Here is a 72,089-nt window from a genome sequence, read left to right as displayed (position 1 = left end):
TCAACTCCTCATGCTACAAGTGCCAAGGCCGACGCATCCTCTACACCATACAAGAAGCCGACTATCCAAAGTCGAATGAAGCAAACGGTCTCCTCCACCGTCTCCTCTAAGGCATCCACGGGACCCTATAGTGTCACTTGCTTCAAGTGTGGCACCCAAGGTCACAAATCGTTTGAGTGCAAGAACACCAAGGTCATGATCACTATGGAGAATGGTGACATCGAGACTCTTGATGAAGATGAATATGAAGCCCTTGTGCAAGCCGCCGTGGAAAGTGAAGAAGCTTATGAGCAAGAAAGTGGAGAAGATCCTCTCTTATGTGAGCATGACCCAAGTCCCTCACTTGTGGTCACAAGGGTACTAACCACACAACCTCATGCTATGGAAGACCAACGGTGCAACATCTTCCAAACCCGTGCCGGAATTGGTGGCAAGTCTATCAAGGTCATCATCGATGGCGGAAGTTGCCATAACCTTGCGAGCACCGAGTTGTGTGACAAGCTCCACCTTACTCTCCGCAAGCATCCTCACCCCTACCATATCCAATGGTTGAGTGACAAGGGCAACGTCAAAATACAACATACCGTCACCGTCAACTTCAAGATCGGCCCTTATGAGGACACCATCGAGTGTGACGTGGTACCCATGACGGTGTGCCACATGTTGCTTGGCCGCCCTTGGCAATATGACAAGAAGGCTATACATGATGGACTCTCCAACACATACACCTTCAAGGTCAACGACAAGAAGTTCGAGTTGCGCCCGATGACTCCTAGCCAAATCATCGCGGACAATGCGAAGGCTTTAGCGAGGGCACAACTCCACACCCACCATAGTGAGATGAGAGGAGAGGGAGCGACCCACCACAAAGAGAGTGAGCGCCACAAGCCATATATGAGTGAGTCCAAGAGTGTCCTTCTAGCCACCAAGAGTGAGTGGAGAGAGCTCCAAGAGAACCCATCCACCATATTGCACTATGTGCTCATATGCAAGGGACCCGTCGGAGACTAACGACTTAACCAACACTCCTCCGTCTTTGTTGTCTCTTTTGCAGGAATTTCAAGACGTCTTCCCCGACGAGCTCCCTCATGGACTACCACCACTCCGCGGCATAGAACACCGCATCGACCTCATACCCGGCGCTCCGCTCCCAAACCGTGCCGCCTACCGCACCAACCCCGAAGAGACCAAGGAGATCAACCGTCAAATTCAAGATCTCCACGCCAAAGGGTATGTCCGTGAAAGCCTGAGCCCTTGTGCGGTTCCCGTGATCCTTGTGCCTAAACCGGATGAGACGCAACGGATGTGTATGGATTGTCGCCCCATCAATGCCATTACCGTCCGTTACCGCCATCCCATTCCGCGTTTAGATGACATGCTTGATGAACTTAGTGGTGCCACGATTTTCTCTAAAGTCGATTTGCGTAGTGGTTACCATCAAATCCGCATGGCTATTGGTGACGAATGGAAAACGGCATTCAAGACCAAACTCGGTCTCTATGAATGGCTCGTTATGCCTTTCGGTCTTTCCAATGCACCATCTACTTTCATGCGCCTCATGAATCACATCTTGCGTCCTCTCATTGGCAAGAGCGTGGTTGTCTACTTCGATGATATTCTTATTTATAGCAAAAACCTCGAGGACCATGTGCAACATGTGAGAGAAGTCTTGTGCATCTTGCGCCATGAAAAGCTATATGCTAACCTCCCCAAATGCACATTTGCTCAAAACAAATTGGTGTTTCTTGGTTTTGTGGTTTCCGCTAATGGGATTGAAGTTGATTCTTCCAAGGTGGAGGCCATCCATAATTGGCCTACCCCTAAAAATGTTGGCCAAGTCCGAAGCTTCCATGGACTTGCCGGGTTTTACCGCCGCTTTGTGAAAGATTTTAGCACCATTGCTTGCCCTTTGAATGAGCTTACCAAGAAGAATGTTCCGTTTGTTTGGGGCAAGGCCCAACAAAATGCTTTTGATGAGTTGAAGAAACGTCTTACCGAAGCTCCACTTCTTGTTCTTCCAAATTTTGCCAAAACTTTTGAGATTGAGTGTGATGCAAGTGGGCTTGGTATTGGTGGTGTTCTTATGCAAGAGGGCAAACCCGTGGCATACTATAGCGAGAAGTTAGATGGCGCACGCCTCAACTATCCTATATATGACAAGGAACTCTACGCTTTGGTTCGTGTTCTTGAAGTTTGGCAACACTATCTTTGGCCAAAAGAGTTTATCATTCATTCCGACCATGAGTCCTTGAAATATTTGAAAAGCCAACACAACTTGAACAAACGACATGCAAAATGGGTCGAGTTCATTGAGTCCTTCCCATATGTGATCAAATACAAGAAGGGCAAGGACAATGTTGTGGCGGATGCTCTTTCCCGCAAAAACACCCTTTTGCTAACTCGTTTGGATTTTCATGTTTTGGGACTTGAAGAGATCAAAGAACTCTATCCTTCCGATTCTTTCTTTGCTCCCATTTTTGAGAAGTGCTCCGTTGAGCGAGGAGTGGATGATTTCTATTTGCATGATGGCTATTTGTTCAAAGCTAACAAGATTTGCATTCCCGAGTCTTCGCTTCGCAAATTGCTTTTGCAAGAGTCTCATGGAGGAGGTCTTATGGGTCACTTTGGTCGAGAGAAGACATATGCCATGCTCTCAACCCACTACTATTGGCCAAGAATGTACCGCGACGTCGAACGCCTTTGCCGCCGGTGCACCACATGCTTACAAGCTAAGTCTACCTCCAATCCCTATGGTCTTTATACCCCATTGCCTATTCCACATGCACCATGGACCGATATTAGCATGGATTTCGTTTTAGGCTTGCCCCGCACTAAGCATGGTCATGACTCTATATTTGTGGTAGTGGATAGATTCTCTAAGATGGCTCATTTCATACCTTGCCATAAGAGCGACGATGCTTCACACATTGCTTCATTGTTTTTCAGGGAAATCGTTCGCCTACATGGAGTACCACAAAGCATTGTGTCGGATCGAGACGTCAAGTTCATGAGTTATCTTTGGAAGACGCTCATGGCAAAGTTTGGAGTGAAGCTCTTATTCTCATCATCATCGCACCCGCAAACGGACGGCCAAACGGAAGTGGTCAATCGAAGCCTCTCCACCCTCCTACGCATACTCGTGAAGAAAAACTTGAAGTCATGGGAGGAATGCATCCCACACGCGGAGTTCGCCTACAACCGCGCCAAGCACTCGACTACATCAAGGAGTCCATTCATGGTCGTCTACGGGTTCGAGCCGCTCACGCCACTCGACATACTTCCACTTCCCCTTCATGAGCGGACGAACATGGACTTCGCCAAGCGCGCCGCCGACGTGAAGAAACTACATGAAGAGACAAGGGCAACCATACAAGAACATGTGCTTCGTCAAGCTACCCGCCTCAACGCCAAGAAGAAGGAAAGGATATTTCAAGAAGGAGACCTCGTTTGGATCCACCTCCGGAAGGAACGGTTCCCTCGTGAGCGCAACTCCAAGCTCAAGCCAAGAGGAGATGGCCCCTTCAAGGTTCTCAAACGCATCAACAACAACGCTTACGTCATCGACATTCCCACCTCCAAGTACTTGGTGAGCAACACCTTCAACGTTGCGGACTTGTCGCCATATCATGAAGATGGAGAGGAACAAGAGTCGAGGACGACTCTTTCCCAAGGGGAGATGATGCGGGGTGGCCTTCGGTCACCTCCACACCAAGACCAACAAGTCCCCCAAGTGGACCGATGACACGAGCCCGAGTCAAGGCTCTCCATGATGAGGTGAACTCGCTCCTCACCACCCTTGATCTTGGTACACCTTTGGATGGATTGCTACCTCATGCCGACGTGTTATGTGTCATTAGGTACAAGGAGCATCAAGGTTACCAAGAGGAGGATACGCCATGGTCAAAGGAAGGAGAGAAGCAACTGGACATGGAGATAATCATGAAGCCGAAGCCGACGTCGCACGAAGCGCTCCAAGGAAGAGACGGACGCTGGCCGGTCCAGGACCGGTCCGACCGGGACCTACAACCGGACGCCCGGTCATAGGCCCGGTCGGCCGGGGCGCAAACCGGACCAGCTCCTCGTCTCGGACAGCAGCCGGACTCAGGACCGGAAGCCGCGGTTTCCGGTTTGCGCCGTCGGCCAGGAGCCATGACCGGACGGCCCGGTCCACGAGCCCGATCAGACCGGCCCCAAACCGGACAGCCGGTCCACGGGCCCGGTCAGCCGGCCCCAAACCGGACCTGACGAGAATGCCCCACCCAAACTGCCTTAACTTATCCATTCGCGTACCTGTTCGCCCTTGCTGGCTGTATATGACTATATAAGTAGCTGGAACCCCTCATTAGCTCTTTAGACTTGTTTTGAACTCAAACCTACCTTTGAGCTTAGTCTCCCTTGGGTATCATCCCTCTGTAATCAAGGCCATCCTTGTTGTTGATTTGGATATTGTTGAGTGAGATTCTAGTACAAGCTACTCTCTCTCCCTCACCAATCCCTTTTCTCCAACACCAATCTCTCACCGGGAATTCTGCCGCGTGCCTCTTCCGGGTGATTCTATTGGCGTGGTCCATCGAGCCACGGGGGTAAGTATCGGGTGTATCGGGTTGGTGTGCGTGCGTGAGTCTCGGAGTTCCTCGTGTTCGTCGTGTTCTTCGTGTTCCTCGCGTTTTCCCATCTTCCCACTTGGTTTCGAAGTCAATCCGCGAGATCGGGCCACACACGGGGTCTTAGACCTCATCAGGGCCTGTGACCGGGCTGTCCGGTCATGGGTCCGGTCGACCGGGCGCAAACCGGGAATCTGCGAAGAATCCGGTTGATGAGGTCTAAGACCCCGTGTGTGGCCCGATCTCGCGGATTGACTTCGAAACCAAGAGGGGAGATGGGAAAACGCGAGGAACACGAAGAACACGATGAACACGAGGAACTCCGAGACTCACGCACGCACACCAACCCGATACACTCGATACTTACCCCCGTGGCTCGATGGACCACGCCAATAGAATCACCCGGAAGAGGCACGCGGCAGAATTCCCGGTGAGAGATTGGTGTTGGAGAAAAGGGGATTGGTGAGGGAGAGAGAGTAGCTTGTACTAGAATCTCACTCAACAATATCCAAATCAACAACAAGGATGGCCTTGATTACAGAGGGATGATACCCAAGGGAGACTAAGCTCAAAATTAGGTTTGAGTTCAAAACAAGTCTGAAGAGCTAATGAGGGGTTCCAGCTACTTATATAGTCATACACGGCCAGCAAGGGCGAACAGGTACGCGAATGGATAAGTTAAGGCAGTTTGGTGGGGCATTCTCGTCAGGTCCGGTTTGGGGCCGGTCGGACCGGGCCTGGGACCGGGCTGTCCGGTTTGGGGCCGGTCTGATCGGCCTGTGACCGGGCCGTCCGGTCATGGGTCCGGCCGATCGGCGCAAACCGGAAGCTGCGGCTTCCGGTCTGGTCCGATCGTCGTCCGCACGAGGGAGCTGGCCGTTTGCGCCTCGGCCGATCGGGCCTATGACCGGGGCGTCCGGTTGTAGGTCCGGCTCGACCGGATCCCGGACCGGCCAGCGTCCGTCTCTTCCTTGGAGCGCTCGTGCGACGTCGGCTTCGGCTTCATGATCATCTCCGTGTCCAGTTGCTTCTCTCCTTCCCTTGACCTTGGCGTCTCCTCCTCTCCGGGGTCTTGACGCGCCTTGTACCTAATGACACATAGCACGTCGGCATGAGGTAGCAATCCATCCAAAGGGGTACCAAGATCAAGGGTGGTGAGGAGCGAGTTCACCTCATCATGAAGAGCTTTGACTCGGGCTCGTGTCATCGGTCCACTTGGGGGACTTGTTGGTCTTGGTGTAGCGACGTCGGTGACCGGGGCTACATCATCTCCCCCTTGGGAAAGAGTCGTCCTCGACTCTTGCACCTCCTCATCTCCATGATAGGGTGACAAGTCCGAGACGTTGAACGTGTTGCTCACCAAGTACTTGGATGTTGGTATGTCGATGACGTAAGCGTTGTCATTGATGCGCTTGAGGACCTTGAAGGGGCCATCTCCTCTTGGCTTGAGCTTGGAGTTGCGCTCATGGGGAAACCGGTCCTTCCGGAGGTGGATCCAAACGAGGTCTCCTTCTTCGAATATCCTTGCCTTCTTCTTGGCGTTGATGTGGTTGGCTTGACGAAGAACATGTGCTTGTATGGTTGCCCTTGTCTCTTCATGTAGTTTCTTGACGGCGGCGGCGCGCTTGTCGAAGTCCATGTTGATGCGCTCGTGGAGGGAAGCGGAAGTATGTCGAGTGCCGTGTAAGGTTCGAAGCCGTAGACGACCATGAAGGGGCTCCTTGATGTAGTCTTGTGCTTGGCGCGGTTGTAGGCGAACTCGGCGTGAGGAAGGCACTCCTCCCATGACCTCAAGTTTTTCTTCACGAGGACCCGTAGGAGGGTGGAGAGGCTTCGATTGACCACTTCCGTTTGGCCGTCCGTTTGCGGGTGCGATGATGATGAGAACAAGAGCTTGACTCCAAACTTCGCCATGATCGACTTCCAAAGATAGCTCATGAACTTGACGTCTCGATCCGACACAATGCTTTGCGGTACTCCATGTAGGCGAACGATTTCCCTGAAAAACAATGAAGCAATGTGTGAAGCATCGTCGCTCTTATGGCAAGGTATGAAATGAGCCATCTTAGAGAATCTATCCACTACAACAAATATGGAATCATGACCATGCTTAGTGCGAGGCAAGCCTAGAACGAAATCCATGCTAATATCTGTCCATGGTGCAAAAGGAATAGGCAATGGCATGTAGAGACCATAAGGGTTGGAGGTAGACTTAGCTTGTAAGCATGTTGTGCACCGACGGCAAAGGCGCTCCACATCTCGCTTCATCTTTGGCCAATAGTAGTGGGTTGAGAGCATGGCATATGTCTTGTCACGGCCAAAGTGGCCCATAAGACCTCCTCCATGAGACTCTTGCAAAAGCAATTTTCGAAGCGAAGACGCGGGAATGCAAATCTTGTTGGCTTTGAACAAATAGCCATCATGCAAATAGAAATCATCCACTCCTCGCTCAACGGAGCACTTCTCAAAAATGGGAGCAAAGAAAGAATCGGAAGGATAGAGTTCTTTGATCTCTTCAAGTCCCAAAACATGAAAATCCAAACGAGTTAGCAAAAGGGTGTTTTTGCGGGAAAGAGCATCCGCCACAACATTGTCCTTGCCCTTCTTGTATTTTATCACATATGGGAAGGACTCAATGAACTCGACCCATTTTGCATGTCGTTTGTTCAAGTTGTGTTGGCTTTTCAAATACTTCAAGGACTCATGATCGGAATGAATGATAAACTCTTTTGGCCAAAGATAGTGTTGCCAAACTTCAAGAACACGAACCAAAGCGTAGAGCTCCTTGTCATATATAGGATAGTTGAGGCGTGCGCCATCCAACTTCTCACTATAGTATGCCACGGGTTTTCCATCTTGCATAAGAACGCCGCCAATACCAAGTCCACTCGCATCACACTCAATCTCAAAAGTTTTTGCAAAATTTGGAAGAACAAGAAGTGGAGCTTCGGTAAGGCGTTTCTTCAACTCATCAAAAGCATTTTGTTGGGCCTTGCCCCAAACAAACGGAACATTCTTTTTAGTAAGCTCATTCAAAGGGCAAGCAATGGTGCTAAAATCTTTCACAAAGCGGCGGTAAAAACCGGCAAGTCCATGAAAACTTCGGACTTGACCAACATTTGTAGGGGTAGGCCAATTGTGGATGGCCTCCACCTTGGAAGAATCAACTTCAATCCCATTAGCGGAAACCACGAAACCAAGAAACACCAATTTGTTTTGGGCAAAAGTGCATTTGGGAAAATTTGCATAAAGCTTCTCATGACGCAAGATGCATAAGACTTCTCTCACATGTTGCACATGGTCCTCGAGATTTTGGCTATAAATAAGAATATCATCGAAATAGACAACTACACTCTTGCCAATGAGAGGACGCAAGATGTGATTCATGAGGCGCATGAAAGTAGATGGTGCATTGGAAAGACCAAAAGGCATAACGAGCCATTCATAGAGACCAAGTTTGGTCTTGAATGCCGTTTTCCATTCGTCACCAATAGCCATGCGGATTTGATGGTAACCACTACGCAAATCGACTTTAGAGAAAATCGTGGCACCACTAAGTTCATCAAGCATGTCATCTAAACGCGGAATGGGATGGCGGTAACGGACGGTAATGGCATTGATGGGCGACAATCCATACACATCCGTTGCGTCTCATCCGGTTTAGGCACGAGGATCACGGGAACCGCACAAGGGCTAAGGCTTTCACGGACATACCCTTTGGCGAGGAGATCTTGAATTTGACGGTTGATCTCCTTGGTCTCTTCGGGGTTGGTGCGATAGGCGGCACGGTTTGGGAGCGGAGCGCCGGGTATGAGGTCGATGCGGTGTTCTATGCCGCGGAGTGGTGGTAGTCCATGAGGGAGCTCGTCAGGAAAACGTCTTGAAATTCCTGCAAAAGAGACAACAAAGACGGAGGAATGTTGGTTAAGTCGTTAGTTTCCGATGACGGTCCCTTGCAAATTAGCACGTAGTGCAATATGGTGGATGGGTTTGCTTGTACTTCTCTCCACTCGCTTTTGGTGGCTAGGAGGACGCTCGTTCGCTCACTCATATATGGCTTGTGGCGCTCACTCTCCATTTGGTGGGTCGCTCCCTCACCTCTCCACTCACTATGGTGGGTGCGGAGTTGTGCCCTCGCTAAAGCCTTCGCATTATCCGCGATGATTTGGCTAGGAGTCATCGGGCGCAACTCGAACTTCTTGTCGTTGACCTTGAAGGTGTAAGTGTTGGAGAGTCCATCATGTATAGCCTTCTTGTCATATTGCCAAGGGCGGCCAAGCAACATGTGGCACACCGTCATGGGTACCACGTCACACTCGATGGTGTCCTCATAAGGGCCGATCTTGAAGTTGACGGTGACGGTATGTTGTATCTTGACGTTGCCCTTATCACTCAACCATTGGATATGGTAAGGGTGAGGATGCTTGCGGAGAGTGAGGTGGAGCTTCTCACACAACTCGGTGCTCGCAAGGTTGTGGCAACTTCCACCATCGATGATGACCTTGATAGACTTGCCACCAATTCCGGCACGGGTTTGGAAGATGTTGCACCGTTGTTCTTCCATATCATGAGGTTGTGTGGTTAGCACCCTTGTGACCACAAGTGAGGGACTTGGGTCATGCTCACATAAGAGAGGATCTTCTCCACTTTCTTGTTCATAGGCTTCTTCACTTGCCACGGCGGCTTGCACAAGGGCTTCATATTCATCTTCATCAAGAGTCTCGATGTCTCCATTCTCCATAGTGATCATGACCTTGGTGTTCTTGCACTCAAACGATTTGTGACCTTGGGTGCCACACTTGAAGCAAGTGACACTAGAGGGTCCCGTGGATGCCTTAGAGGAGGCGGTGGAGGAGACCGTTTGCTTCATGCGACTTTGGATAGTCGTCTTCTTGGACGGTGTAGAGGATGCGTCGGCCTTGGCACTTGTAGCATAAGGAGTTGATGTAGTAGGAGGAGTCGATGTAGCGAGCTTGGAGGAGAAATAGGACTTGGCCTTGGAGTACTTGATGTCCTCAATCACTTGGCGCTCGGCCTTCGATGCTTGGTGGACTAACTCAACCATGTTGGAGTAGGGTTGGAACTCGACAATCCTCTTGATAGGATAAGTAAGGCCATTGAAGAAGCGAGCAATGGTTTGCTCCTCGGATTCTTGGATGTTGGCTCGCATCATAGTGAGCTCCATCTCCTTGTAGAACTCCTCAACGGTCTTGGTGCCTTGCTTCAACTTTTGGAGCTTGTTGAAGAGGTCGGTCATGTAGTGTGCGGGGACAAAACGAGCATGCATCTCCTTCTTCATATCTTCCCAAGTGTCAATAGGAGGTTCACCCTTCTCTTCTCGAAGAGTGAGGACTTGTTCCCACCAAGTGTTGGCGTAGTCTTCAAACTCGAGTGATGCCATAGCCACTTTCTTGGCACCGGAGTAGTTGTGGATGCGGAAGATCTTGTCCACCTTGAGTGCCCATGAGAGGTATGCTTCGGCGTCGTCTTCACCTTTGAACTTGGGCATGTTGAACTTGAGCTTGCCATACATGTTCTCTTCATCCTCCAAGTTTCTTCTACGAGGAGGGGCGCCGTCAACTCTTGCGGCTAGAGGTGGAATAGGAGGTCTTCGATGGCCAACCATAGCATTGGGTTGGCGTTGGAGTTGAACACTTGCTTCACTTGGTTCACGGTGAGGATGTGGTTGAAGATCTTGTCGCGGTTGAGGACGATGCTCAATGTTGGGTCTCTCATCTTGATCATGGTATAGTTCTCCTCGTCCACGTTGATCATGGTGAGGGTGGCGACGAAGATCTCGCCGAGGTGGATCTTGAGGATCTTGGTCTTGGGGACGGCCATCACGCCCATGGTGAGCATGGCGATCCACTTGGTGACGATCTTGTTGAAGGTCTTGAGCTTGTGGAGGACGCTCATGTGGACGAGCATGGCGATGTATTTCTCCACGCCTAGAGTTGGAGCGGGAGTCTTCATGACGAGCATGTGAGCGATGAGGTCGATGATGGTCTTCACGCCTTGAAGAAGAGCTTGGGGACGAAAGGCCACCATGAGAGTAATGGTCTTCATGCCTTGAGGAAGAGCTTGATGAAGAGGAAGTAGAGCGGTGTCGACGATGGCGACCCAAGTTGGTGATGGCGCGCTCGAGGCTATCCATGCGCCGCTCCATGTTGGCATCATTGGCCGCCATTTGGCCATTCAAGTTGTCCGTAGCTTCACGAAGAAGGGCCAAGTCGTGGTTCACGGTGGAGAAGTTGTGAGCCACTTCATCGTATTGCTCATCGATGCGCGTCTCGAAGAGGGAGAGTTGCTCCTTGAACTCTTGTCGTTGCGTCCATAGGTTGTGTTGAGTAGCCAACCTCTCGGTGTTGCGAAGGATCTCTTCATCCCTATTGGTATCTCCGTTCCTATCCATGATGGAAAGACAAGAACTATGTTGTGTATGTTAGTGGAAGGAGACTACCTCGCACTCTTACCAAGGTAAGATAGTATTGAGGCAATCCACCAAACCGAAAGCAAGATCAAGTGTATCGGGAACACACGCAAAACCACACGCAAAAGCTAGCAAATATGGTGTTAGGCGAGTGTTGTGGAAAGCCAAAAGACAAATCCAAGATCGAATATGTTGTCAAAGGTGGGTAAAGTCCAAAAATCCAAATGTCAATGTGAAGATCACTATAAACACGGGAAAAGTTGTGGAACACACACACGAGATAAGCGGGGTTAGTGCAACCAAAAGTGAGCGGAAAAGTGTATGTATAAGTGCTCGGTGTCACACTAACACAAGGAGAGCCAAAGCTTTGGTTGCAAAGGAAGAGACAACAAGATTCACACGTGGCCTCTCTTCTCCTATCTCTCTTTGCTTAAAAGCTTTTTCTCTTTTGTATATGGCGGCACTTGCACTCGTTTGTATCTTTGGTGGCACGTGGACACTTTGTATGTATGGGCGTATGGATGTATGGATGTATGGTGCTACTCGCACTCTTTTTGTGTTTTTGGGGCTTTTTGACGCACTATGTTAGCGTTAGCCTCGCTTTTGCTATCTTGCCACACGAGTGTTTGCTTGGGTGCCTTACTCAACGCGACACACACACCTCACAATGCGGGGCCACGTGCAATGTCTCGCAACACTAAACAAGCAATGCTCGATGGGATAGATCGCAAAAGGAAGAGGGGTTACAAGGTGACCTGCAAGTTATACCTGCGATGATGGTGGTGGTGGTGGTGGTGGTGGAGATCGCCGGAAGACGAGGTCGAAGGAATGGCGCTGCGTCGCCCGGTCGGAAGCCCGGTTGGACCGGGTTCTGGACCGGCTTGCCCGGTTCGCCGCCCGGTTGACCGGGTGCTGGGCCGGCTCGGCCGGTCGTGGGCCCGGTTGACCGGCTGCTCAACCGGATTACGCGGGATGAAGCTTTCTCTCTCCTGTTCTTCACGAAAACCAAGCCAAATCGACCAAATCGAGGGGAAACGATGGAATTGGAGGCTAAAAGTTGGGGAAATAGTAGATCAAGCACAACAACACCAGATCCACGGACCAAAACCACTCAAAACGCAACCAAATCACAGATCGGTCAAGAGGCAATTTAGGGCTATTTTTTGGAAAATTTTCTAGGGACGAAATCGGGTGGGTGGGAGGTCAAATCCGCGGTAACCAAGAGCTGCTGATACCATATGATGAGGTCTAAGACCCCGTGTGTGGCCCGATCTCGCGGATTGACTTCGAAACCAAGAGGGGAGATGGGAAAACGCGAGGAACACGAAGAACACGATGAACACGAGGAACTCCGAGACTCACGCACGCACACCAACCCGATACACTCGATACTTACCCCCGTGGCTCGATGGACCACGCCAATAGAATCACCCGGAAGAGGCACGCGGCAGAATTCCCGGTGAGAGATTGGTGTTGGAGAAAAGGGGATTGGTGAGGGAGAGAGAGTAGCTTGTACTAGAATCTCACTCAACAATATCCAAATCAACAACAAGGATGGCCTTGATTACAGAGGGATGATACCCAAGGGAGACTAAGCTCAAAATTAGGTTTGAGTTCAAAACAAGTCTGAAGAGCTAATGAGGGGTTCCAGCTACTTATATAGTCATACACGGCCAGCAAGGGCGAACAGGTACGCGAATGGATAAGTTAAGGCAGTTTGGTGGGGCATTCTCGTCAGGTCCGGTTTGGGGCCGGTCGGACCGGGCCTAGGACCGGGCTGTCCGGTTTGGGGCCGGTCGACGGGCTCGTGACCGGGCCGTCCGGTCATGGGTCCGGTCGATCGGGCGCAAACCGGAACCGCGAAGCTTCCGGTCCTGGGTCCGGCCGTTGCCCGATGAGGAGCTGGCCCGGTTTGCGCCCGGTCGACCGGGCCTATGACCGGGGCGTCCGGTTGTAGGTCCGGTCTGACCGGATCCTGGACCGGCCAGCGTCCGTCTCTTCCTTGGAGCGCTTCGTGCGACGTCGGCTTCGGCTTCATGATCATCTCCGTGTCCAGTTGCTTCTCTCCTTCCCTTGACCTTGGCGTCTCCTCCTCTCCGGGGTCTTGACGCGCCTTGTACCTAATGACACATAGCACGTCGGCATGAGGTAGCAATCCATCCAAAGGGGTACCAAGATCAAGGGTGGTGAGGAGCGAGTTCACCTCATCATGAAGAGCTTTGACTCGGGCTCGTGTCATCGGTCCACTTGGGGGACTTGTTGGTCTTGGTGTAGCGACGTCGGTGACCGGGGCTACATCACCGGTCCTGGGTCCGGTCGTCGTCCGGTACGAGGGAGCTGGGCCGGTTTGCGCCCGGTTGACCGGGCCTGTGACCGGGGCGTCCGGTTGTGGGTCCGGTCTGACCGGGCCTATGACCGGCCAGCTTCCGTCTCTTCCTTGGAGTGCTTCGAGCGACGTCGGCTTCGGCTTCACGATCATCTCCATGTCCAGATGCTTCTCTCCCTCCCTTGACCTTGGCGTCTCCTCCTCTCCGGGGTCTTGATGCGCCTTGTACCTAATGACACATAGTACGTCGGCATGAGGTAGCAATCCATCCAAAGGGGTACCAAGATCAAGGGTGGTGAGGAGCGAGTTCACCTCATCATGTAGAGCCCTGACTCGGGCTCGTGTCATCGGTCCACTTGGGGGACTTGTTGGTCTTGGTGTGGAGGTGACCGAAGGCCACCCCGCATCACCTCCGCCAACCACCGCCACCCTCTCCGCCGCTGGCAAGCATCGCCACCCTCCCCAAACCACCGGGAAACATCACCGCGGCTCCATAACCTCAGCCGCAACCGCAAGAGGATCGACACCACCCACCACCGGCTTACCACCGCCACCACCGCCAAGCTACTTTGACCGTTTTCTCCCACTAACTTGTGTTTGCTTGTTCCGGTTTGAGTGCCTTGTTTGTGAAACTAACCCGCAGCTCCGAAGCAAGCGACGACATCCGAGGCACCCCGAACTTGCAACCGTACTCTTGACACCACCACCTTCATCGCAAGTTGTGTGTTCATCACCGCCTAACATCTTAGGTATAACTTGCATTCCCCTTGTAACCCCTCTTCTTTTGCGATCTATCCTATCGAGCATTGCTTATTGAGTGTTGCGAGACATTGGACGTGGCCCCGATTGTGAGGTGTGTGTGTAGTGTGGAGTCAAGCTTCTAAGCAAAACTCGTGTGGCAAAATAGCAAAAGTGAACTAACGCTAACATAGAGCGTGAAAAAGAAAGAAAAGCACAAAAAAGAGTACAAGTGCCCTCATACATACAAAAGTGTACAAAGTGCCACCATAGATACAAAAGAGTGCAAGTGCCACCATATACAAAAGAGAAAAAGCTTTTAAGCAAAAGAGAGATAAGAGAAGAGAGGCCGTGTGTGAATCTTGTTGTCTCTTCGTTTGCAACCAAAGCTTTGATCTCTTCTTGTGTTAGTGTGACACCGAGCACCCTTGCTTAAGGGCTTCATACACTTTTCCGCTCATTCCTTGGTCGCACTAACCCCGTTCATCTCGTGTGTGCGTTCCATATCTTTCCGTGTTTATAGTGATCATCGCTTTGACATTTGAATTTTTGGATTTCACCCACTCTTGACAATACACTTGATCTTGGATTTCGTCTTTTGGCTTTCCACCATACTCACCTAACACCATATTTGCTAGCTTTTGCGTGTGCTTTTGTGTGAGTACCCGATACAATTGTTCTAACTCTCGGTTTTGTTGGATCACCCCAATCTTGTCATACCACGGTAAGGTTGCGGGGTAGTGTTCTTCCACTAACATACACCATATAGATATTGTCGTGCTAACATGTATAGCGACGAAGAAGATACGGAGGAGTACACGGAGCACTTCGAGGAGGATATGATGCGGGGTGGCCTTCGGTCACTCCCACACCAAGACCAACAAGTCCCCCAAGTGGACCAATGACGAGAGCCCGAGTTAAAGCTCTTCATGATGAGGTGAACTCGCTCCTTACCACCCTTGATCTCGGTACCCCTTTGGATGGATTACTACCTCATGCCGACGTGCTATGTGTCATTAGGTACAAGGAGCATCAAGATCACGGAGTGGAGGACACACCATGGTCAAAGGGAGGAGAGGAGCAGCTGGACGCGAAGATGGACATGGAGCTGGACCGGAAGTCGCCCGAAGAGCACAACGAAGAGAAGTTGGCCGGCCGGTCCAGAACCCGGTCTGACCGGCCTCCTGACCGGGCCCCCGGTCCAGAACCCGGTCTGACCGGCCTCCTGACCGGGCCACCCGGTCACCAACCGGGTTTTGCGCTTGTGCCATCCGGGCGCTATCCAGGGGCCCCGGAACCTCGTCCGGTCGTCGCCCGGTCCCAGGCCCGGTCTGACCGGCCTCCTGACCGGCCTGCACGACTTAAGTCGCCAAATCGGCCCGAACTTGTTTCACTTGTACCTTTTCGGCCCGTGATGCCTTGTAAGACTATATAAGCACCCCAGGCGCCCCTTTACCTCTTTAGACTTGTTTTGAACTCAAACCTACCTTTGAGCTTAGTCTCCCTAGGGTTATCATCCCTCTGTAATCAAGGCACCTTGGTTGTTGATTTGGATCTTGTTGAGTGAGATTCTAGTACAAGCTACTCTCTCTCCCTCACCAAGCTCTTCTTCTCCAATCCCAATCTCTCTCCGGGAATTCTACCACGTGTCTCTTCCTCGGAGATTCTATTGGCGTGGTCCATCGAGCCACGGAGGTAAGCATCGGGTGTATCGGGTTGGTGTGCGTGCGTGAGTCTCGGAGTTCCTCGTGTTCGTCGTGTTCTTCGTGTTCCTCGCGTTCTTCCATCTTCCCCCTTGGTTTCGAAGTCAATCCGCGAGATCGGGCCACACACGGGGTCTTAGACCTCATCATATGGTATCAGCAGCTCTTGGTTACCGCGGATTTGACCTTCCACCCACTCGATTTCGTTCCTAGAAAATTTTCCAAAAAATAGCCCCAAATTGCCTCTTGACCGATCTGTGATTTGGTTGCGTTTTGAGTGGTTTTGGTCCGTGGATCTGGTGTTGTTGTGCTTGATCTACTATTTTCCCAACTTTGAGCCTCCGATTCCATCGTTTCCCTTCGTTTTCGTCGATTTGGATTTGGTTTGGGGAAGAACAGGTGATGCGGGGTGGCCTTCGGTCACCTCCACACCAAGACCAACAAGTCCCCCAAGTGGACCAATGACGCGAGCCCGAGTTAAAGCTCTTCATGATGAGGTGAACTCGCTCCTCACCACCCTTGACCTTGGTACCCCGTTGGATGGATTGCTACCTCATACCAACGTGTTATGTGTCATTAGGTACAAGGAGCATCAAGAGCACGAAGAGGAGGACACACCATGGTCAAGAGAAGGAGAGGAGCAGCTGGCCGTGAAGATGGACATGGAGCTGGACCAGAAGTCGCCCGAAGAGCGCAAGGAAGAGAAGATGGACGGCCGGTCCAGAATCCGGTCAGACCGGCCTCCTGACCGGGCCACCCGGTCCACAGCCCGGTCTGACCGGCCCCCTGACCGGGCCGCCCGGTCCAAACCGGGTTTTGCGCTCGTGACATCCGGGCAACATCCCGGGGCCTCGGAACCTCGTCCGGTTGCCGCCCGGTCCCAGGCCCGGTCTGGACCGGCTCGGCCGGTCCTCCCCGGTCGACCGGCTCTCGACCGGCCTGCACGACTTAAGTCGCCCCAATCGGCCCGAACTTGTTTCCTTCTTACCTTTTCGGCCCGTGACGCCTTGTAAGACTATATAAGCACCCCAGACGCCCCTTTAGCTCTTCAGACTTGTTTTGAACTCAAACCTACCTTTGAGCTTAGTCTCCCTTGGGTATCATCCCTCTGTAATCAAGGCCATCCTTGTTGTTGATTTGGATATTGTTGAGTGAGATTCTAGTACAAGCTACTCTCTCTCTCATCAATCTCTTTTCTCCAACACCAATCTCTCTCCGGGAATTCTGCCGCGTGCCTCTTCCTCGGAGATTCTATTGGCGTGGTCCATCGAGCCACGGGGGTAAGTATCGGGTGTATCGGGTTGGTGTGCGTGCGTGAGTCTCGGAGTTCCTCGTGTTCGTCGTGTTCTTCGTGTTCCTCGCGTTTTCCCATCTCCCCCCACTTGGTTTCGAAGTCAATCCGCGAGATCGGGCCACACACGGGGTCTTAGACCTCATCATATGGTATCAGCAGCTCTTGGTTACCGCGGATTTGACCTTCCACCCACTCGATTTCGTTCCTAGAAAATTTTCCAAAAAATCCCCAAAAATAGCCCCAAAGTGCCTCTTGACCGATCTGTGATTTGGTTGCGTTTTGAGTGGTTTTGGTCCGTGGATCTGGTGTTGTTGTGCTTGATCTACTATTTCCCCAACTTTTAGCCTCCAATTCCATCGTTTCCCTTCGATTTGGTCGATTTGGCTTGGTTTTCGTGAAGAACAAGAGAGAGAAATCGTGCGATCCGGTTGAGCACCGGTCAACCGGGCTACAGACCGGCCGGGCCGGTCCAGAATCCGGTCGACCGGCCTTACAACCGGCCAGGCCGGTCCAGGAGCCGGTCCAACCGGGCCACAGACCGGGCGCAGCAACGCCCCCTCCTTCGACTTCGTCCTCCGGCGATCTCCACCACCACCACCACCACCATCATCGCAGGTATAACTTGCAGCTTTCACCTTGTAACCCCTCTTCCTTTTGCGATCTATCCCATCGAGCATTGCTTGTCTAGTGTTGCGAGACATTGCACGTGGCCCCGCATTGTGAGGTGTGTGTGTCGCGTTGAGTAAGGCACCCAAGCAAACACTCGTGTGGCAAGATAGCAAAAGCGAGGCTAACACTAACATAGTGTGTGAAAAAGCCCCAAAAACACAAAAAGAGTGCGAGTAGCACCATACATCCATACATCCATACATCCATACGCCCATACATACAAAGTGTCCACGTGCCACCAAAGATACAAACGAGTGCAAGTGCCACCATATACAAAAGAGAACAAGCTTTTAAGCAAAGAGAGATAGGAGAAGAGAGGCCACGTGTGAATCTTGTTGTCTCTTCCTTTGCAACCAAAGCTTTGGCTCTCCTTGTGTTAGTGTGACACCGAGCACTTATACATACACTTTTCCGCTCACTTTTGGTTGCACTAATCCCGCTTATCTCGTGTGTGTGTTCCACAACTTTTTCCGTGTTTATAGTGATCTTCACATTGACATTTGGATTTTTGGTCCTCACCCACTTTTGACAACATACTCGATCTTGGATTTGTCTTTTGGCTTTCCACAACACTTGCCTAACACCATATTTGCTAGCTTTTGCGTGTGGTTTTGCGTGTGTTCCCGATACACTTGATCTTGCTTTCGGTTTGGTGGATTGCCTCAATACTATCTTACCTTGGTAAGAGTGCGAGGTAGTCTCCTTCCACTAACATACACAACATAGTTCTTGTCTTTCCATCGTGGATAGGAACGGAGATACCAATAGGGATGAAGAGATCCTCCGCAACACCGAGAGGTTGGCTACTCAACACAACCTATGGACGCAACGACAAGAGTTCAAGGAGCAACTCTCCCTCTTCGAGACGCGCATCGATGAGCAATACGATGAGGTGGCTCACAACTTCTCCACTGTGAACCATGACTTGGCCCTTCTTCGTGAAGCTACGGACAACTTGAATGGCCAAATGGCGGCCAATGATGCCAACATGGAGCGGCGCATGGATAGCCTCGAGCGCGCCATCACCAACTTGGGTCGTCATCGTCGACACCGCTCTACTTCCTCTTCATCAAGCTCGTCACAAGACTATTACTCTCATGGTGGTCTTTCGTCCCCAAGCTCTTCCTCAAGGCATGAAGACCATCATCGACATCATCGCTCACATGCTCGTCATGAAGACTCCCGCTCCAACTCTAGGCGTGGAGAAATACATCGCCATGCTCGTCCACATGAGCGTCCTCCACAAGACCAAGTCCTTCAACAAGATCGTCACCAAGCGGATCGCCATGCTCACCATGGGCGTGATGGCCATCCCCAAGACCAAGATCCTCAAGATCCACCTCGGCGAGATCTCCGTCGCCACCCTCGCCATGATCAACGTGGACGAGGAGAACTACACCATGATCAAGATGAGAGACCCAACATTGAGCATCGTCCTCAACCGCGACAAGATCTTCAACCACATCCTCACCGTGAACCAAGTGAAGCAAGCGTTCATCTTCAACGCCAACCCAATGCTATGGTTGGTCGTAGAAGACCTCCTATTCCACCTCTAGCCGCAAGAGATGACGGCGCCCCTCCTCGTAGAAGAAACTTGGAGGATGAAGAGAACATGTATGGCAAACTCAAGTTCAACATGCCCAAGTTCAAAGGTGAAGACGACGCCGAAGCCTACCTCTCATGGGCACTCAAGGTGGACAAGATCTTCCGCATCCACAACTACTCCGGTGCCAAGAAAGTGGCTATGGCATCACTCGAGTTTGAAGACTATGCCAACACTTGGTGGGAGCAAGTCCTCACTCTTCGAGAAGAAAAGGGTGAACCTTCTATTGACACTTGGGAAGACATGAAGAAAGAAATGCATGCGCGCTTTGTCCCCGCACACTACATGACCGACCTCTTCAACAAGCTCCAAAAGTTGAAGCAAGGCACCAAGACCGTTGAGGAGTTCTACAAGGAGATGGAGCTCACTATGATGCGAGCCAACATCCAAGAGTCCGAAGAACAAACCATTGCTCGTTTCTTCAATGGCCTTACTTATCCCATCAAGAGGATTGTCGAGTTCCAACCCTACTCCAACATGGTTGAGTTAGTCCACCAAGCATCCAAGGCCGAGCGCCAAGTGATTGAGGACATCAAGTACTCCAAGGCCAAGTCCTATTTCTCCTCCAAGCTCGCTACATCGACTCCTACTACAACATCAACTCCTCATGCTACAAGTGCCAAGGCCGACGCATCCTCTACACCGTCCAAGAAACCGACTATCCAAAGTCGCATGAAGCAAACGGTCTCCTCCACCGCCTCCTCTAAGGCATCCACGGGACCCTCTAGTGTCACTTGCTTCAAGTGTGGCACCCAAGGTCACAAATCATTTGAGTGCAAGAACACCAAGGTTATGATCACTATGGAGAATGGTGACATCGAGACACTAGATGAAGATGAATATGAAGCCCTTGTGCAAGCCGCCGTGGAAAGTGAAGAAGCTTATGAGCAAGAAAGTGGAGAAGATCCTCTCTTATGTGAGCATGACCCAAGTCCCTCACTTGTGGTCACAAGGGTGCTAACCACACAACCTCATGCTACGGAAGAACAACGGTGCAACATCTTCCAAACCCGTGCCGGAATTGGTGGCAAGTCGATCAAGGTCATCATAGATGGTGGAAGTTGCCATAACCTTGCGAGCACCGAGTTGTGTGAGAAGCTCAACCTCAAAGCATCCTCACCCCTACCATATCCAATGGTTGAGTGACAAGGGCAACGTCAAGATACAACATACCGTCACCGTCAACTTCAAGATCGGCCCTTATGAGGACACCATCGAGTGTAACGTGGTACCCATGACGGTGTGCCACATGTTGCTTGGCCGCCCTTGGCAATATGACAAGAAGGCTATACATGATGGACTCTCCAACACATACACTGATGAGGTCTAAGACCCCGTGTGTGGCCCGATCTCGCGGATTGACTTCGAAACCAAGGGGGAAGATGGGAAAACGCGAGGAACACGAAGAACACGGCGATGAACACGAGGAACTCCGAGACTCACGCACACACACACCCCGATACACCCGATGCTTACCTCCGTGGCTCGATGGACCACGCCAATAGAATCTCCGAGGAAGAGACACGCGGTAGAATTCCCCGGGGAGAGATTGGGATTGGAGAAGAAGAGCTTGGTGAGGGAGAGAGAGTATCTTGTACTAGAATCTCACTCAACAAGTTCCAAATCAACAACCAAGGTGCCTTGATTACAGAGGGATGATACCCAAGGGAGACTAAGCTCAAATTTAGGTTTGAGTTCAAAACAAGTCTAAAGAGCTAAAGGGGTGCTTGGGGTGCTTATATAGTCTTACAAGGCGTCACAGGCCGAAAAGGTAAGTTCGGGCCGAAAATATAACTTAAGTCGCGCAGGCTGGTCAGGAGGCCGGTCAGACCGGGCTCGTGACCGGCGCCCGGTCAGGGGCCGGTCGAGCCGGGCGATGACCGGGCAGGCCGGTTTCAGACCGGGCTCGTGGACCGGGCGGCGACCGGACGAGGCTCCAAGTCCCCTGGATGGCGCCCGGATGTCACGAGCGCAAATTCCGGTTTCTGACCGGGCGGCCCGGTCAGGAGGCCGGTCAGACCGGGCTGTGGACCGGGTGATCCGGTCAGGAGGCCGGTCTGACCGGGTTCTGGACCGGCCGTCCATCTTCTCTTCCTTGCGCTCTTCGGGCGACTTCCAGTCCAGCTCCATGTCCATCTTCGTGTCCATCTTCTTGTCCAGCTGCTCCTCTCCTCCCTTTGACCATGGCGTATCCTCCTCTTGGTGACCTTGATGCTCCTTGTACCTAATGACACATAACACGTCGGCATGAGGTAGCAATCCATCCAAAGGGGTACCAAGATCAAGGGTGGTGAGGAGCGAGTTCACCTCATCATGAAGAGCTTTGACTCGGGCTCGTGTCATCGGTCCACTTGGGGGACTTGTTGGTCTTGGTGTAGCGACGTCGGTGACCGGGGCTACATCATACACCTTCAAGGTCAACGACAAGAAGTTCGAGTTGCGCCCGATGACTCCTAGCCAAATCATCGCGGATAATGCGAAGGCTTTAGCGAGGGCACAACTCCACACCCACCATAGTGAGATGAGAGGAGAGGGAGCGACCCACCACAAAGAGAGTGAGCGCCACAAGCCATATATGAGTGAGCCCAAGAGTGTCCTTCTAGCCACCAAGAGTGAGTGAAGAGAGCTCCAAGAAAACCCATCCACCATATTGCACTATGTGCTCATATGCAAGGGACCCTCGTCGGCGACTAACGACTTAACCCACATTCCTTCGTCTTTGTTGTCTCTTTTGAAGGAGTTTCAAGACGTCTTCCCCGACGAGCTCCCTCATGGACTACCACCACTCCGAGGCATAGAACACCGCATCGACCTCATACCCGGCGCTCCGCTCCCAAACCGTGCCGCCTACCGCACCAACCCCGAAGAGACCAAGGAGATCAACCGCCAAATTCAAGATCTCCTCGCCAAAGGGTACGTCCGGGAAAGCCTTAGCCCTTGTGCGGTTCCCGTGATTCTTGTGCCTAAACCGGATGAGACGCAACGGATGTGTATGGATTGTCGCCCCATCAATGCCATTACCGTCCGTTACCGCCATCCCATTCCGCGTTTAGATGACATGCTTGATGAACTTAGTGGTGCCACGATTTTCTCTAAAGTCGATTTGCGTAGTGGTTACCATCAAATCCGCATGGCTATTGGTGATGAATGGAAAACGGCATTCAAGACCAAACTTGGTCTCTATGAATGGCTCGTTATGCCTTTCGGTCTTTCCAATGCACCATCTACTTTCATGCGCCTCATGAATCACATCTTGCGTCCTCTCATTGGCAAGAGCGTGGTTGTCTACTTCGATGATATTCTTATTTATAGCAAAAACCTCGAGGACCATGTGCAACATGTGAGAGAAGTCTTGTGCATCTTGCGTCATGAAAAGCTTTATGCTAACCTCCCCAAGTGCACCTTTGCTCAAAACAAATTGGTTTTTCTTGGTTTCGTGGTTTCCGCTAATGGGATTGAATTTGATCCTTCCAAGGTGGAGGCCATCCACAATTGGCCTACCCCTACAAATGTTGGTTAAGTCCGAAGCTTCCATGGACTTGCCGGGTTTTACCGCCGCTTTGTGAAAGATTTTAGCACCATTGCTTGCCCTTTGAATGAGCTTACCAAAAAGAATGTTCCGTTTGTTTGGGGCAAGGCCCAACAAAATGCTTTTGATGAGTTGAAGAAACGCCTTACCGAGGCTCCACTTCTTGTTCTTCCAAATTTTGCCAAAACTTTTGAGATTGAGTGTGATGCAAGTGTGATGCGGGGTGGCCTTCGGTCACCTCCACACCAAGACCAACAAGTCCCCCAAGTGGACCGATGACACGAGCCCGAGTCAAAGCGCTACATGATGAGGTGAACTCGCTCCTCACCACCCTTGATCTTGGTACACCTTTGGATGGATTGCTACCTCATGCCGACGTGTTATGTGTCATTAGGTACAAGGAGCATCAAGGTCACCAAGAGGAGGATACGCCATGGTCAAAGGGAGGAGAGGAGCAGCTGGACAAGAAAATGGACACGAAGATGGACATGGAGCTGGACAGGAAGTCGCCCGAAGAGCGCAAGGAAGAGAAGACGGACGGCCGGTCCAGAACCCGGTCAGACCGGCTCCCTGACCGGATCACCCGGTCCACAGCCCGGTCTGACCGGCCTCCTGACCGGGCCGCCCGGTCAGAAACCGGGATTCGCGCTCGTGACATCCGGGCACCATCCAGGGGACTTGGAGCCTCGTCCGGTCACCGCCCGGTCCCAGGCCCGGTCTGAAACCGGCCTGCCCGGTCACAGGCCCGGTCGACCGCCTCGACCGGCGCCCGGTCCACGAGTTCGGCCGGCCTCGACCAGCCTCGCGCGACTTAAGTTATATTTTCGGCCCGAACTTACCTTTTCGGCTGTGACGCCTTGTAAGACTTTATAAGCTACCCAAGCATCCCTTTAGCTCTTTAGACTTGTTTTGAACTCAAACCAATATTTGAGCTTAGTCTCCCTTGGGTATCAGCCCTCTGTAATCACGGCCATCCTTGTTGTTGATTTGGATATTGTTGAGTGAGATTCTAGTACAAGCTACTCTCTCTCCCTCACCAATCCCCTTTTCTCCAACACCAATCTCTCACCGGGAATTCTGCCGCGTGCCTCTTCCGGGTGATTCTATTGGCGTGGTCCATCGAGCCACGGGGGTAAGTATCGGGTGTATCGGGTTGGTGTGCGTGCGTGAGTCTCGGAGTTCCTCGTGTTCGTCGTGTTCTTCGTGTTCCTCGCGTTTTCCCATCTCCCCTCTTGGTTTCGAAGTCAATCCGCGAGATCGGGCCACACACGGGGTCTTAGACCTCATCATATGGTATCAGCAGCTCTTGGTTACCGCGGATTTGACCTCCCACCCACCCGATTTCGTCCCTAGAAAATTTTCCAAAAAATCCCCAAAAATAGCCCTAAATTGCCTCTTGACCGATCTGTGATTTGGTTGCGTTTTGAGTGGTTTTGGTCCGTGGATCTGGTGTTGTTGTGCTTGATCTACTATTTCCCCAACTTTTAGCCTCCAATTCCATCGTTTCCCCTCGATTTGGTCGATTTGGCTTGGTTTTCGTGAAGAACAGGAGAGAGAAAGCTTCATCCCGAGCAATCCGGTTGAGCAGCCGGTCAACCGGGCCCACGACCGGCCGAGCCGGCCCAGCACCCGGTCAACCGGGCGGCAAACCGGGCAAGCCGGTCCAGCAGCCGGTCCAACCGGGCCTCCGACTGGGCGACGCAACGCCACTTCTTCGACCTCGTCTTCCGGCGATCTCCACCACCACCACCACCACCACCACCATCATCGCAGGTATAACTTGCAGGTCACCTTGTAACCCCTCTTCCTTTTGCGATCTATCCCATCGAGCATTGCTTGTCTAGTGTTGCGAGACATTGCACGTGGCCCCGCATTGTGAGGTGTGTGTGTCGCGTTGAGTAAGGCACCCAAGCAAACACTCGTGTGGCAAGATAGCAAAAGCGAGGCTAACGCTAACATAGTGCGTCAAAAAGCCCCAAAAACACAAAAAGAGTGCGAGTAGCACCATACATCCATACATCCATACATCCATACGCCCATACATACAAAGTGTCCACGTGCCACCAAAGATACAAACGAGTGCAAGTGCCGCCATATACAAAAGAGAAAAAGCTTTTAAGCAAAGAGAGATAGGAGAAGAGAGGCCACGTGTGAATCTTGTTGTCTCTTCCTTTGCAACCAAAGCTTTGGCTCTCCTTGTGTTAGTGTGACACCGAGCACTTATACATACACTTTTCCGCTCACTTTTGGTTGCACTAACCCCTCTTATCTCGTGTGTGTGTTCCACAACTTTTTCCGTGTTTATAGTGATCTTCACAATGACATTTGGCTTTTTGGACCTCACCCACTTTTAACAACATACTCGATCTTGGATTTGTCTTTTGGCTTTCCACAACACTCGCCTAACACCATATTTGGTAGCTTTTGCGTGTGGTTTTGCGTGTGTCCCCGATACACTTGATCTTGCTTTCGGTTTGGTGGATTGCCTCAATACTATCTTACCTTGGTAAGAGTGCGAGGTAGTCTCCTTCCACTAACATACACAACATAGTTCTTGTCTTTGCATCATGGATAGGAACGGCGATACCAATAGGGATGAAGAGATCCTTCGCAACACCGAGAGGTTGGCTACTCAACACAACCTATGGACGCAACGACAAGAGTTCAAGGAGCAACTCTCCCTCTTCGAGACGCGCATCGATGAGCAATACGATGAAGTGGCTCACAACTTCTCCACCGTGAACCACGACTTGGCCCTTCTTCGTGAAGCTACGGACAACTTGAATGGCCAAATGGCGGCCAATGATGCCAACATGGAGCGGCGCATGGATAGCCTCGAGCGCGCCATCACCAACTTGGGTCGCCATCGTCGACACCGCTCTACTTCCTCTTCATCAAGCTCTTCCTCAAGGCATGAAGACCATTACTCTCATGGTGGCCTTTCATCCCCAAGCTCTTCTTCAAGGCGTGAAGACCATCATCGACCTCATCGCTCACATGCTCGTCATGAAGACTCCCGCTCCAACTCTAGGCGTGGAGAAATACATCGCCATGCGCGTCCACATGAGCGTCCTCCACAAGCTCAAGACCAAGATCCTCAAGATCCACCTCGACGAGATCTTCGTCGCCACCCTCACCATGACCAACGTGGACGAGGAGAGCCTCACCATGATCAAGATGAGAGACCCAACCTTGAGCATCGCCCTCAACCGCGACAAGATCTTCAACCACATCCTCACCGTGAACCAAGTGAAGCAAGTGTTCAACTCCAACGCCAACCCAATGCTATGGTTGGCCGTAGAAGACCTCCTATTCCACCTCTAGCCGCAAGAGTTGACGGCGCCCCTCCTCGTAGAAGAAACTTGGAGGATGAAGAGAACATGTATGGCAAGCTCAAGTTCAACATGCCCAAGTTCAAAGGTGAAGATGACGCCGAAGCGTACCTCTCATGGGCACTCAAGGTGGACAAGATCTTCCGCATCCACAACTACTCCGGTGCCAAGAAAGTGGCTATGGCATCACTCGAGTTTGAAGACTACGCCAACACTTGGTGGGAGCAAGTCCTCACTCTTCGAGAAGAGAAGGGTGAACCTCCTATTGACACTTGGGAAGATATGAAGAAGGAGATGCATGCTCGCTTTGTCCCAAAGCACTACATGAAAGACCTCTTCAACAAGCTCCAAAAGTTGAAGCAAGGCACCAAAACCGTTGAGGAGTTCTACAAGGAGATGGAGCTTACTATGATGCGAGCCAACATCCAAGAATCCGAGGAGCAAACCATTGCTCGCTTCTTCAATGGCCTTACTTATCCCATCAAGAGGATTGTCGAGTTCCAACCCTACTCCAACATGGTTGAGTTAGTCCACCAAGCATCGAAGGCCGAGCGCCAAGTGATTGAGGACATCAAGTACTCCAAGGCCAAGTCCTATTTCTCCACCAAGCTCGCTACATCGACTCCTCCTACTTCATCAACTCCTTATGCTACAAGTGCCAAGGCCGACGCATCCTCTACACCTTCCAAGAAGCCGACTATCCAAAGTCGAATGAAGCAAACGGTCTCCTCCACCGCCTCCTCTAAGGCATCCACGGGACCCTCTAGTGTCACTTGCTTCAAGTGTGGCACCCAAGGTCACAAATCATTTGAGTGCAAGAACACCAAGGTCATGATCACTATGGAGAACGGTGACATCGAGACTCTTGATGAGGATGAATATGAAGCCCTTGTGCAAGCCGCCGTGGCAAGTGAAGAAGCTTATGAGCAAGAAAGTGGAGAAGATCCTCTCTTATGTGAACATGACCCAAGTCCCTCACTTGTGGTCACAAGGGTGCTAACCACACAACCTCATGATATGGAAGAACAACGGTGCAACATCTTCCAAACCCGTGCCGGAATTGGTGGCAAGTCTATCAAGGTCATCATCGATGGTGGAAGTTGCCACAACCTTGCGAGCACCGAGTTGTGTGAGAAGCTCCACCTCACTCTCCGCAAGCATCCTCACCCCTACCATATCCAATGGTTGAGCGACAAGGGCAACGTCAAGATACAACATACCGTCACCGTCAACTTCAAGATCGGCCCTTATGAGGACACCATCGAGTGTGACGTGGTACCCATGACGGTGTGCCACATGTTGCTTGGCCGCCCTTGGCAATATGACAAGAAGGCTATACATGATGGACTCTCCAACACATACACCTTCAAGGTCAACGACAAGAAGTTCGAGTTGCGCCCGATGACTCCTAGCCAAATCATCGCGGATAATGCGAAGGCTTTAGCGAGGGCACAACTCCGCACCCACCATAGTGAGATGAGAGGAGAGGGAGCGACCCACCACAAAGAGAGTGAGCGCCACAAGCCATACATGAGTGAGCCCAAGAGTGTCCTTCTAGCCACCAAGAGTGAGTGGAGAGAGCTCCAAGAGAACCCATCCACCATATTGCACTATGTGCTCATATGCAAGGGACCCTCGTCGGTGACTAACGACTTGACCAACATTCCTCCATCTTTGTTGTCTCTTTTGCAGGAATTCCAAGATGTCTTCCCCGACGAGCTCCCTCATGGACTACCACCACTCCGAGGTATAGAACACCGCATCGACCTCATACCCGGCGCTCCGCTCCCAAACCGTGCCGCCTACCGCACCAACCCCGAAGAGACCAAGGAGATCAACCGCCAAATTCAAGATCTCCTCGCCAAAGGGTACGTCCGAGAAAGCCTTAGCCCTTGTGCGGTTCCCGTGATTCTTGTGCCTAAACCGGATGAGACGCAACGGATGTGTATGGATTGTCGCCCCATCAATGCCATTACCGTCCGTTACCGCCATCCCATTCCGCGTTTAGATGATATGCTTGATGAACTTAGTGGTGCCACGATTTTCTCTAAAGTCGATTTGCGTAGTGGTTACCATCAAATCCGCATGGCTATTGGTGATGAATGGAAAACGGCATTCAAGACCAAACTTGGTCTCTATGAATGGCTCGTTATGCCTTTCGGTCTTTCCAATGCACCATCTACTTTCATGCGCCTCATGAATCACATCTTGCGTCCTCTCATTGGCAAGAGCGTGGTTGTCTACTTCGATGATATTCTTATTTATAGCAAAAACCTCGAGGACCATGTGCAACATGTGAGAGAAGTCTTGTGCATCTTGCGAAATGAAAAGCTTTATGCTAACCTCCCTAAATGCACATTTGCTCAAAACAAGTTGGTTTTTCTTGGTTTCGTGGTTTCCGCTAATGGGATTGAAGTTGATTCTTCCAAGGTGGAGGCCATCCATAATTGGCCTACCCCTACAAATGTTGGCCAAGTCCGAAGCTTCCATGGACTTGCCGGGTTTTACCGCCGCTTTGTCAAAGACTTTAGCACCATTGCTTGCCCTTTGAATGAGCTTACCAAGAAGAATGTTCCGTTTCTTTGGGGCAAGGCCCAACAAAATGCTTTTGATGAGTTGAAGAAACGTCTTACCGAAGCTCCACTTCTTGTTCTTCCAAATTTTGCCAAAACTTTTGAGATTGAGTGTGATGCAAGTGGACTTGGTATTGGCGGTGTTCTTATGCAAGAGGGCAAACCCGTGGCATACTATAGTGAGAAGTTGGATGGCGCACGCCTCAACTATCCTATATATGACAAGGAGCTCTACGCTTTGGTTCGTGTTCTTGAAGTTTGGCAACATTACCTTTGGCCAAAAGAGTTTATCATTCATTCCGACCACGAGTCCTTGAAATATTTGAAAAGCCAACACAACTTGAACAAACGACATGCAAAATGGGTCGAGTTCATTGAGTCCTTCCCATATGTGATCAAATACAAGAAGGGCAAGGACAATGTTGTGGCGGATGCTCTTTCCCGCAAAAACACCCTTTTGCTAACTCGTTTGGATTTTCATGTTTTGGGACTTGAAGAGATCAAAGAACTCTATCCTTCCGATTCTTTCTTTGCTCCCATTTTTGAGAAGTGCTCCGTTGAGCGAGGAGTGGATGATTTCTATTTGCATGATGGCTATTTGTTTAAAGCTAACAAGATTTGCATCCCCGAGTCTTCGCTTCGAAAATTGCTTTTGCAAGAGTCACATGGAGGAGGTCTTATGGGTCACTTTGGTCGAGAAAAGACATATGCCATGCTCTCAACCCACTACTATTGGCCAAGAATGTACCGCGACGTCGAACGCCTTTGCCGCCGGTGCACCACATGCTTACAAGCTAAGTCTACCTCCAATCCCTATGGTCTTTATACCCCTTTGCCTATTCCACATGCACCATGGACCGATATTAGCATGGATTTTGTTCTAGGATTGCCTCGCACTAAGCATGGTCATGATTCTATATTCGTGGTAGTGGATAGATTCTCTAAGATGGCTCATTTCATACCTTGCCATAAGAGCGACGATGCTTCACACATTGCTTCATTGTTTTTCAGGGAAATCGTTCGCCTACATGGAGTACCACAAAGCATTGTGTCGGATCGAGACGTCAAGTTCATGAGTTATCTTTGGAAGACGCTCATGGCAAAGTTTGGAGTGAAGCTCTTATTCTCATCATCATCGCACCCGCAAACGGACGGCCAAACGGAAGTGGTCAATCGAAGCCTCTCCACCCTCCTACGCATCCTCGTGAAGAAAAACTTGAAGTCATGGGAGGAATGCATCCCACACGCGGAGTTCGCCTACAACCGCGCCAAGCACTCGACTACATCAAGGAGTCCATTCATGGTCGTCTACGGGTTTGAGCCGCTCACGGCACTCGACATACTACCACTTCCCCTTCATGAGCGGACGAACATGGACTTCGCCAAGCGCGCCGCCGACGTGAAGAAACTTCATGAAGAAACAAGAGCTACCATTCAAGAACATGTGCTTCGTCAAGCTACCCGCCTCAACGCCAAGAAGAAGGAAAGGATATTTCAAGAAGGAGACCTCGTTTGGATACACCTCCGGAAGGAAAGGTTCCCTCGTGAGCGCGACTCCAAGCTCAAGCCAAGAGGAGATGGTCCCTTCAAGGTTCTCAAACGCATCAACAACAATGCTTACGTCATCGACATCCCCACCTCCAAGTACTTGGTGAGCAACACCTTCAACGTTGCGGACTTGTCGCCATATCATGAAGATGAAGAGGAACAAGAGTCGAGGATGACTCTTTCCCAAGGGGAGATGATGCGGGGTGGCCTTCGGTCACCTCCACACCAAGACCAACAAGTCCCCCAAGTGGACCGATGACACGAGCCCGAGTCAAAGCGCTACATGATGAGGTGAACTCGCTCCTCACCACCCTTGATCTTGGTACACCTTTGGATGGATTGCTACCTCATGCCGACGTGTTATGTGTCATTAGGTACAAGGAGCATCAAGGTCACCAAGAGGAGGATACGCCATGGTCAAAGGGAGGAGAGGAGCAGCTGGACAAGAAAATGGACACGAAGATGGACATGGAGCTGGACAGGAAGTCGCCCGAAGAGCGCAAGGAAGAGAAGACGGACGGCCGGTCCGTAACCCGGTCAGACCGGCTCCTCGACCGGATCACCCGGTCCACGGCCCGGTCTCGACCGGCCTCGATCGGCCGCCGGTCGAACCGGATTCGCGCTCGTGACATCCGGGCACCATCCAGGGGACTTGGAGCCTCGTCCGGTCACCGCCGGTCCCAGAGCCCGGTCTGAAACTCGGCCTGCCCGATCCACAGCCCGGTCTGACCGCTGACCGGGCGCCCGGTCCACGAGCCCGTCGACCGGCCTCCTGACCAGCCTGCGCGACTTAAGTTATATTTTCGGCCCGAACTTACCTTTTCGGCCTGTGACGCCTTGTAAGACTATATAAGCACCCCAAGCACCCCTTTAGCTCTTTAGACTTGTTTTGAACTCAAACCTAAATTTGAGCTTAGTCTCCCTTGGGTATCATCCCTCTGTAATCAAGGCCATCCTTGTTGTTGATTTGGATATTGTTGAGTGAGATTCTAGTACAAGCTACTCTCTCTCCCTCACCAATCCCCTTTTCTCCAACACCAATCTCTCACCGGGAATTCTGCCGCGTGCCTCTTCCGGGTGATTCTATTGGCGTGGTCCATCGAGCCACGGGGGTAAGTATCGGGTGTATCGGGTTGGTGTGCGTGCGTGAGTCTCGGAGTTCCTCGTGTTCGTCGTGTTCTTCGTGTTCCTCGCGTTTTCCCATCTCCCCTCTTGGTTTCGAAGTCAATCCGCGAGATCGGGCCACACACGGGGTCTTAGACCTCATCAAAGTGGGCTTGGTATTGGTAGTGTTCTTATGCAAGAGGGCAAACCCGTGGCATACTATAGTGAGAAGTTGGATGGCGCACGCCTCAACTATCCTATATATGACAAGGATCTCTACGCTTTGGTTCGTGTCCTTGAAGTTTGGCAACACTATCTTTGGCCAAAAGAGTTTATCATTCATTCCGACCATGAGTCCTTGAAATATTTGAAAAGCCAACACAACTTGAACAAACGACATGCAAAATGGGTCGAGTTCATTGAGTCCTTCCCATATGTGATCAAATACAAGAAGGGCAAGGACAATGTTGTGGCGGATGCTCTTTCCCGCAAAAACACCCTTTTGCTAACTCGTTTGGATTTTCATGTTTTGGGACTTGAAGAGATCAAAGAACTCTATCCTTCCGATTCTTTCTTTGCTCCAATTTTTGAGAAGTGCTCCGTTGAGCGAGGAGTGGATGATTTCTATTTGCATGATGGCTATTTGTTCAAAGCTAACAAGATTTGCATTCCCGAGTCTTCGCTTCGAAAATTGCTTTTGCAAGAGTCACATGGAGGAGGTCTTATGGGTCACTTTGGTCGAGAGAAGACATATGCCATGCTCTCAACCCACTACTATTGGCCAAGAATGTACCGCGACGTCGAACGCCTTTGCCGCCGGTGCAGCACATGCTTACAAGCTAAGTCTACCTCCAATCCCTATGGTCTTTATACCCCATTGCCTATTCCATATGCACCATGGACCGATATTAGCATGGATTTTGTTTTAGGCTTGCCTCGCACTAAGTATGGTCATGATTCTATATTCGTGGTAGTGGATAGATTCTCTAAGATGGCTCATTTCATACCTTGCCATAAGAGCGACGATGCTTCACACATTGCTTCATTATTTTTCAGGGAAATCGTTCGCTTACATGGAGTACCGCAAAGCATTGTGTCGGATCGAGACGTCAAGTTCATGAGTTATCTTTGGAAGTCGATCATGGCAAAGTTTGGAGTGAAGCTCTTATTTTCATCATCCTCGCACCCGCAAACGGACGGCCAAACGGAAGTGGTCAATCGAAGCCTCTCCACCCTCCTACGCATCCTCGTGAAGAAGAACTTGAAGTCATGGGAGGAATGCATTCCGCACGCGGAGTTCGCCTACAACCGTGCCAAGCACTCGACTACATCAAGGAGTCCCTTCATGGTCGTCTACGGGTTTGAGCCGCTCACGGCACTCGACATACTTCCACTTCCCCTTCATGAGCGGACGAACATGGACTTCGCCAAGCGCGCCGCCGACGTGAAGAAACTTCATGAAGAAACAAGAGCTACCATTCAAGAACATGTGCTTCGTCAAGCTACCCGCCTCAACGCCAAGAAGAAGGAAAGGATATTTCAAGAAGGAGACCTAGTTTGGATCCACCTCCGGAAGGAAAGGTTCCCTCGTGAGCGCAACTCCAAGCTCAAGCCAAGAGGAGATGGCCCCTTCAAGGTCCTCAAACGCATCAACAACAACGCTTACGTCATCGACATCCCCACCTCCAAGTACTTGGTGAGCAACACCTTCAACGTTGCGGACTTGTCGCCATATCATGAAGATGAAGAGGAACAAGAGTCGAGGACGACTCTTTCCCAAGGGGGGGGGGAGATGATGCGGGGTGGCCTTCGGTCACCTCCACACCAAGACCAACAAGTCCCCCAAGTGGACCAATGACGCGAGCCCGAGTTAAAGCTCTTCATGATGAGGTGAACTCGCTCCTCACCACCCTTGACCTTGGTACCCCGTTGGATGGATTGCTACCTCATACCAACGTGTTATGTGTCATTAGGTACAAGGAGCATCAAGAGCACGAAGAGGAGGACACACCATGGTCAAGAGAAGGAGAGGAGCAGCTGGACGTGAAGATGGACATGGAGCTGGACCAGAAGTCGCCCGAAGAGCGCAAGGAAGAGAAGATGGACGGCCGGTCCAGAATCCGGTCAGACCGGCCTCCTGACCGGGCCACCCGGTCCACAGCCCGGTCTGACCGGCCCCCTGACCGGGCCGCCCGGTCCAAACCGGGTTTTGCGCTCGTGACATCCGGGCAACATCCCGGGGCCTCGGAACCTCGTCCGGTTGCCGCCCGGTCCCAGGCCCGGTCTGACCGGCTCCCTGACCGGCCTGCACGACTTAAGTCGCCGCAATCGGCCCGAACTTGTTTCCTTCTTACCTTTTCGGCCCATGACGCCTTGTAAGACTATATAAGCACCCCAGACGCCCCTTTAGCTCTTCAGACTTGTTTTGAACTCAAACCTACCTTTGAGCTTAGTCTCCCTTGGGTATCATCCCTCTGTAATCAAGGCCATCCTTGTTGTTGATTTGGATATTGTTGAGTGAGATTCTAGTACAAGCTACTCTCTCTCTCTCATCAATCTCTTTTCTCCAACACCAATCTCTCTTTGGGAATTCTGCCGCGTGCCTCTTCCTCGGAGATTCTATTGGCGTGGTCCATCGAGCCACGGGGGTAAGTATCGGGTGTATCGGGTTGGTGTGCGTGCGTGAGTCTCGGAGTTCCTCGTGTTCGTCGTGTTCTTCGTGTTCCTCGCGTTTTCCCATCTCCCCCCACTTGGTTTCGAAGTCAATCCGCGAGATCGGGCCACACACGGGGTCTTAGACCTCATCAACAGGAGAGAGAAAGCTCCAGCCCGCGAAATCCGGTTGAGGACCCGGTCAACCGGGCCCACGACCGGCCGAGCCAGCCCAGAACCCGGTCGACCGGGCGGCAACCGGGCAAGCCGGTCCAGGATCCGGTCCGACCGGGCCCCAGACCGGGCGCCTCATCGCGCCCTCCTTCGACCTCGACTTCCGGCGATCTCCACCACCACCACCACCACCACCACCATCGCAGGTATAACTTACAGCTTTCACCTTGTAACCCTCTTCCTTTTGCGATCTATCCCATCGAGCATTGCTTGTCTAGTGTTGCGAGACATTGCACGTGGCCCCGCATTGTGAGGTGTGTGTGTCGCGTTGAGTAAGGCACCCAAGCAAACACTCGTGTGGCAAGATAGCAAAAGCGAGGCTAACGCTAACATAGTGCGTGAAAAAGCCCCAAAAAGACAAAAAGAGTGCGAGTAGCACCATACATCCATACATCCATACATCCATACGCCCATACATACAAAAGTGTCCAAGTGCCACCAAAGATACAAACGAGTGCAAGTGCCACCATATACAAAAGAGAAAAAGCTTTTAAGCAAAGAGAGATACGAGAAGAGAGGCCGCGTGTGAATCTTGTTGTCTCTTCCTTTGCAACCGAAGCTTTGGCTCTCTTTGTGTTAGTGTGACAACGAGCACTTATACATACACTTTTCCGCTCACTTTTGGTTGCACTAACCCCGTTTATCTCGTGTGTGTGTTCCACAACTTTTTCCGTGTTTATAGTGATCTTCACATTGACATTTGGATTTTGGACCTCACCCACTTTTAACAACACACTAGATCTTGGATTTGTCTTTTGGCTTTCCACAACACTCGCCTAACACCATATTTGCTAGCTTTTGCGTGTGGTTTTGCGTGTGTTCCCGATACACTTGATCTTGCTTTCGGCTTGGTGGATTGCCTCAATACTATCTTACCTTGGTAAGGGTACGAGGTAGTCTCCTTCCACTAACATACACAACATAGTTCTTGTCTTTCCATCATGGATAGGAACGGAGATACCAATAGGGATGAAGAGATCCTCCGCAACACCGAGAGGTTGGCTACTCAACACAACCTATGGACGCAACGACAAGAGTTCAAGGAGCAACTCACCCTCTTCGAGACGCGCATCGATGAGCAATACGATGAGGTGGCTCACAACTTCTCCGCCGTGAACCAAGACTTGGCTCTTCTTCGTGAAGCTACGGACAACTTGAATGGCCAAATGGCGGCCAATGACGCCAACATGGAGCGGCGCATGGATAGCCTCGAGCGCGCCATCACCAACTTGGGTCGTCATCGCCGACACCACTCTACTTCATCGTCCTCAAGCTCGCCACAAGATTACTATTCTCATGGTGGCCTTTCGTCCTCAAGCTCCTCTTCAAGGCATGAAGACCATCATCGACCTCATCGCCCACAAGCTCGTCATGAAGACTCCCGCTCCAACTCTAGGCGTGGAGAAATACATCGCCATGCTCGTCCACATGAGCGTCCTCCACAAGACCAAGTCCTTCAACAAGATCGTCACCAAGCGGATCGCCATGCCCACCATGGGCGTGATGGCCATCCCCAAGACCAAGGTCCTCAAGATCAACCTCGGCGAGATCTCCGTCGCCACCCTCGCCATGACCAACGTGGACGAGGAGAGCTACACCATGATCAAGATGAGAGACCCAACATTGAGCATCGTCCTCAACCGCGACAAGATCTTCAACCACATCCTCACCGTGAACCAAGTGAAGCAAGCGTTCATCTTCAACGCCAACCCAATGCTATGGTTGACCGAAGAAGACCTCCTATTCCTCCTCTAGCCGCAAGAGATGAAGGCGCCCCTCATCGTAGAAGAACCTTGGAGGATGAAGAGAACATGTATGGCAAACTCCAGTTCAACATGCCCAAGTTCAAAGGTGAAGACGACGCCGAAGCCTACCTCTCATGGGCACTCAAGGTGGACAAGATCTTCCGCATCCACAACTACTCCGGTGCCAAGAAAGTGGCTATGGCATCACTCGAGTTTGAACACTACGCCAACACTTGGTGGGAGCAAGTCCTCACTCTTCGAGAAGAAAAGGGTGAACCTCCTATTGACACTTGGGAAGACATGAAGAAAGAGATGCATGCTCGCTTTGTCCCCACGCACTACATGACCGACCTCTTCAACAAGCTCCAAAAGTTGAAGCAAGGCACCAAGACCGTTGAAGAGTTCTACAAGGAGATGGAGCTCACTATGATGCGAGCCAACATCCAAGAGTCCGAGGAACAAACCATTGCTCGCTTCTTCAATGGCCTTACTTACCCCATCAAGAGGATCGTCGAGTTCCAACCCTACTCCAACATGGTTGAGTTGGTCCACCAAGCATCGAAGGCCGAGCGCCAAGTGATTAAGGACATCAAGTACTCCAAGGCCAAGTCCTATTTCTCCTCCAAGCTCGCTACATCGACTCCTACTACAACATCAACTCCTCATGCTACAAGTGCCAAGGCCGACGCATCCTCTACACTATACAAGAAACCGACTATCCAAAGTCGCATGAAGCAAACGGTCTCCTCCACCGCCTCCTCTAAGGCATCCACGGGACCCTCTAGTGTCACTTGCTTCAAGTGTGGCACCCAAGGTCACAAATCATTTGAGTGCAAGAACACCAAGGTTATGATCACTATGGAGAATGGTGACATCGAGACGTTTGATGAGGATGAATATGAAGCCCTTGTGCAAGCCGCCGTGGAAAGTGAAGAAGCTTATGAGCAAGAAAGTGGAGAAGATCCTCTCTTATGTGAGCATGACCCAAGTCCCTCACTTGTGGTCACAAGGGTGCTAACCACACAACTTCATGCTATGGAAGAACAACGATGCAACATCTTCCAAACCCGTGCAGGAATTGGTGGCAAGTCGATCAAGGTCATCATAGATGGTGGAAGTTGCCATAACCTTGCGAGCACCGAGTTGTGTGAGAAGCTCAACCTCACTCTACGCAAGCATTCTCACCCTTACCATATCCAATGGTTGAGTGACAAGGGCAACATCAAGATACAACATACCGTCACCGTCACTTTCAAGATTGGACCTTATGAGGACACTATTGAGTGTGACATGGTACCCATGACGGTGTGCCACATGTTGCTTGGCCGCCCTTGGCAATATGACAAGAAGGCTATACATGATGGACTCTCCAACACATACACCTTCAAGGTCAACGACAAGAAGTTCGAGTTGCGCCCGATGACTCCTAGCCAAATCATCGCGGATAATGCGAAGGCTTTAGCGAGGGCACAACTCCGCACCCACCATAGTGAGATAAGAGGAGAGGGAGCGACCCACCACAAAGATAGTGAGCGCCACAAACCATATATGAGTGAGTCCAAGAGTGTCCTTCTAGCCACCAAGAGTGAGTGGAGAGAGCTCCAAGAGAACCCATCCACCATATTGCACTACGTGCTCATATGCAAGGGACCCTCGACGGCGACTAACGACTTAACCAACATTCCTCCGTCTTTGTTGTCTCTTTTGCAGAAATTTCAAGATGTCTTCCCCGACGAGCTCCCTCATGGACTACTGATGACCCACAAGTATAGGGGGTGTATCGTAGTATCTTCGATAAGTAAGAATGTCGATCCCAACGAGGAGCAGAAGGTGTTGACAAGCAGTTTCGATGAAGGATTCACTGTAAATGCTCACAGACAAGTATTCAGGGGGTTTTGATGTAACAGTTAAATAAAGTACGAGTAAGTAAAGTGCGAGAGTAACAATTGCAGCGAGTGGCCCAATCCTTTTTAGCACAAAGGACAAGCCGGTTTGTTTACTTATAATGACCAAACGTTCTCGAGGACACACGGGATTTTAGTCTAGTGCTTTCGCTACATACGGCTAAATAATCTTCATTGTTATGATAAGTGTTGTGTGGGTGAACCTATGCTAATGTACCGCCCTTCCTAGGACTAATACATACTTGTGATTATACCCCTTGCAAGCATCCGCAACTACAAGAAAGTAATTAAGAATAAATCTAACCACAGCCTTAAACTCTGAGATCCTGCGATCCCTCCTGCATCGATATACCAACGGGGGTTTAGGTTTCTGTCACTCCGGCAACCCCGCAATTAGCAAACGAATACAAGATGCATTCCCCTAGGCCCATAAATGGTGAAGTGTCATGTAGTCGACGTTCACATGACACCACTAGAAGAATAACACCACAACTTAAATATCATACCATTGAATATTACTCAACCATAGTTCACTACTAACATTTAGACTTCACCCATGTCCTCAAGAACTAAACGAACTACTCACGAGACATCATATGGAACATGATCAGAGGTGATATGATGATGAATAACAATCTGAACATAAACTTGGTTCAATGGTTTCACTCAATAGCATCAACAACAAGTAGAGATCGATACCGAGAGAGTTTCCCCTATCAAACAACCAAGATCAAACCCAAATTGTTACAGCGGTGACGGTGTCCAGCGGTGATGATGGTGGAGATGATGATGATGGTGATGGAGATGATGTCCAGCTCGATGACGGTGACGATGGCGTCGATTTCCCCCTCCCGGAGGGAATTTCCCCGGCGGATTCCTGCCCGCCGGAGAGCTCTTTTCTCTCTGGTGTTCTCCGCCCCGCAGAGGCGGCTGTAACTCTTCGCGAGGTACCCTCTCTGGCTTAGGTTTTCGGGACGAAGGATTTCGCGAAGAAAAGGAGGCGAAAGGGGCTGTGGGCCCCCCACACAACATGGCGGCGCGGCCAGGCCATGGGCCGCGCCACCCTAGGGTGTGGGCCCACCCTGGGTCCTCCTGGCTCCTCCTTCTGGCTTCCTTCGTCATCTTGAAAAATAGGATTTTTGGTATAATTTCCTTCCACAGTTGATCTTCCGAAATATTGCGTTCTGACGGTGCTTTTTGCAGCAGAATCCTGGCTCCGGTGCTTGATCCTCCAATAATGATGAAACATGCAAAATAGATGAAATAACATAAGTATTGTGTCCCAATATGAAATATATCAATGAATAACAGCAAATTATGATATAAAATAGTGATGCAAATTGGACGTATCAACTCCCCCCAAGCTTAGACTTCGCTTGTCCCCAAGCGAGACTGAACTCAGTAAACAGGACCACATGTTTATGGAGTAAAGAGTCGATAAATAAAATACGGACAAGAAGCATCATATTCATTCACACAAGACATTATAGTAAACAGCTTCCTCATACAACTCAACTTGAAACAAGTATAAGGTAATCACAAGTAAAGGTGCATAAGAAATCATAATTGGTGATGGCAAACTTCGTTCTTGGTCAGAGAACAATTAACAGATTATATTTATCTCATTGAGCAGCGCTCTCATGTTAAAGTTTATAAGGCACAACTTGCATACTCAATCATAATGGTCTTTTCATGATCATTGATAACTTGCAAAGCTATATTCATTCAGATAAAACTTGTACTAAACAAGGAAGAATAAAAGACATGATGAAGCAAATCACAATATAATGGTTTGATCACAACTACTCAAATGCTTGCTTGAGATGGAGGGAAATAGGTTCTTGACTCAACATAAAGTAAAAGACAGGCCCTTCGCAGAGGGAAGCAGGGATTAAATCATGTGCTAGAGCTTTTTCAGTTTTGCAATCATATAAAGAGAATAAAAGTAACATTTTGAGAGGTGTTTGTTGTTGTCAACGACTGGTAGCGGGTACTCTAACCCCCTTGCCAAACAACCTTCAAAGAGCGGCTCCCATATTATTTTTATTTTGTGTGGCACTCCTTCCAACCTTTTCTTTCACAAACCATGTGATGAGGTCTAAGACCCCGTGTGTGGCCCGATCTCGCGGATTGACTTCGAAACCAAGAGGGGAGATGGGAAAACGCGAGGAACACGAAGAACACGACGAACACGAGGAACTCCGAGACTCACGCACGCACACCAACCCGATACACCCGATACTTACCCCCGTGGCTCGATGGACCACGCCAATAGAATCACCCGGAAGAGGCACGCGGCAGAATTCCCGGTGAGAGATTGGTGTTGGAGAAAAGAGATTGGTGAGGGAGAGAGAGTAGCTTGTACTAGAATCTCACTCAACAATATCCAAATCAACAACAAGGATGGCCTTGATTACAGAGGGATGATACCCAAGGGAGACTAAGCTCAAAGGTAGGTTTGAGTTCAAAACAAGTCTAAAGAGCTAATGAGGGGTTCCAGCTACTTATATAGTCATACACAGCCAGCAAGGGCGAACAGGTACGCGAATGGATAAGTTAAGGCAGTTTGGGTGGGGCATTCTCGTCGAGTCCGGTTTGGGGCAGTCGGACCGAACTGTGACCGGCTGTCCGGTTTGGGGCCGGTCAGCCGGGCTGTGACCGGCCGTCCGGTCATGGGTCCGATCGACCGGGCGCAAACCGGAAAGCTGCGAAGTTTCCGGTCCTGGGTCCGATCGTCGTCCGTACGAGGGAGCTGGCCCGGTTTGCGCCCGGTCGACCGGGCCTATGACCGGGGAGTCCGGTTGTAGGTCCGGTCTGACCGGGTCCTGGACCGGCCAGCGTCCGTCTCTTCCTTGGAGCGCTTCGTGCGACGTCGGCTTCGGCTTCATGATCATCTCCATGTCCAGTTGCTTCTCTCCTTCCCTTGACCTTGGCGTCTTCTCCTCTCCGTGGTCTTGACGCGCCTTGTACCTAATGACACATAGCACGTCGGCATGAGGTAGCAATCCATCCAAAGGGGTATCAAGATCAAGGGTGGTGAGGAGCGAGTTCACCTCATCATGAAGAGCTTTGACTCGGGCTCGTGTCATCGGTCCACTAGGGGGACTTGTTGGTCTTGGTGTAGCGACGTCGGTGACCGGGGCTACATCATCTCCCCCCCCTTGGGAAAGAGTCGTCCTCGACTCTTGCACCTCCTCATCTCCATGATAGGGTGACAAGTCCGAGACGTTGAACGTGTTGCTCACCAAGTACTTGGATGTTGGTATGTCGATGACGTAAGCGTTGTCATTGATGCGCTTGAGGACCTTGAAGGGGCCATCTCCTCTTGGCTTGAGCTTGGAGTTGCGCTCATGGGGAAACCGGTCCTTCCGGAGGTGGATCCAAACGAGGTCTCCTTCTTCGAATATCCTTGCCTTCTTCTTGGCGTTGATGTGGTTGGCTTGACGAAGAACATGTGCTTGTATGGTTGCCCTTGTCTCTTCATGTAGTTTCTTGACGGCGGCGGCGCGCTTGTCGAAGTCCATGTTGATGCGCTCGTGGAGGGGAAGCGGAAGTATGTCGAGTGCCGTGTAAGGTTCGAAGCCGTAGACGACCATGAAGGGGCTCCTTGATGTAGTCTTGTGCTTGGCGCGGTTGTAGGCGAACTCGGCGTGAGGAAGGCACTCCTCCCATGACCTCAAGTTTTTCTTCACGAGGACCCGTAGGAGGGTGGAGAGGCTTCGATTGACCACTTCCGTTTGGCCGTCCGTTTGCGGGTGCGATGATGATGAGAACAAGAGCTTGACTCCAAACTTCGCCATGATCGACTTCCAAAGATAGCTCATGAACTTGACGTCTCGATCCGACACAATGCTTTGCGGTACTCCATGTAGGCGAACGATTTCCCTGAAAAACAATGAAGCAACGTGTGAAGCATCGTCGCTCTTATGGCAAGGTATGAAATGAGCCATCTTAGAGAATGTATCCACTACAACAAATATGGAATCATGACCATGCTTAGTGCGAGGCAAGCCTAGAACGAAATCCATGCTAATATCTGTCCATGGTGCAAAAGGAATAGGCAATGGCATGTAGAGACCATAAGGGTTGGAGGTAGACTTAGCTTGTAAGCATGTTGTGCACCGACGGCAAAGGCGTTCCACATCTCGCTTCATCTTTGGCCAATAGTAGTGGGTTGAGAGCATGGCATATGTCTTGTCACGGCCAAAGTGGCCCATAAGACCTCCTCCATGAGACTCTTGCAAAAGCAATTTTCGAAGCGAAGACGCGGGAATGCAAATCTTGTTGGCTTTGAACAAATAGCCATCATGCAAATAGAAATCATCCACTCCTCGCTCAACGGAGCACTTCTCAAAAATGGGAGCAAAGAAAGAATCGGAAGGATAGAGTTCTTTGATCTCTTCAAGTCCCAAAACATGAAAATCCAAACGAGTTAGCAAAAGGGTGTTTTTGCGGGAAAGAGCATCCGCCACAACATTGTCCTTGCCCTTCTTGTATTTTATCACATATGGGAAGGACTCAATGAACTCGACCCATTTTGCATGTCGTTTGTTCAAGTTGTGTTGGCTTTTCAAATACTTCAAGGACTCATGATCGGAATGAATGATAAACTCTTTTGGCCAAAGATAGTGTTGCCAAACTTCAAGAACACGAACCAAAGCGTAGAGCTCCTTGTCATATATAGGATAGTTGAGGCGTGCGCCATCTAACTTCTCACTATAGTATGCCACGGGTTTGCCCTCTTGCATAAGAACACTCAATCTCAAAAGTTTTGGCAAAATTTGGAAGAACAAGAAGTGGAGCTTCGGTAAGATGTTTCTTCAACTCATCAAAAGCATTTTGTTGGGCCTTGCCCCAAACAAACGGAACATTCTTCTTGGTAAGCTCATTCAAAGGGCAAGCGATGGTGCTAAAGTCTTTCACAAAGCGGCTATAAAACCCGGCAAGTCCATGGAAGCTTCGGACTTGGCCAACATTTGTAGGGGTAGGCCAATTATGGATGGCCTCCACCTTGGAAGAATCAACTTCAATCCCATTAGCGGAAACCACAAAACCAAGAAAAACCAATTTGTTTTGAGCAAATGTGCATTTGGGGAGGTTAGCATAAAGCTTTTCATGGCGCAAGATGCACAAGACTTCTCTCACATGTTGCACATGGTCCTCGAGGTTTTTGCTATAAATAAGAATATCATCGAAGTAGACAACCACGCTCTTGCCAATGAGAGGACGCAAGATGTGATTCATGAGGCGCATGAAAGTTGATGGAGCATTGGAAAGACCGAAAGGCATAACGAGCCATTCATAGAGACCAAGTTTGGTCTTGAATGCCGTTTTCCACTCATCACCAATAGCCATGCGGATTTGATGGTAACCACTACGCAAATCGACTTTAGAGAAAATCGTGGCACCACTAAGTTCATCTAGCATGTCATCTAAACGCGGAATGGGATGGTGGTAACGGACGGTAATGGCATTGATGGGGCGACAATCCATACACATCCGTTGCGTCTCATCCGGTTTAGGCACAAGGATCACGGGAACCGCACAAGGGCTAAGGCTTTCTCGGACGTACCCTTTTGCGAGGAGATCTTGAATTTGGCGGTTGATCTCCTTGGTCTCTTCGGGGTTGGTGCGGTAGGCGGCACGGTTTGGTAGCGGAGCGCCGGGTATGAGGTCGATGCGGTGTTCTATGCCGCGGAGTGGTGGTAGTCCATGAGGGAGCTCGTCGGGGAAGACGTCTTGAAATTTACGCAAAAGAGACAACAAAGACGGAGGAATGTTGGTTAAGTCGTTAGTCTCCGACGAGGGTCCCTTGCATATGAGCACATAGTGCAATATGGTGGATGGGTTCTCTTGGAGCTCTCTCCACTCACTCTTGGTGGCTAGAAGGACACTCTTGGGCTCACTCATATATGGCTTGTGGCGCTCACTCTCTTTGTGGTGGGTCGCTCCCTCTCCTCTCATCTCACTATGGGTGCGGAGTTGTGCCCTCGCTAAAGCCTTCGCATTATCGGCGATGATTTGGCTAGGAGTCATCGGGCGCAACTCGAACTTCTTGTCATTGACCTTGAAGGTGTATGTGTTGGAGAGTCCATCATGTATAGCCTTCTTGTCATATTGCCAAGGGCGGCCAAGCAACATGTGGCAAACCGTCATGGGTACCACGTCACACTCGATGGTGTCCTCATAAGGGCCGATCTTGAAGTTGACGGTGACGGTATGTTGTATCTTGACGTTGCCCTTGTCACTCAACCATTGGATATGGTAAGGGTGAGGATGCTTGCGGAGAGTGAGGTGGAGCTTCTCACACAACTCGGTGCTCGCAAGGTTGTGGCAACTTCCACCATCGATGATGACCTTGATAGACTTGCCACCAATTCCGGCACAGGTTTGGAAGATGTTGCACCGTTGTTCTTCCATATCATGAGGTTGTGTGGTTAGCACCCTTGTGACCACAAGTGAGGGACTTGGGTCATGCTCACATAAGAGAGGATCTTCTCCACTTTCTTGCTCATAAGCTTCTTCACTTTCCACGGCGGCTTGCACAAGGGCTTCATATTCATCCTCATCAAGAGTCTCGATGTCACCATTCTCCATAGTGATCATGACCTTGGTGTTCTTGCACTCAAACGATTTGTGACCTTGGGTGCCACACTTGAAGCAAGTGACACTAGAGGGTCCCGTGGATGCCTTAGAGGAGGCGGTGGAGGAGACCGTTTGCTTCATGCGACTTTGGATAGTCGGTCTCTTGGATGGTGTAGAGGATGCGTCGGCCTTGGCACTTGTAGCTTGAGGAGTTGATGTAGTAGGAGGAGTCGATGTTGCGAACTTGGAGGTGAAGTAGGTCTTGGCCTTGGAGTACTTGATATCCTCAATCACTTGGCGCTCGGCCTTCGATGCTTGGTGGACTAACTCAACCATGTTGGAGTAGGGTTGGAACTCGACGATCCTCTTGATGGGGTAAGAGAGGCCATTGAAGAAACGAGCAATGGTTTGCTCTTCGGACTCTTGGATGTTTGCTCGCATCATAGTGAGCTCCATCTCCTTGTAGAACTCCTCAACGGTCTTGGTGCCTTGCTTCAACTTTTGGAGCTTGTTGAAGATGTCGGTCATGTAGTGTGCGGGGACAAAACGAGCATGCATCTCCTTCTTCATATCTTCCCAAGTGTCAATAGGAGGTTCACCCTTTTCTTCGCGAAGAGTGAGGACTTGCTCCCACCAAGTGTTGGTGTAGTCTTCGAACTCGAGTGATGCCATAGCCACTTTCTTGGCACCGGAGTAGTTGTGGATGCGGAAGATCTTGTCCACCTTGAGTGCCCATGAGAGGTAAGCTTCGGCGTCGTCTTCACCTTTGAACTTGGGCATGTTGAACTTGAGCTTGCCATACATGTTCTCTTCATCCTCCAAGTTTCTTCTACGAGGAGGGGCACCGTCATCTCTTGCGGCTAGAGGTGGAATAGGAGGTCTTCTACGGCCAACCATAGCATTGGGTTGGCGTTGGAGTTGAACGCTTGCTTCACTTGGTTCACGGTGAGGATGTGGTTGAAGATCTTGTCGCGGTTGAGGACGATGCTCAATGTTGGGTCTCTCATCTTGATCATGGTGAGGCTCTCCTCGGCCACGTTGGTCATGGTGAGGGTGGCGACGAAGATCTCGCCGAGGTGGATCTTGAGGATCTTGGTCTTGGGGATGGCCATCACGCCCATGGTGGGCATGGCGATCCGCTTGGTGACGATCTTGTTGAAGGTCTTGAGCTTGTGGAGGACGCTCATGTGGACGAGCATGGCGATGTATTTCTCCACGCCTAGAGTTGGAGCGGGAGTCTTCATGACGAGCATGTGAGCGATGAGGTCGATGATGGTCTTCACGCCTTGAAGAAGAGCTTGGGGACGAAAGGCCACCATGAGAGTAATGGTCTTCATGCCTTGAGGAAGAGCTTGATGAAGAGGAAGTAGAGCGGTGTCGACGATGGCGACCCAAGTTGGTGATGGCGCGCTCGAGGCTATCCATGCGCCGCTCCATGTTGGCATCATTGGCCGCCATTTGGCCATTCAAGTTGTCCGTAGCTTCACGAAGAAGGGCCAAGTCGTGGTTCACGGTGGAGAAGTTGTGAGCCACTTCATCGTATTGCTCATCGATGCGCGTCTCGAAGAGGGAGAGTTGCTCCTTGAACTCTTGTCGTTGCGTCCATAGGTTGTGTTGAGTAGCCAACCTCTCGGTGTTGCGAAGGATCTCTTCATCCCTATTGGTATCTCCGTCCCTATCCATGATGGAAAGACAAGAACTATGTTGTGTATGTTAGTGGAAGGAGACTACCTCGCACTCTTACCAAGGTAAGATAGTATTGAGGCAATCCACCAAACCGAAAGCAAGATCAAGTGTATCGGGAACACACGCAAAACCACACGCAAAAGCTAGCAAATATGGTGTTAGGCGAGTGTTGTGGAAAGCCAAAAGACAAATCCAAGATCGAGTATGTTGTCAAAAGTGGGTGAGGTCCAAAAATCCAAATGTCAATGTGAAGATCACTATAAACACGGAAAAAGTTGTGGAACACACACACGAGATAAACGGGGTTAGTGCAACCAAAAGTGAGCGGAAAAGTGTATGTATAAGTGCTCGGTGTCACACTAACACAAGGAGAGCCAAAGCTTTGGTTGCAAAGGAAGAGACAACAAGATTCACACGTGGCCTCTCTTCTCCTATCTCTCTTTGCTTAAAAGCTTTTTCTCTTTTGTATATGGCGGCACTTGCACTCGTTTGTATCTTTGGTGGCACGTGGACACTTTGTATGTATGGGCGTATGGATGTATGGATGTATGGATGTATGGTGCTACTCGCACTCTTTTTGTGTTTTTGGGGCTTTTTGACGCACTATGTTAGCGTTAGCCTCGCTTTTGCTATCTTGCCACACGAGTGTTTGCTTGGGTGCCTTACTCAACGCGACACACACACCTCACAATGCGGGGCCACGTGCAATGTCTCGCAACACTAAACAAGCAATGCTCGATGGGATAGATCGCAAAAGGAAGAGGGGTTACAAGGTGACCTGCAAGTTATACCTGCGATGATGGTGGTGGTGGTGGTGGTGGTGGAGATCGCCGGAAGACGAGGTCGAAGGAGTGGCGCTGCGTCGCCCGGTCGGAGGCCCGGTTGGACCGGGTTCTGGACCGGCTTGCCCGGTTCGCCGCCCGGTTGACCGGGTGCTGGGCCGGCTCGGCCGGTCGTGGGCCCGGTTGACCGGCAGCTCAACCGGATTTCGCGGGATGAAGCTTTCTCTCTCCTGTTCTTCACGAAAACCAAGCCAAATCGACCAAATCGAGGGGAAACGATGGAATTGGAGGCTAAAAGTTGGGGAAATAGTAGATCAAGCACAACAACACCAGATCCACGGACCAAAACCACTCAAAACGCAACCAAATCACAGATCGGTCAAGAGGCAATTTAGGGCTATTTTTGGGGATTTTTTGGAAAATTTTCTAGGGACGAAATCGGGTGGGTGGGAGGTCAAATCCGCGGTAACCAAGAGCTGCTGATACCATATGATGAGGTCTAAGACCCCGTGTGTGGCCCGATCTCGCGGATTGACTTCGAAACCAAGAGGGGAGATGGGAAAACGCGAGGAACACGAAGAACACGACGAACACGAGGAACTCCGAGACTCACGCACGCACACCAACCCGATACACCCGATACTTACCCCCGTGGCTCGATGGACCACGCCAATAGAATCACCCGGAAGAGGCACGCGGCAGAATTCCCGGTGAGAGATTGGTGTTGGAGAAAAGAGATTGGTGAGGGAGAGAGAGTAGCTTGTACTAGAATCTCACTCAACAATATCCAAATCAACAACAAGGATGGCCTTGATTACAGAGGGATGATACCCAAGGGAGACTAAGCTCAAAGGTAGGTTTGAGTTCAAAACAAGTCTAAAGAGCTAATGAGGGGTTCCAGCTACTTATATAGTCATACACAGCCAGCAAGGGCGAACAGGTACGCGAATGGATAAGTTAAGGCAGTTTGGGTGGGGCATTCTCGTCAGGTCCGGTTTGGGGCCGGTCGGACCGGGCCTGTGACCGGGCTGTCCGGTTTGGGGCTGGTCTGACCGGGCCTGTGACCGGGCCGTCCGGTCATGGGTCCGGTCGACCGGGCGCAAACCGGGAAACTGTGAAGTTTCCGGTCCTGGGTCCGGTCGTCGTCCGGTACGAGGGAGCTGGCCCGGTTTGCGCCCGGTCGACCGGGCCTATGACCGGGGAGTCCGGTTGTAGGTCCGGTCTGACCAGGTCCTGGACCGGCCAGCGTCCGTCTCTTCCTTGGAGCGCTTCGTGCGACGTCGGCTTCGGCTTCATGATCATCTCCATGTCCAGTTGCTTCTCTCCTTCCCTTGACCTTGGCGTCTTCTCCTCTCCGTGGTCTTGACGCGCCTTGTACCTAATGACACATAGCACGTCGGCATGAGGTAGCAATCCATCCAAAGGGGTATCAAGATCAAGGGTGGTGAGGAGCGAGTTCACCTCATCATGAAGAGCTTTGACTCGGGCTCGTGTCATCGGTCCACTAGGGGGACTTGTTGGTCTTGGTGTAGCGACGTCGGTGACCGGGGCTACATCACCATGGCTAACCGAATCCTCGGGTGCCTGCCAACAATCTCATACCATGAAGGAGTGCCCTTTTTATTTTAGTTTTATTATGATGATGACACTCCCCCCAACCTTTGCTTACACAAGCCATGGCTAACCGAATCCTTCGGGTGCCGTCCATCAATCACATACCATGGAGGAGTGTCTATTTAGTTTAATTAATTTGGGACTGGGAATCCCATTGCCAGCTCTTTTTGCAAAATTATTGGATAAGCGGATGAAGCCACTAGTCCATTGGTGAAAGTTGCCCAACAAGATTGAAAGATAAAACACCACATACTTCCTCATGAGCTATGAAACATTGACACAAATAAGAGATACTAAGTTTTGAATTGTTTAAAGGTAGCACATGAAGTATTTACTTGGAATGGCAGAAAATACCATGTAATAGGTAGGTATGGTGGACACAAATGACATAGGTTTGGGTTAAGGTTTGGATGCACGAGAAGTATTCCCTCTCAGTACAGGTCTTTGGCTAGCAAGGTTAATTAGCAAGCATAAGAGTTGAGGGAAACAAACAAATATACATGTGGTAGAAACAATCATGCATCTTCCTTGTAAGCACAAACAATTTAACTTCAGAATAATAAGCTATGAGCTAACAAGAAAGAAAGACAATGAAACAACTACATGTATTTCTCTTTTCTACTTAAACCTCAAAGTGTTGTTGCTATTGACCAATGCTAAGTTTGCCAAAACCAAATAGATTTATTCAATGCTCCCAAAGTGATACCAATACTAACAACAAGGTAAATCATATGATAGAGATTGCAAACTAGAATAAGATGTGCAATATGTAAATGATAAGACTTCTCATTAATATTCCATAACGATAACTCACACCAAGGGATACATAGATAACCAACTAAAAGAGAGATACTTCCAAACTGCAACCCAATCTTATATGATAATTTCCCTACTCATGATATGACACTACTTGACAATAAAAGTAAAAGGTAGTGATAATGTGATACCGCGGCACTCCCCCAAGCTTGGAACAAACCAAGGGGATGCCAATACCGATGATGAATTACTCCTGCGGAGATGATGGTGATGAATTCCTGACAAGCTTCTCAATAAGCTCCTGAAGCTCATCAATCCTGTATATGAGATTGCGAATCATCTCTGAATTGTGCTCGACACGGTTAAGGAGTCTGTCCGACGGCGAGTCCCAGCTCTTGGAGTTATTTCCCCACTCTTCAGCCTCAGGCTCCTTCCCTCCTGCAGTGTTAGAACGATCTATATTCCACTGGCTAGGCAATGCTGCCTTGGGAGTCCCTTCAATTTGATTATTGAAAATTAGATTGTGGAAGGGGTGATGAGTGCCTGATAAGGATGACTTCGGAGCTAGGTAATGACGTGGAACCGCTCCTCCAGTGCGAATTCTTGCGCTCTTGTTTGCACTAAAAGGGTTGTCCACCACCTTGATGCTTGCGATGGTAGCACGCGGGTGTGCGCGCGAATCTTCCTCCACCTCTTCTTCATCCTCTTCCTTGACGTCCTTGTCTTCCTCTTTCCACCCAAGATCCCGATCATCTTCATCCGGAAACTCCTTGCCCTTGTTCTTGGAGACCATGGTGCTTCTAGACCGAAAACAGATCCTGGCAGAAACAGCTCGAAACAAAACACGTCGAGAAAACGATATACGGACCTCCAGGGGTCCGGGGGATTATATAGCAAAAATTTTCACGACAAACGGAAAGTACCAGATCGAACCAGAGTCGGAAAGGGGCGACGAGGCGGCCAAACCATAGGGCGGCGCGGGCCCAGGCTTGGCCGCGCCGGCCTATGGTGGCGCCCCCTCGTGCGTCCTTTCCACTCCGTTTCGAACTCGTAATTTTTCATATTTTCCAAAAACAGCGAAAATATTGTTCGGAAAGTAAATTGCGTACTTTTCATTACCAGTACTGTTACCTATTCAAAGTCGAGTTCTGGCGGACTGTCAATTTGCCCTTTTATGAAAGCCTCCGGTGTTTCCACTTGAATAATATCAACATCAACATTATAAGAATCACTCGAGATATAATGCTTGAGTCTTTGTCCATTCACCACTTGCGTAGCATTGCCTTGAAGAGAGCTAATTTTAATTGCTCCTGAACGATACACCTCCTCGACAACATATGGTCCTTCCCATTTCGAGAGTAATTTCCCTGCAAAGAATCTGAGACGAGACCGATACAATAGGACTTTATCCCCAATATTAAATTCTCTTTTGATAATCCTTCTATCATGCCATTTTTTAACTTTCTCTTTAAAGAGTTTAGCATTTTCATAAGCTTCACTTCTCCATTCATCTAGAGAACTTAATTGCAACAACCTCTTATCACCGGCAAGTTTAGGATCTTTATTTAATTCTCTAACAGCCCAATAAGCTTTGTGCTCTAGTTCTAAAGGTAAATGACAAGCTTTCCCATAAACCATTTTATAAGGTGACATTCCCATGGGATTTTTATAAGCAGTTCTATAAGCCCATAGTGCATCCTTCAATTTACTAGCCCAATTCTTTCTAGTTTTATTAACGGTCTTTCCCAAAATAGATTTAATCTCTCTATTTGATAATTCTACTTGACCACTAGTTTGAGGATGATAAGCGGAAGCAATTCTATGATTAATACCATACTTAGCAAGAGTTTTTCTAAAACCTCCATGAATAAAATGAGAACCTCCATCAGTCATAATATATCTAGGCACTCCAAATCTAGGAAAAATAATATCTAAAAGCATTCTTAAAGAGGTCTCACCATCAGCACTTTTTGTAGGTATGGCTTCCACCCATTTAGTAACATAATCAACAGCAACAAGTATATGAGTGTTACCTTCTGAAGACGGAAAAGGTCCCATGAAGTCAAATCCCCAACAATCAAATGGTTCAATAACAAGAGTATAATTCATTGGCATTTCATTACGTCTGGAGATATTACCAACCCTTTGGCATTCATCACAAGATAAAATAAACTTTCTCGCATCCTTGAAGAGAGTTGGCCAATAAAAACCTGATTGTAGAACCTTTTGCGCGGTTCTTTCTCCAGCGTGATGTCCTCCATAAGCACTACCATGGCATTTACTCAATATCTCTCGTTGTTCATATTCGGGAACACATCTTCGCATAATACCATCCACTCCTTCTTTATATAAGTGTGGGTCATCCCAGAAATAATGCCTCAAGTCATAAAAGAACTTCCTCCTCTGCTGAGCTGAAAAGGTTAGAGGCAAGTACTTGGAAACAATAAAGTTAGCATAATCAGCATACCAAGGACTGTCTCGCGAGCTCACCTTTATTACAGCCAATTGTTCATTTGGAAAACTATCATTAACAGGAACAGGATCATAAGCAATATTTTCCAATCTAGACAAATTATCAGCAACAGGATTATCAGCACCTTTCCTATCTACAATATGTAAATCAAATTCTTGCAAAAGAAGTACCCATCTAATAAGCCTCGGCTTAGCATCTTTCTTTGTCATAAGGTATCTAATTGCAGCATGATCAGTATGAATAGTAACTTTTGAATCAACAATATAAGATCTAAATTTATCACAAGCAAAGACTACAGCTAATAATTCTTTTTCAGTTGTGGCATAATTTCTTTGAGCAGCATCAAGAGTTTTACTAGCATAATGAATAACATTCAGTTTTTTATCTACTCGCTGTCCAAGAACAGCGCCTACAGCAAAATCACTAGCATCACACATAATTTCAAATGGTAAGTTCCAATCAGGAGGTTCAACTATAGGAGCAGTTGTTAAGGCTTTCTTAAGAGTTTCAAAAGCTTCCTTACAATCATCATCAAAAACAAATGGTACATCTTTTTGAAGAAGATTAGTAAGAGGCTTTGAAATCTTGGAGAAATCTTTAATAAATCTCCTATAAAACCCAGCATGACCAAGAACACTACGAATACCTTTAACATCCCTAGGATAGGGCATCTTCTCAATTGCTTCAACTTTAGCTCTATCAACTTCAATGCCTCTCTCACAAATTTTATGCCCCAATACAATTCCTTCATTAACCATAAAGTGGCATTTCTCCCAATTAAGAACAAGGTTAGTTTCTTCACATCTCTGCAAAACTTTATCGAGGTTTCGCAAGCAACTATCAAAAGAATTCCCATAGACGGAGAAATCATCCATGAATACCTCTACAATACTCTCACAAAAACCATGAAAAATAGCAGACATGCATCTTTGAAAAGTAGCAGGAGCATTACATAAACCAAAAGGCATATGTCTATAAGCATAAGTTCCATAGGGACAAGTGAAAGTGGTTTTCTCTTGATCTTTAGCTTTAACAGCAATTTGTGAAAACCCAGAATAACCATCAAGAAAACAAAAATGAGTATTTTTAGACAATCTTTCTAGCATTTGATCAATAAATGGTAAGGGGTAATGATCTTTCTTAGTAACTTTATTAACTTTTCGAAAATCAATGCACATTCTATACCCTACAACTACTCTTTGAGGGATGAGCTCATCATTATCATTAGGCACAACAGTCATTCCTCCTTTCTTGGGAACGCAATGCACAGGACTAACCCATCTACTATCAGCAATAGGATATATAATACCAGCTTCAAGAAGTCTTAATACCTCATTCCTTACCACTTCCTTCATCTTCGGAATTAGACGACGCTGATGTTCAACAACAGGCTTTGCATCATCTTCCATATTAATAGCATGTTGGCAAATAGAAGGAGAAATCCCTTTCAAATCATCAAGAGTGTAGCCAATAGCTCCTCGGTGCTTCTTCAATATTTCCAATAACCTTTCTTCCTCAATCTCTGAAAGCTTAGAACTAATAATAACAGGATATATTTTCTTATCATCAATATGAGCATATTTAAGATTATCAGGCAAAGGCTTTAAATCAAAAACAGGATCTTCCTTTGGTGGCGGTGTTGTACCCAGATCTTCCACCGGTAAATCATGCTTCAGAATGGGTTGGCGAAGAAAAATTTCCTCAAGCTCATCTCTTTCTTTCCTAAAAACTTCACTCTCGCTATCCTCCAAATGTTGCTGCAAAGGATTATTAGGAACAAGAACAATAGATGCACACTGCTCCATTTTAAAATCATTACTAGGTAAATCAGCTTTATAAGGAGTTTTAGTAAATTTAGAGAAGTTAAACTCATAAGATTCACCAGCAAATTTAGTCAAAATTTTCTCTTTCTTGCAATCTATAATAGCTCCACAAGTATTTAGAAAAGGTCTACCAAAAATAATAGGACAATAATCACTAGCAATGAGAACCAAGTACCAAAAAGTCAGCAGGATATTTAATCTTACCGCATAAAACTTCCACATCTCGAACAATACCAATTGGAGAAATAATTTCTCTATTAGCCAGCTGAATAACCACATCAATATCTTCAAGTTCACAAGAATCAATTTCGTGCATAAACTCCGTGTAAAGCTCATAAGGAATAGCACTAACACTTGCACCAATATCACATAATCCATAATAGCAATGATCACCAATTCTAACAGATAGCATAGGAACACTAGCTTGTTTGGGTTTATTAGGATGTGAAACAATATTAGAAGCATCTTCACAGAAAATAATATGACCATCCTCCACATTTTCAGTCACAAGATCTTTAATTATTGCAACAGCAGGTTCAACTTTTATTTGTTCTTCAGGTTCTACAGGTTTCTTTTCACTTTTATGAACCGCACTATTTATAACAGAGTACTCCTTCATTTTAGCAGGGAAAGGAGTTTTTTCAATATAAGCTTCAGGAATAACATGATCAGCAGTTTCAACTACAACGCATTTATTAATAGATGAATCAATTTTATCTTTATACGGTTCATGATACTTATCAAAATTCTTCTTTGGCAATTCATAATGAGAGGCAAAAGCTTTATAAAGATTTACAGCAACTTGAGAATCAAGACCATATATAGCACTCATATTACGAAATTTATCAGTATCCATAAAAGCTTCAATGCATTTATAATCATAAATTATACCTGATTCTCTATCCTTGTCGTTCTCCCAACCTTCAGTATTTTCTTGGATTCGATCAAGAAGGTCCCTTTTAAACTCTTCTTTGTTGCGTGTAAATGATCCAGAACAAGAAGTATCCAGCAAGGTCTTGTCTTGAAAAGAAAGTCTTGCATAGAAATTATCAATAATAACATTACCAGGAAGCTCATGAATGGGGCATTTGAGCATTAAAGACTTCAATCTCCCCCAAGCTTGGGCAATACTCTCTCCATCATGAGGCCAAAAATTATATATGCGATTCCGATCCTTGTGAATTTCACTTGGAGGATAGAACTTAGAATAAAACCGGGGCACAATATCATTCCATTCAAGAGAATCCCCATTATCCAGTAATTTATACCAATGCGCCGCTTTACCAGACAGCGATAAAGAGAATAGTTTCTTCCTCACTTCATCCATAGCAATACCTGCACATTTGAATAACCCGCATAATTCATGCAAAAACAGTAAATGATCACCAGGATGGACAGTTCCATCCCCTTCATAGCGGTTATCCATAACACGTTCAATAATTTTTATAGGTATTTTATATGGTATCACTTCCTCACCTGGCGCCTCATCCACTACCGTTGCAGTAGTAGTAGATTTCCCAAATAAAAATTGAAGAGAAGATCTCTCCATAATGACTTATAGCAGTAGGCAGAAATAAAATCAGCACAACAGTAAAGGTTTTCCTTACCAATTCCACTTACCAATAGCGCTTCACTCCCCGGCAACGGCGCCAGAAAATAGTCTTGATGACCCACAAGTATAGGGGGTGTATCGTAGTATCTTCGATAAGTAAGAATGTCGATCCCAACGAGGAGCAGAAGGTGTTGACAAGCAGTTTCGATGAAGGATTCACTGTAAATGCTCACAGACAAGTATTCAGGGGGTTTTGATGTAACAGTTGAATAAAGTACGAGTAAGTAAAGTGCGAGAGTAACAATTGCAGCGAGTGGCCCAATCCTTTTTAGCACAAAGGACAAGCCGGTTTGTTTACTTATAATGACCAAACGTTCTCGAGGACACACGGGATTTTAGTCTAGTGCTTTCGCTACATACGGCTAAATAATCTTCATTGTTATGATAAGTGTTGTGTGGGTGAACCTATGCTAATGTACCGCCCTTCCTAGGACTAATACGTACTTGTGATTATACCCCTTGCAAGCATCCGCAACTACAAGAAAGTAATTAAGAATAAATCTAACCACAGCCTTAAACTCTGAGATCCTGCGATCCCTCCCCGCATCGATATACCAACGGGGTTTAGGTTTCTGTCACTCCGGCAACCCCGCAATTAGCAAACGAATACAAGATGCATTCCCCTAGGCCCATAAATGGTGAAGTGTCATGTAGTCGACGTTCACATGACACCACTAGAAGAATAACACCACAACTTAAATATCATACCATTGAATATTACTCAACCATAGTTCACTACTAACATTTAGACTTCACCCATGTCCTCAAGAACTAAACGAACTACTCACGAGACATCATATGGAACATGATCAGAGGTGATATGATGATGAATAACAATCTGAACATAAACTTGGTTCAATGGTTTCACTCAATAGCATCAACAACAAGTAGAGATCGATACCGGGAGAGTTTCCCCTATCAAACAACCAAGATCAAACCCAAATTGTTACAGCGGTGACGGTGTCCAGCGGTGGAGACGGCGGTGATGATGGTGGAGATGATGATGATGGTGATGGAGATGATGTCCAGCTCGATGACGGTGACGATGGCGTCGATTTCCCCCTCCCGGAGGGAATTTCCCCGGCGGATTCCTGCCCGCCGGAGAGCTCTTTTCTCTCTGGTGTTCTCCGCCCCGCAGAGGCGGCTGTAACTCTTCGCGAGGTACCCTCTCTGGCTTAGGTTTTCGGGACGAAGGATTTCGCGAAGAAAAGGAGGCGAAAGGGGCTGTGGGCCCCCCACACCACATGGCGGCGCGGCCAGGCTATGGGCCGCGCCGCCCTAGGGTGTGGGCCCACCCTGGGTCCTCCTGGCTCCTCCTTCTGGCTTCCTTCGTCATCTTGAAAAATAGGATTTTTGGTATAATTTCCTTCCACAGTTGATCTTCCGAAATATTGCGTTCTGACGGTACTTTTTCCAGCAGAATCCTGGCTCCGGTGCTTGATCCTCCAATAATGATGAAACATGCAAAATAGATGAAATAACATAAGTATTGTGTCCCAATATGAAATATATCAATGAATAACAGCAAATTATGATATAAAATAGTGATGCAAATTGGACGTATCAACTACCACCACTCCGAGGCATAGAACACCGCATCGACCTCATACCCGGCGCTCCGCTCCCAAACCGTGCCGCCTACCGCACCAACCCCGAAGAGACCAAGGAGATCCGACGCCAAATTCAAGATCTCCTCGCCAAAGGGTACGTCCGCGAAAGCCTTAGCCCTTGTGCGGTTCCCGTGATTCTTGTGCCTAAACCGGATGAGACGCAACGGATGTGTATGGATTGTCGCCCCATCAATGCCATTACCGTCCGTTACCGCCATCCCATTCCGCGTTTAGATGACATGCTTGATGAACTTAGTGGTGCCACGATTTTCTCTAAAATCGATTTGCGTAGTGGTTACCATCAAATCCGCATGGCTATTGGTGATGAATGGAAAACGGCATTCAAGACCAAACTCGGTCTCTATGAATGGCTCGTTATGCCTTTCGGTCTTTCCAATGCACCATCTACTTTCATGCGCCTCATGAATCACATCTTGCGTCCTCTCATTGGCAAGAGCGTGGTTGTCTACTTCGATGATATTCTTATTTATAGCAAAAACCTCGAGGACCATGTGCAACATGTGAGAGAGGTCTTGTGCATCTTGCGTCATGAAAAGCTTTATGCTAACCTCCCCAAGTGCACCTTTGCTCAAAACAAATTGGTTTTCCTTGGCTTTGTGGTTTCCGCTAATGGGATTGAAGTTGATTCTTCCAAGGTGGAGGCCATCCACAATTGGCCTACTCCTACAAATGTTGGTCAAGTCCGAAGCTTCCATGGACTTGCCGGTTTCTATCGTCGCTTTGTGAAAGATTTTAGCACCATTGCTTGCCCTTTGAATGAGCTTACCAAAAAGAATGTTCCGTTTGTTTGGGGCAAGGCCCAACAAAATGCTTTTGATGAGTTGAAGAAACGCCTTACCGAAGCTCCCCTTCTTGTTCTTCCAAATTTTGCAAAAACTTTTGAGATTGAGTGTGATGCAAGTGGGCTTGGTATTGGTGGTGTTCTTATGCAAGAGGGCAAACCTGTGGCATACTATAGCGAGAAGTTGGATGGCGCACGCCTCAACTATCCTATATATGACAAGGAGCTCTACGCTTTGGTTCGTGTTCTTGAAGTTTGGCAACACTATCTTTGGCCAAAAGAGTTTATCATTCATTCCGACCATGAGTCCTTGAAATATTTGAAAAGCCAACACAACTTGAACAAACGACATGCAAAATGGGTCGAGTTCATTGAGTCCTTCCCATATGTGATAAAATACAAGAAGGGCAAGGACAATGTTGTGGCGGATGCTCTTTCCCGCAAAAACACCCTTTTGCTAACTCGTTTGGATTTTCATGTTTTGGGACTTGAAGAGATCAAAGAACTCTATCCTTCCGATTCTTTCTTTGCTCCAATTTTTGAGAAGTGCTCCGTTGAGCGAGGAGTGGATGATTTCTATTTGCATGATGGCTACTTGTTCAAAGCTAACAAGATTTGCATTCCCGAGTCTTCGCTTCGAAAATTGCTTTTGCAAGAGTCACATGGAGGTGGTCTTATGGGACACTTTGGTCGAGAGAAGACATATGCCATGCTCTCAACCCACTACTATTGGCCAAGAATGTACCGCGACGTCGAACGCCTTTGCCGCCGGTGCACCACATGCTTACAAGCTAAGTCTACCTCCAACCCATATGGCCTTTACACTCCTTTGCCTATCCCACATGCACCATGGACCGATATTAGCATGGATTTTGTTCTAGGATTGCCTCGTACTAAGCATGGTCATGATTCTATATTCGTGGTAGTGGATAGATTCTCTAAGATGGCCCATTTCATACCTTGCCATAAGAGCGACGATGCTTCACACATTGCTTCTTTGTTTTTCAGGGAAATTGTTCGCTTACATGGAGTACCGCAAAGCATTGTGTCGGATCGAGACGTCAAGTTCATGAGTTATCTTTGGAAGTCGCTCATGGCAAAGTTTGGAGTGAAGCTCTTATTCTCATCATCCTCGCACCCGCAAACGGACGGCCAAACGGAAGTGGTCAATCGAAGCCTCTCCACCCTCCTACGCATTCTCGTGAAGAAGAACTTGAAGTCATGGGAAGAATGTCTTCCACACGCGGAGTTCGCCTACAACCGCGCCAAGCACTCGACTACATCAAGGAGTCCCTTCATGGTCGTCTACGGGTTTGAGCCGCTCACGGCACTCGACATACTCCCGCTCCCCCTTCATGAGCGGATCAACATGGATTTCGACAAGCGCACCGCCGCCGTGAAGAAACTTCATGAAGAAACAAGAGCTACCATTCAAGAACATGTGCGTCGTCAAGCTACCCGCCTCAACGCCAAGAAGAAGGAACGCATATTTCAAGAAGGCGACCTCGTTTGGATCCACCTCCGGAAGGAAAGATTCCCTCATGAACGCAACTCGAAGCTCAAGCCAAGAGGAGATGGCCCCTTCAAGGTCCTCAAACGCATCAACAACAACGCTTACGTCATCGACATCCCCACCTCCAAGTACTTGGTGAGCAACACATTCAACGTTGCGGACTTATCGCCATATCATGGAGATGAGGAGGAACAAGAGTCGAGGACGACTCTTTCCCAAGGGGGGGGAGATGATGCGGGGTGGCCTTCGGTCACTCCCACACCAAGACCAACAAGTCCCCCAAGTGGACCAATGACGAGAGCCCGAGTTAAAGCTCTTCATGATGAGGTGAACTCGCTCCTTACCACCCTTGATCTCGGTACCCCTTTGGATGGATTACTACCTCATGCCGACGTGCTATGTGTCATTAGGTACAAGGAGCATCAAGATCACGGAGTGGAGGACACACCATGGTCAAAGGGAGGAGAGGAGCAGCTGGACGCGAAGATGGACATGGAGCTGGACCGGAAGTCGCCCGAAGAGCACAACGAAGAGAAGTTGGCTGGCCGGTCCAGAACCCGGTCTGACCGGCCTCCTGACCGGGCCCCCGGTCCAGAACCCGGTCTGACCGGCCTCCTGACCGGGCCACCCGGTCACCAACCGGGTTTTGCGCTTGTGCCATCCGGGCGCTATCCAGGGGCCCCGGAACCTCGTCCGGTCATCGCCCGGTCCTAGGCCCGGTCTGGACCGGCCTGCCCGGTCCCAGGCCCGGTCTGACCGGCCTCCTGACCGGCCTGCACGACTTAAGTCGCCAAATCGGCCCGAACTTGTTTCACTTGTACCTTTTCGGCCCGTGACGCCTTGTAAGACTATATAAGCACCCCAGGCGCCCCTTTACCTCTTTAGACTTGTTTTGAACTCAAACCTACCTTTGAGCTTAGTCTCCCTAGGGTTATCATCCCTCTGTAATCAAAGCACCTTGGTTGTTGATTTGGATCTTGTTGAGTGAGATTCTAGTACAAGCTACTCTCTCTCCCTCACCAAGCTCTTCTTCTCCAATCCCAATCTCTCTCCGGAAATTCTACCACGTGTCTCTTCCTCGGAGATTCTATTGGCGTGGTCCATCGAGCCACAGAGGTAAGCATCGGGTGTATCGGGTTGGTGTGCGTGCGTGAGTCTCGGAGTTCCTCGTGTTCGTCGTGTTCTTCGTGTTCCTCGCGTTCTTCCATCTTCCCCCTTGGTTTCGAAGTCAATCCGCGAGATCGGGCCACACACGGGGTCTTAGACCTCATCAGGATACCTCTTCAAGCACCGCGGATGTGGAGGAACATGTGGAGCTCGACACCGACAATGGCTCCTCAAGCATGGACGACATGGTGGAGCACCACCTTGAGGACGACATCGACGAGCTCTACATCGACAATGGCTCACTACTCATGGACGACATGATGGAGCAATGCCACGAGTACGACATCGACGACATGGTGGAGCAACACCACGTCTACGACATCGACACCGTGACGGAGCCTCACCTCGACTCCACCATGAGCAACGTCGGTGCTCCTACATACCCCTACTTGGCCAATGGAGCTACATATGAAGATGGAGGACCCCCACGAAGGCACCATCATATGGATCGTCAAGAGCGTCCCCATCATGAGCGTCATCGACACACTTCTCCGTGCTCCACAAGGCGCCACCATGAGAGTGCTTATGCACAAGATCATCGACATCAAGTACATCATATGGAGCATCAAGAGCGTCCTCAACATGATCGTCATCGACACTCTTCTCCAAGCTCTACAAGCCGCCGCAAGCAACATGCCAAGTCGCATGAGCCATCATCTAGGCATGGCAAGGACCGTCATCGACATACGTCACCACATGAGCTTCGCCGCCACACGCCACTTCATGATCGCCATCGACCAACATCTTCCACGAGTCTTCGACGACACCACTCAAGCCATGGTGATGATGCACGAAGACGAGAGCCTCGACATGAAGGCTACAAACACCATGATAGGATGCCTACCACTCCAAGGATAGCAAGTGCACATCGAGCATACCTTCCTCATAAGGCGACTTCCACCTCTTGTGCCACCACCACAATGGCCTCTACCTCGTCACGTGCCTATGGACTCCGATGCTACAAGTGCAAGCAACAAGGCCACCCTCCACGGGAATGTCCCAATCTCCTATGTGAGGTGTGCAAGGCCAAGGGTCACGTGGCATGGCAATGCACAACGCCAAGTGCCAAGACGCTCTACTTCGACAAGCTACAAGCACAAGTCCCCAAGATACCTATTGCGCCCACACTTCAAGATGAAGATTGCCAAGGTGAACTCAAGGGTGTAATTGAGACGAGCCTAGCTCTCATCAACACTACGGCGCCACCGCTTGAGGATGACTAGGGAGGCGATAGAGTTGAGCATGGTGACCATGGGATTCTCCTTTCACCTATGGAGGCGGATGGAGTTGAGATGGTTGAGCATGGGAATCTCCCTTCAACCAAGGAGGCGCATGGAGTTGAGAAAGTCGAGCCTACATCCATGATGAGAATTGTGCCACGGTCTCTTCCTCGGAGATTCTGCCACGGGAATGTGCAAGCAACAAGGCCACCCTCCACGGGAATGACCAATCTCCTATGTGAGGTGTGCAAGGCCAAGGGTCACGTGGCATGGCAATGCACAACGCCAAGTGCCAAGACGCTCTACTTCGACAAGCTACAAGCACAAGTCCCCAAGATGCCTATTGCGCCCACACTTCAAGAGCAAGAACTCCAAGGCCATCGCAAGGATGATGTGGATCCAAGCCTAGCTGATGTAGCCCCGGTCACCGACGTCGCTACACCAAGACCAACAAGTCCCCCAAGTGGACCGATGACACGAGCCCGAGTCAAAGCTCTTCATGATGAGGTGAACTCGCTCCTCACCACCCTTGATCTTGGTACCCCTTTGGATGGATTGCTACCTCATGCCGACGTGTTATGTGTCATTAGGTACAAGGAGCATCAAGGTCACCAAGAGGAGGATACGCCATGGTCAAAGGGAGGAGAGGAGCAGCTGGACAAGAAGATGGACACGAAGATGGACATGGAGCTGGACTGGAAGTCGCCCGAAGAGCGCAAGGAAGAGAAGATGGACGGCCGGTCCAGAACCCGGTCAGACCGGCCTCCTGACCGGATCACCCGGTCCACAGCCCGGTCTGACCGGCCTCCTGACCGGGCCGCCCGGTCAGAAACCGGAATTTGCGCTCGTGACATCCGGGCGCCATCCAGGGGACTTGGAGCCTCGTCCGGTCGCCGCCCGGTCACAGGCCCGGTCTGAAACCGGCCTGCCCGGTCACTGGCCCGGTCTGACCGGCCCTCGACCGCCTGCCCGGTCACAGCCCGGCCCGACCGGCCCCCTGACCGGCCTGCACAACTTAAGTCACTTATTTCGGCCCGAATCGTTTCACTTGTACCTTTTCGGCCCATGACGCCTTGTAAGACTATAAATACCCCCAGGACGCCCCTTTAGCTCTTTAGACTTGTTTTGAACTCAAACCTACCTTTGAGCTTAGTCTCCCTTGGGTATCATCCCTCTGTAATCAAGGCACCTTAGTTGTTGACTTTGAACTTGTTGAGTGAGATTCTAGTACAAGCTACTCTCTCTCCCTCACCAAGTTCTTCCTCTCCAACTCCAATCTCTCCCCGGGGAATTCTACCGCGTGTCTCTTCCTCGGAGATTCTATTGGCGTGGTCCATCGAGCCACGGAGGTAAGCATCGGGTGTATCGGGTTGTGTGTGTGCGTGAGTCTCGGAGTTCCTCGTGCTCGTCGCGTTCTTCGTGTTCCTCGCGTTTTCCCATCTTCCCCCTTGGTTTCGAAGTCAATCCGCGAGATCGGGCCACACACGGGGTCTTAGACCTCATCATATGGTATCAGCAGCTCTTGGTTACCGCGGATTTGACCTCCCACCCACCCGATTTCGTTCCTAGAAAATTTTCCAAAAAATCCCCAAAAATAGCCCCAAAGTGCCTTTTGACCGATCTGTGATTTGGTTGCGTTTTGAGTGGTTTTGGTCCGTGGATCTGGTGTTGTTGTGCTTGATCTACTATTTCCCCAACTTTTAGCCTCCAATTCCATCGTTTCCCTTCGATTTGGTCGATTTGGCTTGGTTTTCGTGAAGAACAGGAGAGAGAAATCGTGCGATCCGGTTGAGCACCGGTCAACCGGGCTACAGACCGGCCGGTCCGGTCCAGAATCCGGTCGACCGGCCGTACAACCGGCCGGGCCGGTCCAGCAGCCGGTCCAACCGGGCCCCAGACCGGGCACAGCTACGCCCACTCCGTCGACCTCGTCTTCCGGCGATCTCCACCACCACCACCACCACCACCATCGCAGGTATAACTTGCAGGTTTCACCTTGTAACCCCTCTTCCTTTTGCGATCTATCCCATCAAGCATTGCTTGTCTAGTGTTGCGAGACATTGCACGTGGCCCCGCATTGTGAGGTGTGTGTGTCGCGTTGAGTAAGGCACCCAAGCAAACACTCGTGTGGCAAGATAGCAAAAGCGAGGCTAACGCTAACATAGTGCGTCAAAAAGCCCCAAAAACACAAAAAGAGTGGGAGTAGCACCATAAATCCATACATCCATACGCCCACACATACAAAGTGTCCACGTGCCACCAAAGATACAAACGAGTGCAAGTGCCGCCATATACAAAAGAGAAAAAGCTTTTAAGCAAAGAGAGATAGGAGAAGAGAGGCCACGTGTGAATCTTGTTGTCTCTTCCTTTGCAACCAAAGCTTTGGCTCTCCTTGTGTTAGTGTGACACCGAGCACTTATACATACACTTTTCCGCTCACTTTTGGTTGCACTAACCCCGCTTATCTCGTGTGTGTGTTCCACAACTTTTTCCGTGTTTATAGTGATCTTCACATTGACATTTGGATTTTTGGACTTTACCCACTTTTAACAACATACTCGATCTTGGATTTGTCTTTTGGCTTTCCACAACACTCGCCTAACACCATATTTGCTAGCTTTTGCGTGTGGTTTTGCGTGTGTTCCCGATACACTTGATCTTGCTTTCGGTTTGGTGGATTGCCTCAATACTATCTTACCTTGGTAAGAGTGCGAGGTAGTCTCCTTCCACTAACATACACAACATAGTTCTTGTCTTTCCATCATGGATAGGAACGGAGATACCAATAGGGATGAAGAGATCCTCCGCAACACCGAGAGGTTGGCTACTCAACACAACCTATGGACGCAACGACAAGAGTTCAAGGAGCAACTCTCCCTCTTCGAGACGCGCATCGATGAGCAATACGATGAGGTGGCTCACAACTTCTCCACCGTGAACCAAGACTTGGCCCTTCTTCGTGAAGCTACGGACAACTTGAATGGCCAAATGGCGGCCAATGATGCCAACATGGAGCGGCGCATGGATAGCCTCGAGCGCGCCATCACCAACTTGGGTCGCCATCGTCGACACCGTTCTACTTCCTCTTCATCAAGCTCCTCCTCAAGGCATGAAGACCATTACTCTCATGGTGGCCTTTCGTCCCCAAGCTCTTCCTCAAGGCGTGAAGACCATCATCGACCTCATCGCTCACATGCTCGTCATGAAGACTCCCGCTCCAACTCTAGGCGTGGAGAAATACATCGCCATGCTCATCCACATGAGCGTCCTCCACAAGCTCAAGGCCTTCAACAAGATCGTCACCAAGCGGATCGCCATGCTCACCATGGGCGTGATGGCCATCCCCAAGACCAAGATCCTCAAGATCCACCTCGGCGAGATCTTCGTCGCCACCCTCACCATGATCAACGTGGACGAGGAGAACTACACCATGATCAAGATGAGAGACCCAACATTGAGCATCGTCCTCAACCGCGACAAGATCTTCAACCACATCCTCACCGTGAACCAAGTGAAGCAAGTGTTCAACTCCAACGCCAACCCAATGCTATGGTTGGCCGTAGAAGACCTCCTATTCCACCTCAAGCCGCAAGAGATGACGGCGCCCCTCCTCGTAGAAGAACCTTGGAGGATGAAGAGAACATGTTTGGAAGACTCAAGTTCACCATGCCAAAGTTCAAGGGAGAAGAAGATGCCGAGGCCTACCTCTCATGGGCACTCAAGGTGGACAAGATCTTCCGCATCCACAACTACTCCGGTGCCAAGAAAGTGGCTATGGCATCACTCGAGTTTGAAGACTACGCCAACACTTGGTGGGAGCAAGTCCTCACTCTTCGAGAAGAGAAGGGTGAACCTCCTATTGACACTTGGGAAGATATGAAGAAGGAGATGCATGCTCGCTTTGTACCCGCACACTACATGACCGACCTCTTCAACAAGCTCCAAAAGTTGAAGCAAGGCACCAAGACCGTTGAGGAGTTCTACAAGGAGATGGAGCTCACTATGATGCGAGCCAACATCCAAGAGTCCGAGGAACAAACAATTGCTCGTTTCTTCAATGGCCTTACTTATCCTATCAAGAGGATTGTCGAGTTCCAACCCTACTCCAACATGGTTGAGTTAGTCCACCAAGCATCAAAGGCCGAGCGCCAAGTGATTGAGGACATCAAGTACTCCAAGGCCAAGTCCTATTTCTCCTCCAAGCTCGCTACATCGACTCCTCCTACTACATCAACTCCTTATGCTACAAGTGCCAAGGCCGACGCATCCTCTACACCTTCCAAGAAGACGACTATCCAAAGTCGCATGAAGCAAACGGTCTCCTCCACCGCCTCCTCTAAGGCATCCACGGGACCCTCTAGTGTCACTTGCTTCAAGTGTGGCACCCAAGGTCACAAATCGTTTGAGTGCAAGAACACCAAGGTTATGATCACTATGGAGAATGGTGACATCGAGACACTAGATGAAGATGAATATGAAGCCCTTGTGCAAGCCGCCGTGGAAAGTGAAGAAGCTTATGAGCAAGAAAGTGGAGAAGATCCTCTCTTATGTGAGCATGACCCAAGTCCCTCACTTGTGGTCACAAGGGTGCTAACCACACAACCTCATGCTATGGAAGACCAACGGTGCAACATCTTCCAAACCCGTGCCGGAATTGGTGGCAAGTCGATCAAGGTCATCATAGATGGTGGAAGTTGCCATAACCTTGCAAGCACCGAGTTGTGTGAGAAGCTCCACCTTACTCTCCGCAAGCATCCTCACCCCTACCATATCCAATGGTTGAGTGACAAGGGCAACGTCAAGATACAACATACCGTCACCGTCAACTTCAAGATCGGCCCTTATGAGGACACCATCGAGTGTGACGTGGTACCCATGACGGTGTGCCACATGTTGCTTGGCCGCCCTTGGCAATATGACAAGAAGGCTATACATGATGGACTCTCCAACACATACACCTTCAAGGTCAACGACAAGAAGTTCGAGTTGCGCCCGATCACTCCTAGCCAAATCATCGCGGACAATGCGAAGGCTTTAGCGAGGGCACAACTCCACACCCACCATAGTGAGATGAGAGGAGAGGGAGCGACCCACCACAAAGAGAGTGAGCGCCACAAGCCATATATGAGTGAGTCCAAGAGTGTCCTTCTAGCCACCAAGAGTGAGTGGAGAGAGCTCCAAGAGAACCCATCCACCATATTGCACTATGTGCTCATATGCAAGGGACCCGCGTCGGAGACTAACGACTTAACCAACATTCCTCCGTCTTTGTTGTCTCTTTTGCAGGAATTTCAAGACGTCTTCCCCGACGAGCTCCCTCATGGACTACCACCACTCCGCGGCATAGAACACCGCATCGACCTCATACCCGGCGCTCCGCTCCCAAACCGTGCCGCCTACCGCACCAACCCCGAAGAGACCAAGGAGATCAACCGTCAAATTCAAGATCTCCTCGCCAAAGGGTATGTCCGTGAAAGCCTTAGCCCTTGTGCGATTCCCGTGATCCTTGTGCCTAAACCGGATGAGACGCAACGGATGTGTATGGATTGTCGCCCCATCAATGCCATTACCGTCCGTTACCGCCATCCCATTCCGCGTTTAGATGACATGCTAGATGAACTTAGTGGTGCCACGATTTTCTCTAAAGTCGATTTGCGTAGTGGTTACCATCAAATCCGCATGGCTATTGGTGATGAATGGAAAACGGCATTCAAGACCAAACTCGGTCTCTATGAATGGCTCGTTATGCCTTTCGGTCTTTCCAATGCACCATCTACTTTCATGCGCCTCATGAATCACATCTTGCGTCCTCTCATTGGCAAGAGCGTGGTTGTCTACTTCGATGATATTCTTATTTATAGCAAAAACCTCGAGGACCATGTGCAACATGTGAGAGAAGTCTTGTGCATCTTGCGCCATGAAAAGCTTTATGCTAACCTGCCCAAATGCACATTTGCTCAAAACAAATTGGTGTTTCTTGGTTTTGTGGTTTCCGCTAATGGGATTGAAGTTGATTCTTCCAAGGTGGAGGCCATCCATAATTGGCCTACCCCTACAAATGTTGGCCAAGTCCGAAGCTTCCATGGACTTGCCGGGTTTTACCGCCGCTTTGTGAAAGATTTTAGCACCATTGCTTGCCCTTTGAATGAGCTTACCAAGAAAAATGTTCCGTTTGTTTGGGGCAAGGCCCAACAAAATGCTTTTGATGAGTTGAAGAAACGCCTTACCGAAGCTCCACTTCTTGTCCTTCCGAATTTTGCCAAAACTTTTGAGATTGAGTGTGATGCAAGTGGGCTTGGTATTGGTGGTGTTCTTATGCAAGAGGGCAAACCCGTGGCATACTATAGTGAGAAGTTAGATGGCGCACGCCTCAACTATCCTATATATGACAAGGAGCTCTACGCTTTGGTTCGTGTTCTTGAAGTTTGGCAACACTATCTTTGGCCAAAAGAGTTTATCATTCATTCCGACCATGAGTCCTTGAAATATTTGAAAAGCCAACACAACTTGAACAAACGACATGCAAAATGGGTCGAGTTCATTGAGTCCTTCCCATATGTGATCAAATACAAGAAGGGCAAGGACAATGTTGTGGCGGATGCTCTTTCCCGCAAAAACACCCTTTTGCTAACTCGTTTGGATTTTCATGTTTTGGGACTTGAAGAGATCAAAGAACTCTATCCTTCCGATTCTTTCTTTGCTCCCATTTTTGAGAAGTGCTCCGTTGAGCGAGGAGTGGATGATTTCTACTTGCATGATGGCTATTTGTTCAAAGCTAACAAGATTTGCATTCCCGAGTCTTCGCTTCGAAAATTGCTTTTGCAAGAGTCTCATGGAGGAGGTCTTATGGGCCACTTTGGCCGTGACAAGACATATGCCATGCTCTCAACCCACTACTATTGGCCAAAGATGAAGCGAGATGTGGAGCGCCTTTGCCGTCGGTGCACAATATGCTTACAAGCTAAGTCTACCTCTGATGAGGTCTAAGACCCCGTGTGTGGCCCGATCTTGCGGTTGACCCGAAATCCAAAGGAGGGAGAGAGGGAGAGCGCGAAGAACACGAAGAACACGATGAACTCACGCACGCACACCAACCCGATACAATCGATACTTACCCCGTGGCTCGATGGACCACGCCAATAGAATCAACCCGGAAGAGACACGCGGTAGAATTCCGAGCGGAGAGATTGGTGAGGGAGATGAATCTAGGAGTGGGAGAGAGAGTGGGTAACACTAGAATCTCACACACCAAATCCAATCATCCAACATAGGTAGCCTTAATACAAAGGGGATGAAACCCTAGGGAGACAAAGCTCATCTTCATGTCTAAGCTATCATCTTGTCTAAAGAGCTAAGGGGGTGACCTAGGTGCTTATATAGGCATACAAGGCAGCTTGGGTCGAACAGGTAAGTGGTGGACCGACTCGGGCCGTTCCGGTCGAGTCGAACCCGTGCAATCCGGTTTGGGGCCGGTCTGACCGGGCCTGTGACCGGGTGGTCCGGTCCTGGGTCCGGTCGACCGGGCGCCAACCAGGATCTTGCGAAGTTTCCGGTTGCCTTCCGGTACGATGCAGGGAATCCGGTTGAGCGTCCGGTTGACCGGGCCTGGGACCGGATGGCCCGGTTGCGGGTCCGGTCTGACCGGGTCCTGGACCGGCCAGGCTGGGCCTCTTCCTCCCGCCTCTTCTTCCTCTTCCTTCTTCTCTTCTTTCCTTCGTCTTCTTCTCTCTTCCTTGCACCATGGGAGTTCCTTCTCTCTTGGTCCACCTATAGACACAATGATGATAGGCATGAAGTAGCATACCATTCAAGTTGGTGTTGAGGTCGACCATAGAGAGGAAAGAGTTCACCTTGACATATATGGCGGGGGTTTGTGTTGTTGGTCCACTTGGGGGACTCCTTGGCCATGATGTGGCGTCGACGATAGGCGGGGCTACATCATATATGGTGGGGGTTGGTGTTGTTGGTCCACTTGGTGGACTCCTTGGCCATGGTGTAGCGACGTCGGTGACCGGGGCTACATCATCTCCCCCCCTTGGGAAAGAGTCGTCCTCGACTCTTGCTCCTCCTCATCTCCATGATGTGGCGAGAGATCCGAGATGGATTGGTGAAGGACTTGTATAGTTGCCCTTGTATCCTTATGGATGCTCGTCGTGGTGCGGGCGTCCTTGTTGTAGTCCATGACGGGTCTCCCATGTAGTGGTGGAGGGACAAAGTCTCGGTCGAAGAAGAGCGTGGGGAAAAACAACTTGCGAAAGGAAAGCTTGTGGATGCCAATTGGGTAGCCGGCGAACAAGAGGCTCTCAATCAAATACGAAGCATCAAGTCGTTTCTCCAAGAGGCATTTGGCAAAAATGGGAACCAAAAGAGTGTCGATGTATCCAAAATGTGGTAGGGCAAAAATTTGTGCATGTGAGAGTTGTAAGGTGTCAAAAATGTGTGGTGTAGCATTGTCCCAAACAAGTGGAACAAACAAAAGGCAAGTGTCGGCGGCAAAATTTGGGGCAAAATTGTTATGTGCAGTGGCAAAGCGATGGAGACTTCGAACTTGGGAGAGTATGGTTGGCTTGAGCCGAGTATTAGTGTCATCAAGTGTGAAAGAATCCATTGCAAGTGCCAAAGATGAAATGACAAATCCAAAGAAGAGCAACTTTTTGTGTGACATGTGGCATAAGATGTACAAGGTGTCTCTCACATGTATGACATGGTCCTTGAGATTGTCGGAGTGTATGATGAAAGCATCAAGACATGCAACAACCATTGTGCCAACAAGATGTTTCAAGATATGTTGCATAAGAGGCAAAAGAGATGACGAGGAATTGGACCAAACCGGAAACTCGACAAACCAAGTCGGAAACACATGAGGGTGAAGGCTTGTGGGAACATACTCTTTGGTGTGATTCCCGCGGGTTAGGTCCTTGTTGGGGTAGCTCTCAATTGCGCGTTTCGTGAGCTCATGCTCCGTGGTGGTGGAAGTTGTCATTCGTGTACCTATACACACAAAAGAGAAAACAAAAAGCGTGTGTGCATGGTAAAGGAACACATCATCCATCATGATGTTCCAAGACTTGTGCACATCACTATTAGTGTCAAGCAAGATAGTATGAAATGCATGGCGATAGTGCAAATGGCATGAAGGTGCATGCGTGGCATGTGGGAACTCATGATCATCAAAAATGGAGAAGGCTATGGGGGCCATCTCATGGACAATGAAATAAGCATTCTTGCATACCAAGCATAAGAAAGAGCAATTGTTCACAATCTTGGATGCAAGGATCATGGAATGGTGTAAACATTTGGGGCAAAGCATGTGGAACATGTTATCATTGTTGTCGACAACCCTATGTGAAGAGCAAGTGTTCATCAAGGGTGTCACAACACAAGCATGATCATAATCATTATCATTGCAAGCAAGCGGGGAAAATGTGAAGCTCTCATAGCATGGCATGGTCATGGTATCACATTCAATCAATTTCACATGATCAACAATGTTATCAAGCAAAGCATCACATGGGAAAGTGAAAGTAGTATGTGACGTAGCAAATGTATCATCAAGATCATGCATGCACTCATAAGTCATCATGTCCATTAGTGGGATCATGGCATCATCAACACCTATGTTGTTACCTTTGAAGGCCGACTCATTTGATGTAGGTGTTGTGGAAGTAGGAGGATCCATGTGGTCGACATATCCATCTTGGAGCAAGCATGGTGAGATATCATCATCTTCATGCACCATGTACATCGTCTCCATGAGCGGGAACTCGTCCTCCGTGGAACCTAGTGCAACATAAGAAGACACAAACGAGGGAGAGGTTAATGTGTTAGCAAAGGCGGTGTCCTCCATGGACCTATCATCTACCTCTCTCAACTCACTTAGTGTGTCACTCATGTCCTCCAAATGGAAGCACTCAAACTCGCATATGGGGTGGAAGTCACTCAACTCACTATCACTCTCACTCAAGTGGGCTAAGTGGCTCTCATCCTCACATGGGATTGGTGCCAACTCATCAATCAAGCATATAGGAGTAGGCTCGACTTTCTCATCTCCATGCGCCTCCTTGGTTGAAGGGAGATTCCCATGCTCAACCATCTCAACTCCATGCGCCTCCATAGGTGAAGGGAGAATCCCATGGTCACCATGCTCAACTCCATCGCCTCCCAAGTCATCCTCACGCGGTGGCGCCGTAGTGTCGTAGAGAGCTAGGCTCCGATCCACATCATCCTTGATTTGACCTTGTAGATCTCCATCTTGAAGTGTGGGCGCAATAGGCATCTTCGGGACTTGTGCTTGTAGCTTGTCGAAGTAGAGCGTCTTGGCGCTTGGCGTTGTGCATTGCCATGCCACGTGACCCTTGGCCTTGCACACCTCACATAGGAGATTGGGACATTCCCGTGGAGGGTGGCCTTGTTGCTTGCACTTGTAGCATCGGAGTCCATAGGCACGTGACGAGGTAG

Source organism: Lolium perenne, chromosome 6 (assembly GCF_019359855.2).
Source record: "Lolium perenne isolate Kyuss_39 chromosome 6, Kyuss_2.0, whole genome shotgun sequence".
Lineage (NCBI taxonomy): Eukaryota > Viridiplantae > Streptophyta > Magnoliopsida > Poales > Poaceae > Lolium > Lolium perenne.
The sequence above is the reverse complement of the archived record's forward strand: the minus strand, read 5'-3'. Positions refer to the sequence as shown.